The sequence below is a fragment of the Mustelus asterias genome, chromosome 30 (assembly GCF_964213995.1).
Source record: "Mustelus asterias chromosome 30, sMusAst1.hap1.1, whole genome shotgun sequence".
Taxonomy (NCBI): Eukaryota; Metazoa; Chordata; class Chondrichthyes; order Carcharhiniformes; family Triakidae; genus Mustelus; species Mustelus asterias.
Genome location: NC_135830.1, coordinates 13710781 through 13782869, shown reverse-complemented (window position 1 = coordinate 13782869; position 72089 = coordinate 13710781). Strand labels below are relative to the sequence as shown.

General features: G+C 44.2%; 1 protein-coding gene and 4 non-coding genes across 5 annotated transcripts; 3 read left to right on the top strand and 2 right to left on the bottom strand.

Moving 5' to 3' along the window:
• Positions 1–14399: 14399 nt before the first annotated feature.
• Positions 14400–16811, bottom strand: LOC144480902 (putative G-protein coupled receptor 139). The gene is made up of 2 exons (XM_078200530.1): positions 16742–16811; positions 14400–15313 (listed from the first exon to the last, which is right to left on the bottom strand). Exons 1-2 carry the CDS (start codon positions 16809–16811, stop codon positions 14400–14402), a joined length of 984 nt encoding a protein of 327 aa, XP_078056656.1.
• Positions 16812–46789: 29978 nt separating this feature from the next.
• On the top strand, positions 46790–46884 carry trnal-aag (transfer RNA leucine (anticodon AAG)). The gene is given in 2 exon segments: positions 46790–46827; positions 46841–46884. It is a non-coding gene; the product is annotated as a tRNA-Leu (tRNA).
• A 980-nt stretch (positions 46885–47864) lies between these two features.
• Positions 47865–47946, top strand: trnal-aag (transfer RNA leucine (anticodon AAG)). The gene has a single exon. It is a non-coding gene; the product is annotated as a tRNA-Leu (tRNA).
• Positions 47947–49670: 1724 nt separating this feature from the next.
• trnae-uuc (transfer RNA glutamic acid (anticodon UUC)) lies at positions 49671–49742 on the top strand. Its single transcript has one exon. It is a non-coding gene; the product is annotated as a tRNA-Glu (tRNA).
• Positions 49743–67600: 17858 nt separating this feature from the next.
• Positions 67601–67690, bottom strand: trnap-ugg (transfer RNA proline (anticodon UGG)). The gene is given in 2 exon segments: positions 67601–67636; positions 67655–67690. It is a non-coding gene; the product is annotated as a tRNA-Pro (tRNA).
• Between the last annotated feature and the right edge of the window lie 4399 nt (positions 67691–72089).

Sequence of the window (72089 nt, the reverse complement as noted above, 5' to 3'; positions counted from 1 at the left end):
GAGGCAGAACTGGACTGGATTTGAGATGGGACTTCGAACAAAAATGGCTGAAGTGTGGAAATCTGAGGGACAGTTTCATATCTGTACAACTATGATTAATAATATTTACCAAAGTCTTGGTGATAAAAACAGTGAATTCATAAAAGCAACGAGAATGGAATGTAATGAAATCATTACTTGCAAACATTCAATTCCATCAGTAGGAATGCAACTATCAATGAAAGTGATGAATTCACAACCCTCGGACAATATTTCCCTTTGAATTCCACTTTCATAGATATGGATGTCAGTGCTTTCATTTCCCCTAAAAAGTCTCCTCAGATCTGTTTCACTGTCGTACTGTTGAAGTGATACAATATTCCCAACTGTTGGCGACCCACAGCGACTGCATGCGTTTGACGTCATGAGTCTCAGTAACTGCGCTTGGGAACCGGTTGCTGAGGTGTGACTACTGAACAATATTACCAGCATTTCAAGCTTGCAACAGGAGTTCGGCTGGTGCATTCGCCCGTTTTATTAGCAAATACTTTACGGGAACTTTGTTCCTCATTCAGCACGCGGGATACCACATGGAGATTGAAATTGGTGTTCTATCAAACTGTAATTTGTACATCTGGTGCAGTTATCAGACACTAACCCCATTCAGAATGGGAGGGTGTAAACTTTTTTGCACTCCGTAATTCCGCTGCCAGACATTAATCTTACATACTGGAACATGCTAAAAATAAATTTAAATTGCCCAAAACAATTGACCAAATTTCACTCTGATTCTATGAATATTGAAAACACAAACCTATTACGGCATAGAGTTTATTTTTTCTTAATCTTTGCCGTCTTTATACACATTGTGTCCGTGCTTGACGAGAAAAGAAGAGAAAAGGTTACAGTGATACAGCGTAAAGGGGGTTAGTCGCCACACTAATAACCATCTGCAGTAAAAGTGTTAAAAGACGTAGTTCAGCAAAAAAGTCCTGTACACTGCTAGCTGCGGGACAGTACTCAAGGACACAAAACTGGCTGCTAGTTCTCAGGCAGAAACATCATAGATGTCAATCCTCACAGATTGTAAACCAATGTGAAACTGCTTGGAGAACTAAATGATCTAAAGATAACATGGGGAGGGGACATGGTTTACGGCTTGAACACAGAGTCTTTATATTTATAGAGACCGCCCTAACCTGAGAGTATTCAGTAACAGCAGGAATCATTGACATGGATGATATAAGCGAACTATTGTCCTGAGTGGTACTGGGACAGAGTTAGAACGTGACAAAAAGCACATTTATTCTGGAATCACTCGTGATCATAGCCAAGGGTTTGTTTTCCACCTGTTTTATCTCCGATTTTCGAGCTCTGCTGAAAGATCAATTAGTTGGAAGATTAAGTTTGTCTCTCACGCCACAGACGCTGAAAAAGCTTATTGTGATAGTGTACAAACCAGTATGATACAACTGCCCGAAATTCGATTCCAGGCCGCAACGGCGAAAACACTTAATCATAATCACTCGACGACCAAGGTAGCTGACATTCGCTGCTGCAATTAGCTGACTATCATGAGTTTACACACTGCCTCACTTCAGTTCACAAACACAATAGACCTGTTTTTCATGGACAAGTGTCATTGTTAGATACATCCAGACGCGAAGCCGTAGTTCCCTTCTCGCTCCACCGTTGCTGTCAGACCTGCGGCCTTTATCCAGCAGTTTCCTTTTTTGGTTCAGATTTCAGCACTCAGAGTAATGTGTTTTTATCTACATGCTGGAGGCTGTTTGTTTCCTGGCAGAAGCGTCTGGAACGGTTCGCATTCTCCGGATAACGTCAGCCATTTAGGACTGAGGTGAGGAGACATTTCTTCACTCAAAGGCTTGTGAATCTGTGTAACTCCATACGACAGATGTCTATGGACTCTCAGTCGATGGAGATATTTGACGGATGAGATGAAGAGATCTCAAGACTCTGAGAGAATGAAGGGCTATTGGGTCGTGTTGGAAATCGGTACTTAGTCTATAGACCCACCTTGAACTTATTCAGTGGTAGAGGAGGCTCAATGGGACATGTGATCCAATCCTACTCCATTGATTCTGTTGAATGGCAATCCAGATCTGTCAACAAATGTTTATGTCAGTAAGGTTGATCACTGGCCTAAGGCACTTCATGCAAGCTGGCAGCTTTTTGGAGGACGTGGGTTCGTTGTTAAAACTTTTGATTTAATTTAATCTTCATGAAATACTTTCGATCGAACACTTTATTTGGGTTCAGACTTAATGCAATAGAATGTATGGTTGTCTAATTTGACAGGAGGGACCAGCAGAGGCAAGGTTAATATAAATTGATGCGGGAAATTGACGTGGTTGTGGAAAGGGACGGATATTTTCTCCGTGTTTTTGAAAATCTCCCGTGTCCTATCAGGAAGTTATTTCAGCTCCTCTTAATTCATGCCCCGTGCCAGAGAAATCAATTTTGATTCCCTGATTGGAAAAGAACCCGGGCTGCGGCGGTCAAAGCGCTGAAACCTAACCACTGGACTACCAAGGAAGATAGTTGCAAGGATTCCAACCTCATCTATCAACGTCAACAGTTTTTAAAGTATCTAAGACATGTTTGTCGGACAAAATGCCATGTTGAGCTGGAACGCCAACCCTCCTTCAGCTCAGGAGAGCACTGATTATGTCAGCTGCAACATGAAATCGACACTGAGGTGAAATAATTATCGCAGGTTGACGAGGGATCGATTCCCTGTCAGGGAATGATCGTTTTTTGCTCTCGTGCAGCGCTGGAATTAAGAGAAGCTGAAATTACTTCCTTAACGGTACTGGTACTTGTGCCAGTCTAAACAGCAGGGAGAATAACCAGACCCATTCCACAATCCCCTCAATTACCCACAGCAATTCACATTTGCATTGTCCGGCTGGTTTCTCCTGTCAAAATTTCACTGTAATTCACTACATTCAAAGAACAATGTGAGCATCGACCTGTTATAAACCTTACTGCTGTAAATCTGTTGAACAACATCAGCTGATCACAGTTCGGCGTTCGTCACGCTGGAAACTCGTGTGGAAATACAAATAATTTTAAAGCTTAATAGCGTGCATAGGACAGAAAGAAGAGTGTCACTGTGGGTAATTGACACTGTGCTCATTCCTGTAATGAATATCTGGGAGAATCAGGAAGATGAGATTCTGATGGTCAAGTGGTTACAATTCTGAGTTTTCAGGGTCACGGCTTCGATGTACTAAGATTTAATCTTTTTGAGAATCCGTTTAACAAACCTGATCGAAAACAGCTCTGTCAGAATCAGTGGAATGAGCTTTCTCGATTTCTATCCGTATTGGAAACGTCGTATGGGCAATAGGCCAAGAACAAACACAGATGGTGAAGTTGAGCAATAGGCTGCAAAGAGCTGATGGTAAAGATTGTGACACAAGATGAAATCTGTGTGGCAATGGGGTTGGTTTTATTATTTCCACTGACACAGATATCTCCAAGATCTGGATCAAAATTTTGGTCAAATTAAAAGGAAATGTCTCGCTGAATTAAACACTAAACTCTTGTTTTATACAAAACAGAATTACGTTAGATTAGATCCAGCACTCGCTGACACTCTAATATAGTGTCGGCACTGTTTATGCCAGTCTATCTGGCGCAATTGGTCAGCGCATTCGACTATTAACAGATAGGTTGGTGGTTCGACACGAATCCACTAACAGTTTTCTATTTTTCCCCATCAGCACTCATTGTCACAGAGTGCCTGGGACCTTGGGCAAAACGAAAAATATTTCTCAAGTGTTGTCGTCTCTACTGTTATCCGGTGTCACCAACATTATTTATGTAATAAATATTAATTCCATACATAATACATGCATCAATATATTTATTTCAAATATGTCATGAAAGTTAAGAATTAGAATCTAATAAGAGTCATGTCTGTAAGTGCTTTTGTGTCAGTTCTCCGCGGGGTGCTCATCTTGAGACTGGGCCCCGTGTTTTAGATTTCCCGACCAGTGCAAACAATGTCTCCGTATTCAGCAGGATTCAATGAGATATCCTCTCACTTTTTTTTAGCTGCAGGTAATTTCAGCGCAATTTACATCACCTCTCAGCCCAGGTGAACTCTCTCATCCCAGGAGAACGCTCTCAGCCCAGCAGAACTCTCTCATCCCAGAGACTAAATCTGGTGAACCTTTAGTGCACTGTTTCCAGTGCAATGATATTCTTTCTTAAATGTGGATATCAAAATTGCACACACTGTGCCACATGTGCTCCCAGTGAAACCCCATAAAACTGTAGCAAGTTTTTTTCTTATTCTTCTATTCCAATCTGCTTGCATGAAAGACCAAACTTCCATTTGCCTTCCTAATTATCGGCTGCACCTGCACGCTAATGTCCCGCGTTCCTTTTACAAAAGCACCCAAGTCATTTTGAACATCAACACTGATAAATCAGCTCACATTTCCAAACGTGCTTTGCTCTTTCCTCGTTTACGAACAAGAGAACATCTTGTCACTTTCCAACATTACACCCAATCTCCTCCACCCACTGAGCTATGGAGCCAATTGCTGGGTTCAGCACGGAGTTACTGTATCATCATCAGCGGAATGAGGAACAGGCTGGATTTTCAGGTGGGTGATATCTGACGGATGTGGAAATGTCTGAATGGAGAAGGACGAGATAGATGCGACTTGAAAGAGGCAGAATTTGACATGTGTCAGCCCCTTTTGTGATAAATGTCTGCCGTGTGTCTGCCGTGTGATTCTTCTTCAGAGTTCATTGCTGATGTTTCATCTCTGACTTTTCCAGTCTGATACAAGTTCAACCAGCTGAAAGATCAACGTTGTTTCTCCCTGAACAGACACTGTGAGGCGTATTTTGATTTAATGAAGAATTAGATAAGAAGTTATTCACTCCGTGGTGTCGAATCCTGACCATGAGACTTCCAGAATAGATATCAGGGATTTTTAATTCGCTGGTCACCCTCTCTGTTTCTGTTGCGTCATCTCAGATCACTTTCGCTCCAGACCCCACTAATCCCCTGACATACTGAGTCCAGACCCCACTAATCAACAGAGCACCGTTACCCAGGTCTTATCCCGGTACCCTGACATACTGACCCCACTAATCAACAGAGCACATCTACCCAGACCCTATCCTTGTCCCCTGACATACTGACTCCACGAATCAACAGAGCACATTTACCCAGGCCCGATCCTTGTACCCTGACATACTGACCCCACTAATCAACAGAGCACCTTTACCCAGGCCCTATCCCTGTACCCTGACATACTGACCCCACTGGCCAACAGAGCAACTTTCCCCAGACCCGATCCCTGTCCCCTGACATACTGACCTCACTAATGAACAGAGCACCTTTTCTCAGGTCCTATCCCTGTACCCTGACATACTGACAGCACCCATCTGCAGAGTACATGTACGCAGGCCCTATCCCTGTACCCTGACAGACTGACCCCACTAATAAACAGAGCACATTTCCCCAGGCCCTATCCATGTACCCTGGCATACTCACCCCAATAATCAACATAAAACCTTGACCCAGGCCCCATCCCTGTCCCCTGACATACTAACCCCACTAATCAACAGAGCACCTTTCCCCAGGCGCTATCACTGTACCTTCACTTACAGACCCCACTAATCAGAGCAACATTGCCCAGGCCCTATCGCTGTGCCCTGACATACTGACCCTACTAATCACAGAGCACCTGTACCCAGGCCCTATCCCTGTCCCCTAACATACTGACCCCACTAATCAGAGCAACATTCCCCAGGCCCTATCCCTGTCCCGTGACGGACAGACCCCACTCATCAGAACACCTTCACCCAGGCCCAATCCCTGTACCATGCCCTACTGATTCCACTAATCAGAGCAATATTCCCAGGCCCTATCCCTGTCCCCTGACATACTGACACCACCCATCAGCAGAGTATCTTTACGCTGGCCCTATCCCTGTGCCCTGACATCCTGATGCCACTAATAAACAGAGGATCTTTACTCAGGCCCAATCCCTATACCCTGACATAATGACCCCACAAATCAACAGAGCACCTTTCCCCAGGCCCTATCCCTCTACCCTGGCATTCTGACCCCGTTAATCAACAGAGCAACTTTACCCGGGCCCTATCCCTGTATGTACCCTGACATACTAAACACAGTATTCAACAGAGATCCTTACCTCAGGCCCTATCCCTGTCCCCTGACATATTGACCCCACTAATAAACTGAGCAACTTTGCCCAGGCCCTATCGATGTACCCTGACATACAGACACCACTAATCAACAGAGCACCATTACCCAGGCCCGATCCCTGTACCCTGACATAATGACCCCACTAATAAACAGAGCACCTTTACCCAGGCTCTTTCCCTGTACCCTGACATACTGACCCCACTAATCAGGGCATCTTTCCCCAGGCCCTAGTCCTGTACCCTGACATATTGACCCAACTAATCAACAGAGCACTTTTACACAGACCCTATCCCTGTGCCCTGACATACTGACCCCATTAATTAACAGAGCACCTTTACCCAGGCCCTATTCCTGTACCCTGACATACTGACCCAACTAATAAACAGAGCACTTTTACAGAGGCCCTATCCCTGTGCCCTGACATACTGACCCCATTAATCAACAGAGCACCTTTACCCAGGCCCGATCCCTGTACCTTGATGTACTGACCCCACTAATCAGAGCAACATTCCCCAGGCCCTGTACCTGTGCCCTGAGATACTCAACCCACTAATCAATAAAACACCTTTACCCAGGCCCTATCCCTTTACCCTGACAAACTGACCCCACTAATCAACCGAGCCCTTTTACCCAGGCCCTATCCGTGTGCCCTGACATACTGACGCGACTGATCAAAAGAGCACCTTGACCAATGCCCTATCCCTGTCCCCTGACATACAGACACCACCAATCAGCAGAGTATCTTTACACAGGCCCTATCCCTGTACCCTGACATACTGACGCCACTAATAAACAGAGCACCTTTACCCAGGCCCTATCCCTGTACCCTGACAGACCGACCCCACTAATAAACAGAGCACCTTTTCCCAGGCCCTATCCATGTACCCTGACATACTGACCCCACAAATCAACAGAACAACTCTGCGCAGGCCACATTCCTGTCCCCTGACATACAGACTCCACTAATCAACAGAGCACCTTTATCCAGGCCCGATCCTTGTACCCTGACATACTGACCCCACTAATAAACAGAGCACCTTTACCCCGGCCCTATCTCTGTACCCTGACATACTGACCCCTCTAATCAACAGAGCACCTTCACCCAGGCCCGATCCCTGTACCCTGACATACTGACCCCACTTATCAGAGCAACATTCCCCAGGCCCTATCCCTGTGCCCTGACATATGCAACCCACTAGTCAACAGAGCACCTTTACCCAGGCCCTATACCTTTTCCCTGTCATACTGATCCCACGAATCAGAGCAATATTCCCCAGGACCTATCCCTGTACCCTGACATACTGACCCCACTAATCAACAGCGCGCCTTCACCCAGGCTCTATCCGTGTGCCCTGACATACTGACCTCACGAACGAACAGAGCACCTTTTCCCAGGTCCTATCCCTGTCCCCTGACATACTGACTCCACCCACCAGCAGAGTACCTTTACGCAGGCCCTATCTCTGTACCCTTGAATACTGACCCCAATAATCAACAGAGAACCTTTCCCCAGGCCGTATCCCTGTGCTCTCACACACTGACCCCACGAACCAACAGAGCACTTTTACCCAGGCCCTATCCCTGGACCCTGACACACTGACCCCACGAATCAACAGAGCAACTTTACACAGGACCTATCCCTGTACCCTGACAAACTGAGTCTATTAATCAACAGAGCACATTTACCAAGGCCCGATCCGTGAAACCTGACATACTGTCCCCACTAATCAACAGAGCACTTTTGCCCAAACCCTATCCCTGTGTCCTGACATAATGACCCCACTAATCAACAGAGCACCTTTACGCAGGCCCGATCCCTGTAGCCTGACATACTGACCCCACTAATTAACAGAGCACCTTTACCCAGACCCTATCCCTATACCGTGACATACTGACCCCACTAATCAACAGAGTACCTTAACCCAGGCCCTATCCCTGTGTCCTGACAAACCGACCCCACTAATCAGAGCAACATTCCCCAGGCCCGATCCCTGTCCCCTGACATACTGACCTCACTAATCAACAGAGCACCTTTACGCAGGCCCTATCTCTGTACCCTGACATACTGACCCCACTAATCAGAGCAACATTCCCCATGCCCTATCCCTGTACCCTGACACACTGACCCAACTAATCAACAGAGTACCTTCACCCAAGCCCTATCCCTGTACCCTGATATACTGACCCCACTAATCAGAGCAACATTCCCCAGGCCCTATCCCTGTCCCCTGACATAATGACCTCAAGAACCAAAAGAGCACCTTTTCCCATGTCCTATCCCTGTACCCTGACATACTGATCCCACTAATAAACAGAGCATCTTTACTCAGGCCCAATCCCTATACCCTGACATAATGACCCACAAATCAACAGAGCAACTTTCCCCAGGCCCTAACCCTGTACACTGGCATTCTGACCCCATTAATCAACAGAGCGCCTTTACCCGGGCCCTATCCCTGTCCCCTGACATACTGACCCCACAATTCAACAGAGCACCTTTTCCGAGGTCCGATCCCTGTGCCCTGACATACTGACCCACTAATAAACAGAGCATCTTTACCCAGGCCCAATCCCTATATCCTGAAATACTGACCCCACAAATCAATGGAGCACCTTTCTGCAGGCCCTATCCCTGTACCCTGGTATACTGACCCCACCACACAGCAGAGCATATTTTACCACGCTCTATCCCTGTACCCTGACATGCTGACCCCACTAATCAACAGAGCACTTTTACCCATGCCCTATCCCTGTACCCTGACATACTGACCCCACTAATCAACAGGGCACCTTTACCCAGGCCCGATCCCTGTACCCTGACATACTGATTCCACTAATCAACAGAGTACATTTACCCAGGCCCTATCCCTGTGTGCTGACAGACTGACCCTACTTAACAGAGCACCTTTGTGGATGTGGATACATGTGTAGTGATGCTTGGATAGTGATGTCTTCCTTGATTGTAGAAACTATTAATAATCTAATGCTTACAGTATTATAGTATAAGTGAGTATAAACTACTGCCTGGCTCCTGGCGGTTGGGTGAGATCATGTGATGGTATGGCCTTGTTCTGCAAACAACTGCCTGCTATGATAAGCTGAATGCAGCTGCGATCACTTATCACCACACAAGTGTTCTGTGTTGCAGCATACGTGCAGAGAATGTGACTGGCCAGTGAAGGTCAGCACGAGGAGTGCATGAAGGATTATTATCCTCTGATTGGTAATGAGTATATTGGGGCTATAGCTGGTAGGCTATCGGGTCGCTTGCTTTTTTTGGAAAAATGTATTTGTGTTGTACCAAAACAAAGAAGTGTGTTCAGTCTCCCCTGAGGGCTGCAGGCTTTTTTAGGCTGCATCATTAAGGAAGACTGACCCGCCGTCGTAACATAATGAACTAAGTGAAATAAAGATGTTGATTCAACATCTGGAGTTGAAACAATTTGTTGTCGAACCAAGCTGGATAGAGTGTAAATTGAGATTATCATTTGGTGTCAGAAGTGGGATTCCAACGGTCGGCAGACGGCAGAAAACGGCATTAGAGTGAGCAGCACCGAGTCCGGGACTGAGGAATTGGCCATCCAAGTGCGTGAGTACCATTGATACAACCACTTGGTTTTCCTCTGCCCTGTCATTCTGGTGTTTGTTGACCTTTCGTTTGTTGTCGCCAGCCGCCCAGACGGAATAACCCGTGATTTAATCAGCTTGTGCAACTCCAGGTCGGTTGTTATTTGGGTCACTGTGAAAACGGTGAGGTAGAAAATAAGTAGTCAGTGAATAATTGAGCAGAACCGTAATTCACTGAGGGTCGCTGTTGATCGGCGAGGATCACCAGGGAACTGGTGAGGTGGTCATAAAATTGTTAGAGCTCGAATTGAATTTACCGTGGTATTGAGTGAATACAACAGCTTGTTTTAAAATGGGGAACTATTTGGATACAACCAATCAGACAAATTCAGCCTTACAAATGTTTTGCGAGAAATATCCGGATAAAGCCACCAAATTGAGACAATTGTCGGGGGCATTGACCCATAAATTAGGGCCATCTGAATGGCCCCCAGGAGGGACCAGAAATATCCACCTTGTTAAAGCTGCGCAGCAACAAATTTGGCTCAAAGAATATGGGAAGGAAGACGAAGGAGCTTATAGGGTTATGGTTACAACATTGTCAGGAGTTAAAGGAGCAGAGTCTCCTATCCAGCTGGCAGGACAATGCTGTTAAGTTGGGAATAGAATTAATGGAGGGAGGGACTCCAAAACCAGTTGAGGTGTTGAAAAGGGAATGCTTACATAAGAAACGGTCTCTTGAGGATTGTGAGGCTTCTGAGATAGGGAACATGATGGATGGCATTAAGGTCACTGATAATGATACAGATAAGGATCTACACCATTGGATGACGGGGGCAACTACACCTCTTCCGCCTCACCCGCCTCAAGAGCAGCCCTTGCAGTGATTAAGTGCGCCGCCCATACCGCTGGTAAAGACCCTGTCACTTTAGGTAACCATAGGGCAGATGAGGCGGCCAAATTGGTTTTTAAAACTTGTCAGATGATTGTGCCCCGAATGATGATGCAGGAGAAAAGTCTGGACGCAGATGGCCCTGCCTCTGAGAAATCCATGCCAACCATCGATGATGATCTTCGATTGCAGCAGCAAGCCTTGCCTCGCGATGAAGATTTATGGAATGTATTGGGCTGTAGGGTGGACCCAGACTCCGGAGTCTGGATCACCCCTGCTAACCAAACTGTATGTCTGATACTTTGGCTCTCTGGGTAATTGATTGTGTACACTTTGCAACTCACTGTGGTGCAAGGTCTCTTAGTGATTTGCTCCTCACTTCCTGGTGGCATCCTCGCCTACAGGACATGGCACAAAGTCTAAGCCTCCGCTGTTTGATATGCCAACAGCATAATCCGGGCAAGAGTGCGCCCTGTGATCTGGGTAAGACTCCCCTGCCGGCAGGCCCCTTTGACACCCAGCAGATGGACTACATTGAGTTGCAGAGATGTCAGGGGTATAAATATGTCTCAGTAATCGTGGATGTCCTTAGCAAGTGGATTGACGCGTATCCTACATCGGATAACAAAGTGACAACTGTCGTCAGGATTTTACTGCGCGAAATTGTGCCTCGATTTGGCGTCCCGACCTGCCTGAGTTCTGACAATGGCCCACATTTTATTGCATCGGTCAATAAGGAGCTGTGCACCCAGCTGAATATTCGGCAACAGCTCCATTGCGCTCACCATCCCCAAGCTGCTGATGTAGTCGAACGTTCCAATCAAACGCTCAAAACCAAGCTGGCTAAACTTGTAGAAACTTCAGATCTGTCTTGGGTCAGACTACTCCCTGTAGCTTTATTTCAAATATGAACCACCCCTGCAGGACCGTCCCATCTCTCGCCCGCGGAGGTCTTGTATGGTCGACCCCTGCAGAACCCTTGGGATGATGGGCAACGACGCCCGTTCATTTCCATCATATGACGGATGAAATGACCTCATATATCCTCTCCCTTACCCACTCTTTGCGCCATCTCCACTCACAAGTCCGGGCTGCTCACGGTAAGCCACCTACCTTAACCACTCCCACTAAAGTAAAACCGGGCTCATTTGTCCTTATCAACAATTGGAGTCGCAAGCATTTAGAGCCGCGGTGGGAGGGCCCATTCCAAGTCTTGTTAACCACCCCTACAGCGGCTAAGGTGGCGGTTCGCGATGCCTGGGTCCACCTCCACCACTGTAAATTGATCGGGCAAGCCGAAGCCTAAAAGAATTGAGGATGACAGGGAGGAGGATTTTACGGATGATTAGTATGAGAGGCGGTACCGGGTGACATGCTCTTTACTCTGTGGTTGTTATGCTTGTCGTTATGTTTTTGTCCCCTCCAGGTGGTGGTCAAGTGTCAAGCTCATCGGCTTGGTGTTCCGTGTTGTAAGAAGGGAGGGGTTGGGGATGCTCCACAGTTTATGTGTGCCAGGATCACCTCTGCCTGAGTAAGTATTGCCATCAGCATAAATGTAGGTACGAAGCCCAGAGAGATTAGGTAATCTGTAAGTGTTTGAATTCGACCTGCATAGCTTTGCGAAAAGGGGAAAATCTAATTTGTGGCTATATGAATGGCACCCACCTTCATGCTTACGGTAGGGACTTTACGATAGTACAGATTAATGCAGAAGGAAGACTGACGGTACCATCCTGTACAGGTTCCAGATCCCTGTTCTTGGGAACCGATGATACCTATCACCAGGTTCGAGCCAACGGGACATAGCAAAAGTGTTCAGAGACCATGTACACTGAAACAGGGTATTTCTTCTTTTTCAATGGTACGGCCATCAATTATTTGTCCTACCCTTACCCCCGTTCAGTGGCAACAGGGACCACTTCCCAGCATGGTTCCTTGTCCGAGCCATTGGGGGCCTCCACGTCATCGCCATAGAAGGCCAGAGCGGCAGTTATCGGAGGAGGTTTGCACTGACTACAAGGAAATAACTGCCCCCACTCCTGGTCAGGCTGCTGGCTATGGAGCGGCGGGTTTCTTTTCCTTTGGAGCCGTCCCAGGGCGAACGGCTGCAGATAATCGTAATTACATTGCTTGCGGCCTTACCGCCTTGGGGAACGCTACAAGAGGGGCCCTCCAGGTCATCACCGCCCAACTAGAGAAACTCAGGCTGTATGCCCAGCAGAATAGATATGCCTTGGATTACCTGCTGGCTCGACAAGGAGGCCTGTGTGCCATAGTGAAGGATCACTGCATACTGGGACTAGATGAGGTCACTACTAATCTCACTAATTACCTGAACCAAATTGACCAGCAACTAGGGTCGATGAGAGAGGGCAAAGGATTAGGGGAATGGGACCTGTCAGGATGGCTTGGTTGGTTAATGAATGTGGGATTATATGCCATACTCTTGGTTCTGTGTATAAGTATTGGAATTGGCATTGTAAAGTGTCTCATCGCACGGGTGATGACCACCTTGGAATCGATAGGGTCACGACCGACTCAACCGATGATGTTCGCCGCGAGTGAGGAGGAAAAGGACAAGGAATACCAACCCATACTGGACGACGAGGTGCTGGAGGAAACCCGACGAGAAGTGGAGGCAGAATTGTATGCGGAGGATGAGAGAGATAAAGTAATATTGGACTTGATGAAAGTACAATTGTAACCTGAATTGAACAAGCCACGACAATGTCAGTGGTTATAACAGAATGATAAAAGTGGGGAATGTGGATGTGGATATATGTGTAGTGATACTTGGATAGTGATGTCTTCCTTAATTGTAGAAACTATTAATAATCTAATGCTTACAGTATTATAGTATAAGTGAGCATAAACTATTGCCTGGCTCCTGGCAGTTGGGTGAGGCCATGTGATGGTATAGCCTTGTTCTGCAGACAACTGCCGAAGATAAGCTGAATGCAGCTGCGATCACTTGTTATCACACAAGTGTTCTGTGTTGCAGCATACGTGCACAGAATGTGACTCGCACGAGGAGTGCACGAAATAATATTATCCTCTGATTGGTAACAAGTATATTGGGGCTATAGCTGGTAGGCTATCGGGTCGCTTGCATGTGCTATGAAAAAAAGTATTTGTATTGTACCAAAACAAAGAGGTGTGTTCAGTATCCCCTGAGGACTGCAGGCTTTGTTAGCCTGCATCATTAAGGAAGACTGACCCGACGTCGTTAAATAATGAAATAAAGAGGTTGATTAAACACCTGGAGTTGAATCGATTTGTTGTCGAACCAAGCCTGATATAGAGTAATTTGAGATTATCATAACCATTAAACATCTCCCACTGCCTTCTCTTTCTAGTATGCATTTCTCCCTGATCAGATCCATTCCCCCTGACACTGAGCATAACCCCAGGGACCCTCTCTCCCTGTTCTGTTCTCTCTGTTACCATCCATCTGAAATCACGGAAAACCCATGGGATCTGCCTTGTTCCCATCTGCCATTTAATATGCAATATTGTTTAGTAGATAACATTTATTTTGTTACTCCTCATATACCACATGTTAATTCTGAATGCTGCTGTCCGAGGTTGGTGTTGTAAATGGCTTTATGTTTCTGACTTTACATGGCAACGTTTATTTTCTTTGTGTAAGAACGGGAAATATTGTGACGGTATCCTGTTAATAAACAAGTAAAGGTTCAAACTTGACTTCTGTAAACAAACCATTACTAGCCATTAACTGGATCATACAATACCGTGCAACTTAAAACAACTGGTGAAAATGGAGAAGGGAAAAAGCAGAACCTTCTTCAGTTCATTTCGGAACTTGGTTTGGGATACTGCATAGATAAAGGTATTGTTGCAGGAACTGAGTAACTGCAGCATGTTTGTAGTTTCTTGAAGCATGAAGTGCGGGTCATTGAAATCCAGGCCGGTGAAGTAGGCCTCACCCGTAATCCGCACGTAGAGGAAATGTCCGACGTATGTGACCCACAGGAGGAGGAAACTGAGCGAGATAGTGAACAGCAACACAATGGATCTCTTGCGGTTTGCCATCTCTGCATCTCCATGATTCTCGGCGCTCCGGAGCCTCCTGCGGGCTCTGCTGGCCACTAAAATGTGCTTCACGGTTAGGGCGTTGAGAATCAGAATGAGGAGGAATGGGAGAAAGGGCGTTAATATATGGTCCAGCCAGTCATAGGCCTGCCAGGTGGGCAAAGAGTAATAGCTGGACATAATATCACAGAACCAGGGTACCCCGTCCAGTATGTACAAGGGCTGATAGGTGAAATAGAAAGGAATGTTCTTCACGTAGCTTAGAGTACAGACAAGTCCTATAACCAGCAATGCTGTTTTCTCAGTGCAGTATCTGGCCTTTAGTCTCTGACAGCAGATGGCCACATAACGGTCTAAGGTGAAAGCCACTGTCAGCCAGACTGAACTATCCCGGGTTGCATACACCAGCACAGTGCTGACAGCGCATCCGGGGGTGGTAGATAGGACACTGAACCGAAAATAAATGCCACCTATCCGGTTGAGGATAACAGCAGTAACCATGACAAGAAAATCAGTCACCGCTATCGCCACTAGATAGTAAGTGATGCACTGGGAGAGTCCACACCGTCCACGGGATAGGATGATGATCGCCACCAAGTTAGCTGTAAGAGAATAAAAGGAGAAAGACGTTACCAAGTGGACAGCAAAAAACAACTACTCCCTGATCCAATCAGTTGCTGAAACCCTCCTGATCCGTCTATTTGCCACCTCCAGATTTCAATTATTCCAAAGCCATTGCTACTTGTTCCACAGCCACTGCTGGATCAAACATTTGTCAATTCATAGAATATACTAATCAGTCCCTGTCACAAACACCACTCTCTGACAACTGATTCAATTCTTGTGGCTAACCATCATCTGAGGCTGGAAACTGTTTACAATATCGATGTTTTGACAGTGGGCTGAAATTGCAGATGCCACATTCCTAAGTTGACCATAAGTGGCAGGTGGCACAGTGGTTAGTACTGCTACCTCACAGCGTCAGGGACCTGGGTTTGATTACAGGCTTGAGTCACTGTCTGTGTGGAGTCTGCACGTTCTCCCCGTGGCTGCGTGGTTTGCTCTGGGTGCTCTGGCTCCCTCGCTCAATCCGAAAGATGTGCTGCTTGGGTGCATTGGCCATGCCAAATGCTTCCTCTGTGTATCAAAACAGGCGCCAGAGTATGGGGACTGGGGATTTTCACAATAACTTCGTTGTTGTGTTAATGTAGGTCTACTTTGTGACCAATAAATAAAAATAAGCACGAACGCAACTTACATTTACTTTCTAATACAGTCCATGGTGTCGCCTGTGCCTTAGCGTAACTTCGATTAAAATCCTTTATTATATCTCGGCTCACGACCATAGGAATAGGTTCCTGCAGCCTCAGTGAACTCTAACCGACCCAAAAGATTTGTTCCCAATGCTTATACTCATGCCACACCCATTCAGCCATCATCACTACGCTTGCTGATCTATTTTGGACAATTGCCTAGTTACAGCTCAGTTTCAGTATTCCCTCCACAATGATCCATTAAGTCGTTAGCCTCGTCAGCCTCGCCACTCCCTATCCTTGTAATATGCTGCAGCCCTAAAGCAATCTGAGAGGCTATCGTACATCTAAATCTGCCCTCTTGTCAATTCCAGACATTAACGATCCATCGCTTTCAGTGATCATTTTAGCTGCCTACACTCTTTTGCCTGGAATTCCCATCTTCAAATTCTCATTTTTCCTCTCTCTTACCTTATCTACGATTTATTGAATTAACGTACCTCTTTGACCAAACATTTCGTAATTCTGCTTGATGTACATTTCTCTGGTTCAGTAGAACTGTTGAATAATATAGCGTGTGTACAATGTTACAGTTATAATTCATATTCCTGCATTCTAATAAACAGTTGTTCAAAAAGTGTGAAGTGCAACATACTGAACTGCGTATTGCCACACACCATAATGCAAATGGAAGCAATGCACCCGAACACACGAAAATACAATGAGGCCTTTTCACCACCGTACAAATGAATAATTTAACGGGGATTCCTTTCTTACCTGGGACACCAATAGCAGCGAGCATCGGATAATAAATAGCATAAAATGGTCCATTCGCTGGCCCATGCATCGCCTTTCAGAAACTAATTGAATTCTGCAAGTTGCGCACACTATCTGCGCAAGAGCAAAATACACTCTCCTTTATACCAGGTGAGAGCCTCCAGAGGGACAGTTAAGTTACAACATCCACTTTATTAACAGGTCAGAGAACAAACAGATTAAAGGATGATCTCATATATTTCATTTGTTACATTTGTAAGGGAGATGAATGCATTGCCGATGTTTGTGAATTGCTGTCCACAAATTTACCGTCCCTCCTCGGCTCACACCATGTCCTAGCATCTCCATCAATCAGAACCCACGTTTTGTATACTGAACTGAGGTCCCATCTCTAATGGAAAAACCATCTCTTCCCATCCCACCATGATGTGGTTATAGTTGGTGGATGAGTTAATGTGTTTGGCTTACTTGGTAACTTTCTGGTGTTCAGTGCTCTATTGCTGTACAAATATTTGAACAGATTTACGATGCAACTATTTGAAATAACTATTCGCGAATATGGGGGGATGTATGAGGTGGAACCCATCGCTTGCAAATACTGCGCTCTGTGGAAACACCACACCACTTCGGTTGTTCTGATAAACCACACCTGTTGAAAGTGCCTTCAAATGATCAAGAATGAATTTAGAATTTCTAGTGAAGGAACAATTGACGCATGTCCTGCTGTGTATAAATTGATATATCGTTGGGGCAAGTAATTGCCGAGACGTGGTTTAGAACTAATAGCACCAAGTGCAGTGAAAATGAAGACAGTATCGACATTAAATAGAAATATAAATTGTTGGTGTAATAATAACTGAGACAAAACCTCATGAAATGCGAGCAGCACCAGGGCGTTATAGAATACATGGAATATATAAATAAATATTGTCCTCGTACATCGGAGACAGGGCAGAGTGAAGTACAAATGCAGTCGATAGAATTAATTAGCATCCAGCTTCTCAGGAGCAAATGATCGTTCTGTAAATGAGCGAGGGCCGAGTATAATATTAACAGGGAAACATGTCAGATAATTCACCTCATGCTCACATGCCCTTCGTAGACCTACTGTAGTGCTTTGCTGATGCCCAAATGATTTGAATAACAAAACTTCATATTCCCTTTCAGAACATTACAGGCTGCTGGATACAACGTTGAATTCAAGAACTATGGATAGTAACCCCTCCCCCCCATCCCTATTAATTTTACCACCCCGCTCCCCCCCCCCCCCACATTTGTACCGCCCCCCCCCACCCCACATTTGTAGATTGCTGTTAGTTGTTTTTCCGCTCTCATGGCCTGCCCCAACACAAGAGACAACATCCACCCATTTGACCACCTGTCACTGTTTGTTCAGTTCCATCATTCCAATATCTGACCTTTTGCAACTATTAACATTCTTCGTCCCTCCATGGAACCATTAACACTCCTCTTTCTCTTATGTTCAGGATAAAACTGCCATATTTCTTTGGTGCCGACCTATCCATGTTATTTTATTCTGCCCCATCTCTTACTATGTAGTTTTTTTTTACCTTTCCTCAGTTCTATAAACAGATCATTTATATCTTAAAGGTTAATTCTGTCTATCTCTACAGAAAGTTCCAGACCTGTTGAGTTTATCCAGCATTTTCGATTTTTATTTCAGGTCTCACGACGTAGTGACTGTGACCATTGAGTCAAAACCAAGAATGGACTGCCCCCGATGTCCATTGTGCTCCAAATGTCTCCCGACTTCTACAATATTTTTTTTTCTCTATGTTGTGTGTTTCTGACAATTAATGATGACATTAGCACTTTAGAGAGGAATGACCTAAGAACAGGAAAGCATGATATGGAAGCAGTTTGGGTTGAGGTAAGAAATGATAAAAGTAAGAAGTCACTTGTGGGCCCTAACTGCAGCTATATGGTAGGACAGATGATAAAGCAAGAGATAATGGGTGCTTGTCGGAATGGTACGGCACTAATCATGGATGATTTTAATCTACATATTGAAAGCAAAAATCAGATGGGTAAACGTAGCATAGAAGAGGACATAATAGATATGTTTTCTGGGTAGTTTCATAGAATTACACGTTTTGCAGCCAACCAGTGTGTACGTTATACTAGACTTGGTATTGTACAACGGGATGGGATTCATTGAAACTTTTGGTGAAGGCACTGCTTGGTAGCAGCGTTCATAATAATAAGATTGAATTTTGCATTTAGTTTGAGGGAGAAAAGACTATTATTTTAAACATAAATATGGGTTACTATGGGGGCATGAAAGTGGAGCTCGCGAGAGAGAACAGTAAAATGTCTTTAAAGGATAAATCAATAGAGGTTCAATGAAAGACATTTGAATAGACACTTCAGAACACAAAACAGATACATTCCAATTAGAAAGGAAAATTCAGATGGGGACCTAATCTCAGATGGCATCTTAGAAAGTAAAGACACCATTAAATTGAAGAAAAAATCAAACTTGTGCAAAGATGAGTAGCATATCAGAAGATTGGAAAAGTTATAAAGCACGTAAAAGAATGGCAAAATTATAGAAAAGGGAGAAAAACACTGGAGTACCAGCGGCAGCTAGCCATTAACTTAAGTATGAAAAGTAAGAATTTCTATCGAGATTTAGGAAAGAATAGAGTTAACAACGTGAGCGATGGTCCAATAAAAAGTACATCTGGGAAATCGGTAATGGATAGTTGGGCTGTGGCGGATTACTAAAACAGGTATTTACATTGGGCTTCACTATAGTGGGCACAAGTAACATCCCAGAAATAGCTGTAAATCAGGAAATGAAAGGGAGGGAAGAACTCAGGAAAGTCAGTGTAAGCAGCAAATGGTATTGAGCAAATTTTTGGGTCTATGGGCTGACAAATTCTGGGGTCTGAATGGCCCTCAGTGGCAGGTTCTTAAAGTAGTCGCTGATCAGATTGTTGATTGTTTTCAAGTTCCCAAAACTCTCGAGTTTCGGTGAAAAATCTATTGGAGTGGAAGATCGCAAATGTAACTTTTTTTTTGAATAGCGAGGTACGCCGTAGTACAATTAGCATTATATCTGTCGGAGGAAAAACAGTCGAAGAGATTATTAATGATGTTATAGCAGGGCACCGTTCAAGGTAATTAGGCAGAGTCAACATGATTTTGTGAAAGGAAAATCACATGAAAACAATTTATTGGAGTTCCTTGAAGGAGTCACATGTGCTGTGGATGAAGGGATATAATGGACTTAGATTTCCAGAAGGCTTTTAATAAGGTGCCATATCGAAGATTCTTACATGAATTAAATCTCATGGAGTAACGGGGTACGAAATCAGCATGAATCGAAGTTGGCTAACAGAACACAGAGAATTGGAATTAATTAGTCTTTTTCAGGATAGCAGGAGGTGATGAGCAGTGTGCCACAGAGCTCAGTGTTGGGGAATCAACTTTTTTCTTCTCATATAAATTACTTGCATGCAGGGACTAAATTCGCTGATGTCACAAAGGTAGATAAGAAAATAAACTGTAAAGAGAAAGCCAGGGGACTATAAAGCGAAATGGACACATTAAGTGAGTGAGAGAAGCTCCAGTAAATGGAATATCGTGTGGGCAAATGTGCAACTGTCAGGAAGAATAAAAAATAAAGTAGGCAATCTAAATGAAGAGAGATTGCAGAACTCTGAGGCACATAGAGACCTGGATCTCGTAGTTCATGAATCACAGGGGACTAGTCTACATGTACAACAATTAATTAAAATCATACCGTTCTCAATTTTGTGACGGATTTTATAACAAAAATAGGCAGGCGATGCTTCATTTGTACAGGACATTGATAGGATAACATTTGGAATGCCGTGTACAATACATCACGGCCCCTTCTGTCGAAAGTGATTGATTTGCAGGTATCAAAATGGGCGGGGAAAATAAACCCCAGCCAATCGCATTATATTCTCCTGTCTCTTTCAAATTCTCGCATTCCAGGTCAGGTACACACAATTATCGCTGTTTCTGTTTCAGGAGCTAATGGTAGTGGAATCATGGTAGTGAAAATGTTCTTCATTTTGCTTTTTACCCTGGTTAAAAGTCAATCAAACTTCCTAAAAAGTATTGCGATCTTTGTGCAATTCGCCCTTCCTGTCTCTGCGTGATTATCATCTTCATCCTACTTCTAATCCATCCTGTGTCTATTGTTTATACGGTAAGAAGTCTCACAACACCAGGTTAAAGTCCAACAGGTTTATTTGGCAGCAAATACCACAAGCTTTCGGAGCACTGCTCCTTCGTCAGATGGAGTGGAAATGTGCTCTCAAACAGTGCAAACAGACAAAATCAAGTTGCAGAATACTGATTAGAATGCGAATCCTTCGTCGTCCAGTACTTCCCCAGAGCGGAGAAGCTACGGCATCTCCTCCGGAGCCTTCAACATTTCATTGATGAAGACGAACATCTCGCCAACGCCATCCCCACACCCCCACTTCTTGCCTTCAAACAACCACGCAACCTCATACTACCCAGCCTTCAGGAGAACAGTGACCACGACACCACACAACCCTGCCACAGTAACATCTGCAAGACGTGCCGGATCATCGACATGGATGCCATCATCTCACGTGAGAACACCATCTACCAGGTACACAGTACCTGCAACTCGGCCAACATTGTCTACCTGATACGCTGCAGGAAAGGATGTCCCGAGGCATGGTACATTGGGGAAACCATGCAGACACGACGACAACGGATGAATGAACACCACTCGACAATCACCAGGCAAGACTGTTCTCTTCCTGTGGGGAGCACTTCAGCAGTCACGGGCATTCAGCCTTGGATCTTCAGGTAAGCGTTCTCCAAGGCGGCCTTCACGACACACGACAGCGCAGAGTTGCTGAACAGAAACTGATAGCCAAGTTCCGCACACATGAGGACGGCCTAAACCGGGATGTTGGATTTATGTCACATTATCAGTAAACCCCACAGCTTGCTTCCTGGGCTTGTAGAATCTCACTAGCTGTTCTGTCTGGAGGCAATACACATTTCTTTAACCTGTGTTTAATGTTCCCTCTACCCACATTGTCTGTACCTTTAAGACCTGGCTGGCTGTAGGATTCGCATTCTAATTAGTATTCTGCAACTTGATTTTGTCTGTTTGCACTGTTTGAGAGCACATTTCCACTCCATCTGACGAAGGAGCAGTGCTCCGACAGCTTATGGTATTTGCTACCAAATAAACCTGTTGGACTTTAACCTGGTGCTGTGAGACTTCTTACCGTGTTCACCCCAGTCCAAAGCCGTCATCTCCACAACATGACTTCTATTGTTTATATTCAGAGATGAGTAATTGAGATTCAGTGTCCCAATCAGAACCAAGAGTTGAAGCAACAGGGGGTGAAGGTTCAGCAATACCCTGCAGTTACCCTGTACAGAGTTTAGCTAGAGTATATGGCCTGTTCTGGTATCGGCAGTCTTCACTCCATGCTCCTCAGTATCTGCTCAGAGCCGATAGTTACGGGTACAAGAAGACGGCCCCCGGCCTTGAGCTCTTCAGCGGGAATCACATGCAAGCACAAAACACTTTTCACTTGTCCATGAAAGATTTGAAGATGACAGACAGCGCCGTGTATTATTGTGCACTGAGAACCACAATGAGCGAGGGTCTATTGGGCCTCATACAAATGCTGCCACAGGTCGATAGTCAAGAGTTTGGTGTCAGGAAAGCACATGGAGTTGAATTTCATAAAAAATGCACAGATAGTGAACGTGACATTGTGCCTCATCTGAATGGTTTTCCCTCACTGAGGTCAATGATTGCCACTGTCGAGAAATTTGACTTTTGGCGGTCAGATTACTTCTGGATCAAATCCAACCATTTTGCGATGCCATTCACACAACCCACAGATCTTCCAAGTGAATGCCATCATCTATTTGTACACTTAACCTTTCTGTATCAGATGCCTCGCTGTCAGGGGACACGTTTTTAAAGTGAAATAATGTCATAGGCACACTCAGTTGTTTCACATTTTCTGGGTACAAAATATTGACTGGGTTAATTAAGTACCTTAACGGTACAAGAGCAGTCCCACTGGAACTGCATCTCGACATGAAGTTGGGTATCAACGTTCGCCCAGTGTAATTAAGACAGTAACCTTTCATTTATGCTCATGCCCCTTAATAATACCTGATTTAAAAACATTTATTTGATCTTTCACTTTCATTAGAGAGAATGATCTTCCTCAGGAAAGAGTTCGAAGGAAGGCAAGTTCAACCGAGGTAGAGACAGAATGAGTGACAAAGTGAAACCGAGGAAGAGAGAGAACGCCAGGTAAAAGCAACCAGGGGTGGAATGTGATTGATGTGGTTCAGCCGTATAAAACATTTAGATGATTGGGCAACAGCTGACATCATCTCAGGGAGACAAGCCAATCGCGGCACTGAGGAACAATTTCGCAATAATTGCAAGATGCCTCTGATCTGAGTTTATTTTTAGATATAAGACTAGAAGCACCAGCACATCTGAAACATGTTCATGTCCAATCACGAACCATGTGTTCCCTGTGTGCTTTCTTGATAATAATGGACATGCTGCCCGGTGAGTCTGAGCTCAAATCATCAGTGTGTGTTTCACGGATTATATTTACTCACCGATTTCTCACACATTCCATATGTTGTTGCAGGAACCAGTGCCAATATCTAGTCTCCCAGGAGCCGCTTGAATTAACTGTTCAGGAAGGACAGGTAGTAATATTAAACTGCAGTTACACAACAAAATACTCTGCTCCAACTCTCTTCTGGTACATCCACTATCCCGGAGAAGCTCCGAGATATTTACTGAGGAGTTACGGCAACAGATAGGGGGATAAGTCTCTAGATTTCCCTGACCTGTTTTCTGCTGATTTGGACAAAAACAAGAGAACAGCTCTGTTAAATATCACCGGGGTCTGTGCCTCTGACTCTGCCATGTATCACTGTGCGCTGATCCCCGCACATGTGCAGAGGCACAGTTCATAGAATCATAGAACCCTACATTGCAGAAAGAGCCTGCACCGACCACAATCCCACCCAGGCCCTACCCCCGTATCCCTACATATTTTACCCGCTAATCCTTCTAACCTACGCATCTCAGGACACTAAGGGGCAATGTTAGCATGGTCAATCAACCTAACCCGCACATCTTTGGACTGTGGGAGGAAACCGGAGCACCCGGATGAAACCCACGCAGACACGAGGAGAAGGTGCAAACTCCACACAGACAGTGACCCGAGCCGCGAATCGAACCCAGGTCCCTGGAGCTGTGAAGTAGCAGTGCTAATCACTGTGCTACCGTGCCGCCTAGCCCGTACAAAAACCAGCAAAGGCATTCCCACTGCCTCTCAATAAATTCAACTTGTAACATGGATTATGAACTGTTAATACAAACAGGACAATATTACAAAGGACAGCAAGCCCCAATTCTCTCTTTCTGTGGCGCTGGATGTGGGCTGTTTGATGGAAAATTCCTCTTTATTCTAATTTTCATCGTTTGCAAGCAATTCCCTGAACGGAAAACACTGGAGGTGTTATCGCGGTATTGATCCATATCCATCATTGATTTCGGAGAGCTGCTTGCCTCCCTGGAATACTAGACCAGCAGCAGAACCTCAATGCTATTGTTCCCGTACCCGCTGCAGTAAACCCACTACCTTGGTGAGGCAGCTCCTTTTGGTGGTGATCTGAGCTAACTGGCCAATTACGGGAAAACCATCGAAATCTCAACGTTCTGAACGGCGTTGCTGCACGATTATGTCGCTTTATTCTTGCACATATTGTTACTATTGTACTGCAATGAACGCATACAAGAGAGCAAATTTCATCTTTATTTTAAACCCTGACGATTCTCTTTCTTTAGTGTAATGTCCGAGCCATTCTGATGAAAGACTGTGGAAGGAAACATGAGCACCTGGAGGAAACCCACGCAGACACCGGGAGAACGTGCAAACTCCACACTGACAGTCAGGCAAGGCCGGGAAGGATCCAGGGTCTCTGACACTTTGAAGCAGCGAGACGTGGAGAAATTAGATTTTCGACACTCTGAACTTTCGGGAAAACGGGAGACACGATAATCCAAACTCATCAGTTGTTGATCTATGAGTCGATTAAGCGACGTCCATATATTCATACACAGCAATATGTACTCTACTAGTTACGTTGGAATGCCAGCAAACGAGGAAAAATAATATTGTAATTAATATTAAGTAGGAAACGTGACAAAAACAAAACAACGAGAAAGCCATAAGCAGCAGGAATAATAACATGAAAGCAGTAAAATCCGTTATGAACTGGCATAATAACATTTCAGTAACATCATGATGCAATATTGGAGACTAAATGTGTTTACAGAGAACATTCCAATAGGTGGCTCTGCAAGACATTATGTTTGAACAAAACTGCATGAAACTACAGTTCACCGCTTTCACAGGTGTCAGCCATAAATTACAGGAAATAATTTTGCGATGTGACATTGCACTGTGAACGACAGTATATATCGGACAAGCAACTGCTGATAAATTTCTGCTTTTTATATTTCTATAACTTTGTCTGTTTTCACGAAGAAATTAGATATTGCTCCAGAAGTGAAAGGGGTGTGGAGGGATATGGTCCAAGTGCAGGTCAGTCGGACTAGGCATAAAATGGTTCGGCACAGACAAGAAGGGCCAAAAGGCCTGTTTCTGAGCTGTAATTTTCTATGGTTCTATGGTTCTAAGTCTGAAGGGATCTTGGGATATAGGGGAAAGGGGTTCAGGATATTAAATTTGATGATCATCCGTGTTCAAAATGAATAATGCAACTGGTCTGTGGGCCGAATGGCCTACCGCTGCTTCTGATCTCTATGTTTCTAAGTTGCCAACGATATAGCACAGGTGAGTTAGAGAGTGACCTGTATAAACCATTGTACTCCATGGTCCAATACCACAAGTTAGTTGGTCGAAAATATTCAGCCAATGTTTCTAATTAATAGCGTTGATCAGAAAACAGTGTGTTTTTGTCTGTCTGTCTGTGTGTGTATGTATGCGTATGTGTGTGTTTAAAGAGAGTGAGAGAGAGAATGAGATGTGGGGAGGGGCATTAGTTCTTTCCATGCCGAAAGACTTTGGTTACTATTGATCACAAACTCAAAGTATCCAGAAAATTATGGGACTCGCAAATCTCTTCACTCCACTATGAGGCTCAGTGTGACAACGCTCTCAGATAGAGATCCACAACGCCCATAGAATCATAGAATCATAGGATTCTACAGTGCAGAAGGAGGCCATTCATTACACTAATCTATCTGCACGTGTAAATATAAACTATACATTCATTGTCAAAACGGTGAAAGTGTCTCAGAATTAGCAGTACAAGTGTTAATCTACAAACACCAATTGTCAGGCGAGGTTCAGTTGTTCGTTCTATCGCCTATGAATCAGACGTTTTCAAAATTCCAGTCGTTCTCCAGAGACTCCAGACCCAGGATCCATTCATACGCGGCAGTGCAGTCCTAGGGTAATGGTGAATTATGAGAGGTCTTAGATTTCGAATAAGATGTTAAATCGGGGGCACCGACTGCCCTTTCGGAAGGGGGTTATCGATCTCAAGGACACTATTTCTATGAAAAGCTGTGGAATTGCTCTAGTCAGTAACTACCCAACAATAAACGTCCTAAAACATGTTATTCATTAAAATGGTGTTGTTTGAAGGATAATGCGGGGGTCAACTTGGCTGCTGTGCCTTGTCCAGTCCATTAACACAGTGACAGTGAACACACTGTGGCACATCAAGAAAGGCGTCATATAAATACTCAACTATCATTCAATCAACTTCCCAAATTGGTGTACTGAGTGACGCTGTGAGAGTTTTTGTGGAGGTTCAGCGCAGCTCTATGCCTCTGTGGGATCAGTGCACAGTAATACACCCCGGAGTCTCTCAGTTTTGTTTTAGACACTTTCAGCGGGATAGTGCTCTTCAACAAATCAAACTCGGCAGAGAATCGGTCCCCTGGAAATCTCTCTGTTTTTCAGCTGTATCTATTCCTCTGCAGCAGAAACTCCATGGGTCCGCTGGAATACTGACGGTACCAAAATAGGTCGGGGTTGCTGGCTGTATCTGTAAAGTTACAGAACAACTGAACATCATCTCCTTCCAGCCGTTGTCTGTGTAACAGAGTCTCCTCCACAATGTCCTGTAAGAATCCAGAGGATCGTCAAATCAAACGCTGACAATCAATTACTTTTAACTCACAGAATCCGCTTTTTGCTCTGAATCACAGCCCGATAAACAAATCAGCGCCACTAAAAGTGTAACATATTTCCCACAGCTCAGGGACTGTACCGAGAAGGAGTTTGAATGAGGTAATAAACTCTCACGAACGCACATTTGGCACCGTCTATCGGGATCAGTTCCCTGTCTGTGTTTTCTGCAATTTGAAGGGGAACCTAAAACAACTGTCCGTCGAATTTAAACTCCAGTGTTCGTCACAAGGTGTGTGGAGGCAAAGTGGATAGGGTTCATTTACTGAGCTGCGATCAATCCATTGTTCTCGATGTGTTAATGCAATGTGCGGTAAAGATGTGAAACTTGTGAACTTACCGGTTAACTGTAGGGATTCTATGATTCTCTATTCTATGAATATTTCGGATTGTTACTTAAGTTGCCATCTGTATGTATCAATATGTTTATCCGGCTTGATGACCGTTTTCCAGTAGTTACGATGCAAGAGCGTCACCAGTATGATCAGAAACGTCTCTAACTGAATCCCCCTCAGTAAATCGGAATGGGACGAGTCAGAGATTAAGAAGGAGAGAGGGAACACGGGCTCTGTTCAGCTGATTGCAGTATGTGTGTGTGCGTGTGGGGGTGGGATGGGGGGGGGGTGGTGAGGGAGGGGGGGGGGTGACTCTTCTGTGTCATCACAAGCCTACCATACATACAGATTTAATTTATGACGCTGGGGCTTGAATTTGGCACCGTCTATCGTTTTCAATGCACGTTCGGATTTTCCTGATGAGTTGATTCAAGGTTTACTATAACATATGCCAAGACAAAAATGCAGCTCAGATATCTAAATTGGAGCTCTTTAGATACTGACTTTGTTACTGTTGATAGGCATTTGGGAAAACGATGCGAAATCTGCGGAAATCATTGCTCGAGGTCTCTGTTCAAATCCTGGAGACAACGAAGTCGAGAGAACACCAAGTCGTCGGAGAAATTGGGGGAGTTATAAATCAGAATAGCGCCAGGGATTAACAGACTAATTTGGTTTATTTTGCTTAGAAAGCGACCGAATTGATTTGTTTAGAATGTTCCCCTTTTCAGGGAGCAAAATGTCGTGTTATCGATATATTGCAAATTCACCGCTTCTTCTGTCTGAACTGCTGAGCACAGCGGCTGGGCGATAGCATATCTGGGAAAGGATTCTATTTGTCTGTGGGAGATGGACTCATAACAAAAAAGATTCTTCACCCAGGTGCAGTCTAAAATTTGAATAAAGGGTATAAACAAAATCGTAGCAGAATTCAAGATCGGAAATTGCTGAACAAGAACTTGAGTCCCGAAGACTCACAAGTGGGAGCAAGCTGCACTTTGTAGTTCCATTTCACCCCCACCAGAGGGCAGTGAAATACCGTGTTGGGTTCAGCGTCGGGGCGAAGTCCAGACTCACAACCGTGGCCAGTAACCACATTGAGGAAATGTAACTAAAAGAATAAATATCGAAACAGAAATATCATATTAACATCGATTGCAAACTTATATTGCTTCAAAGATATATATTATTATGGTTGCCAAAGTTGTGAATTTTTAGAAACTCTTTGGGAACAGGAATCACAGAAGATTCCTGTTCCCAAAGAGTGGACTGTCTGACTGAGCAGAGACAGTAAAGGGGTCTTTCCCTTCTGAATGATACTGGAACATTGAATTTGACGTTAGCAGTGAAATTAACTGATGGGAGATATTGAAAGTATTCTCGTTACAGCGCATCAGGAATTCAAACCTAATATCAGCTTCGGGACAGTCCGAATGTTTGTTTACAGACAAGTCACCGAAAGGCTTGAAGGGAGACAGCACCTATTATAGGAGAGCTGGTTCCCGGTGACATGCATGTGTCTGCAATGGGTGTTCTGCGACGATTAGCCTTAAATTGTGTCTGCTTCGAACCCAGTAGAAATCCATTCAATTATTCCATTCTAACATCCCCAGTAATTATTCTCTCTTCCTCATTCTACAGCGAATGAGATAGGGGAGAGCAGCAATATTCCAGCCGCCCCCGCCCCCCGGTACTGTCCAAATACCCCCTGCCAGCAGAAAGCACTGGCGATTTTGCTGTGTGTGTTTTCTCAGAAAAGGTGAAGATAAAAATATTCAATATTTTGATTGATACCCAGTTCCGTTCGCATTCAACAATAAAATTGAATTCGGAAAAATCAGAACACTGAGTTTTAATAATGTTGATACCCCGTTGACCAACTGGGACCTCTGCAAATATAAACTGAATGTGGTAACATTCAGTACACAAAGTCCTCTCAGGAGAAAAACGAATGGTCTAGAAGGGCAAACCGTGCAGTCTGATTGAACTTCAGAACCTGTGTTGTGGAAGTCCAATTCGGCTGAAACCCTTATTGATGCGGCAGAGAAATTGATCTAACATTTGAATCATAAATTTAAATTTGTGCCAATTCTTGTCTCTGTCGACATAACTGAACATTTTGCAGAATAGCATCTAATACTTGGGTAAGAGTAAATGTGAGATAATGTTTTCTGTCAATGCTTAAGAACAAACGGATGGGGCTGAGGTATCTTTTCCTGACACTGAGAGATGGGTAAGTTTGAAGACTGTTGTCCTATTTCAAACAGGGAACCTTTCGCACGTTAGGTGAAAGTATTAAACACCACACTTCAGAAACAGATAAAACATGGATCTGAAGTGCAATCAAACTGCACGGTTCGACATCCCAGCTGGTCCCAGGATTATACAACATCGCATTTGTAGTGTAGTGACCGTCACATTCACATACACACGAAAGTTTCGCGTGTCGAAAACGTTTTTTTAACCCCAGAGCGAGGAAAAGAGCAATAATTCACGTTTACTGTTGAATATCAACAGAATACTGTGTCTCACACTGTGTTACATTGAGCCTTCCCCTTCACAGTGCACACTCAAACCCGACAGAATATCATTCACTGACTCCGTTTCGAGCTCTGACGGTTCAGAAAGCTTCCCTCAAACCTGCACATTCCGGCTGATTGCTGTTGATTTGTCTCAGATTATTAAAGGCTCGTGCAGCACCACCTCCGTTAATAACAGTGGCTCGAAGACAGTGGCGGATTAACCATTAGGCTGAGTAGGCTTAAGCCTCGGGGCCCGGAAGGGAGGGGGGCCCGAGAGCAAAACAAAATTGGTTTAACCCTTTTAAGGGTGAATAAAGTTTCATAACTGTACCCCGTGGGTGAATTAATATTACAAATACCTATTTATAGAGGATCTTCACCCCGGACTTGTACTACATGCAAATAAATACAAAATAAATGCAACAGTTTACTTTCATGCTATAACATGTATACATACTTATTTTAGTGCATATTTAGTTACATATAGTACTTTTTTCAACATTCACCCTAACATAGTATTAGTCCCACACCACAGCACGATGACTGTCACCACTGCCTCCAGTGCTATCAATGTTTCATCAAATTCACGATAATCATCTGATAATTCACCAATATCAACATCAAAATCCTCGGCATCTAAATCACTCCCACTATCATCACTGCAAAATCCAACATCAAAACTGTTGTTGAGCGCATTTACCGCCTGTGAAAACGTCAAAACAGACTTTGTTTGCGCGCCGCCATTGTTGTTTACAACGCGACAAATGACTCGCTGTCACCACTCACCAGACAAAGAGTCCTAATTCATTATCATAATGCATTCATAACACGTGTATGACATCATCATGAAGCTGAAGAAAGAAGGCATCTGATTGGAACAAGAGCTGTTCGTTAATCATGTTTGACCAATCACTGCAGACATGACAAAGTCAGCCTACCGAGAAACGACATTTATGTCGCCTTACACTGAATACGATGGACGACATTCATGTCGCTCTACCCTTCAAAGGGTTAATTGAGTGTACTCGTGAGTATTTTGGATGATATTCCACTACTTTTGCATATACTTTTTTTCATACCTGGAATATTACAAATACTATTTCGTTTTCTAAATTGGGCTCCAAACATATAAACATTTAGAAGTAATGCTTTTAGGACATCGTACTGCAACCGCGAGATTGTGTTTACAATGACGAAGTTATTACATCACGAGTTGGCGTTAGCAATGAAAATGTGGACCTAAAGCTCTCTGTTCATACGAGTATTTTGTATTGTTGACAGTTTTTTCCCCTGCAAAATGGCTACTATTGAATACAAACATAAAAGCAGAGCACAAAAAAGGAAAGAGACCAAGAGAGTACAAGAAAGTCTACGAAGGAATACATGCAAGCTTGACAAGTTTTTAAGCCAGCAAATGAAGCAGTACTTGATGATGTGGACGGTGATGTGGACGATGGAAAAGTAGGCGAAGATTCGCAACGTGAAGTTCATTCCGGATCCGATGATGAAGAAATCGCAGACAAGTCGTCGAAGTCGATGGAGAGTGATTTGGGCACGTGGCCTGCCGCCTGACAAAATTACAGAAGACATCACCGTATACTGGTTAAAGACAGGGAGCGAAGTCTGTTGGAACATGAATGCCAGTGTTGTGAAGTCTATCAAATATGACGCTAAACAGAAACGTTACTTTAGTAAGTCCATGTTTTACCGCTCCCTTACAAATGGCGAGAAAATCAGGAGAAGTTGGCTGTGCTAATCTCCAAGCACAGGTAAGGCATTCTGTTTTAACTGCAAACTGTTTTCAAGTGAAGACCATGCTTTTTCGAAGCATGGCTTCTCTGACTGGAAAAATGCAAGTCAAAGATTCGAAAGTCATGAAAACAGCCAAAGCCATTGGGATGCGACCATTGCCCTCACTACAAGGTCTCGAGGTATTGAATGTGTAAACCGCTTGATTACTCGACAATACCAGTCAGAACGTGATTACATGAAAGCACTTCTGGAAAGGGTTGTTGCTACAATTAAATTTCTTGCTGAGCGGGGACTAGCCTTTAGGGGACACAACGAGTGTAGTGGTTCACCAAACAATGGCAATTTTCTAGGGACACTAGAATTGTTAGCGCAATTCGATCCTTTTTTTGGCAACTCATATTGAAATGAATGAAATAAGGGTAAAGGCTCTGTTTCCTACCTTTCATCCACAGTATGCGATGAGCTGATTTAAATACTTGGACAAAAGGTGTCAGAGAAAATTATTTCGGAACTCAAAGAAGCCAAATAGTTTTCAATATCTGTGAATTCATCCCCTGATATTTCACACGCGGATCGGCTGTCTTGCATTTTTCGATATGTGCGTGAGAGTGGTCCTATTGAAAGATGCGTCATATTTCTGAATTGCAGAGGTCACAGTGGTGAACAACTTGCCGAGAGTATTCTGATGTTTTTAGAAACAGATAAAATAGACTTAGAGAACTGCAGAGGTCAATCATACGACAACGCCTGCAACACGAGTGGCAAGTGTAATGGTCTTCAAGCTAAAATACAGGAGAGAAATATAGTAGCTGACTATATTCCTTGCGTTGCTCACTCGTTGGACCTTGTCGGTCATTCAGCAGTGGATTGTGTTCCGAAAGCTGCTGCTTTTTTTGATTTTGTTGAACAGTTGTACAATTTCTTCAGTGCTTCAACCCACCGATGGGAAATACTTGTGGGTGAGCTTGGAAAGAATCTTGCAGTTGTGAAGAGACTTAGTGATACTCGGTGGTCTGCTCACGCAAGTGCTGCGGCCGCCCTCAATCAGGGATACGAGAAAGTGAAATCACAATTGGAAAGCATTGCTGACAATGCAGATGAAAAGTCAAACACGCGACAAGAAGCGAGAGGTCTTGTGAGCAAGATGGAATCTCTGGAGTATGGAATACTTCTCAGCGTTTGGGCAACAATTTTGAAGCGATTCCACAAAACTAGCTTGAATTTACAAAACCCAGAAATATATCTTAACGAAGGCGTGAGACTTTTGCAGTCTTTGGAGGCCTATATCTTAGACCTCCGGATCAATGACTCATTTGAGAACTTTAAGCAAGAAGGCATTGCAAAGACTGCGACATCAGTTCACAAAGAAGAAACGCAAAGGAAGCGAAAAGTTAGTACCAGGAAAACAAAGCACAGGCAACAGATTTTTCACCTCGCCAGAGTTTCAAAATTAACGTGTACTTACCGATCTTAGACAAATTATCAGCAGAGCTTAAAAAACGCACTGAAGCATATAAATCTGTGTCCAAGCGATTTGGATTTCTTTCTCGTATTTGCAATATTGATGTCGACGCACTTAAAAAGGCAGCGAATACCCTCATACAAGTTTATCCGGACGACTTTGACTTGGCCTTTGTGGAAGAGCACGTCCACTTTCAGAAGTACATTCAAGGACAATCCGATGATGATGTCACTGTCACTGGGATGTATCGAGCTCTGGCAAGAGATCGACTGCACGAGGTGTTTCCAAATACATACATTTGCTTTAGAATTTATCTGTCCTTAATGATCACTAACTGTTCAGGTGAGTGTTCATTTTCGGCACTGAAGAGGATCAAAATCTATTTGCGCTCAACAATGAGCGATGAGAAACCTAGTCATCTGGCACTCATGCACATTGAATCAGACATGCTTCGATCTGTTGATTTACATGCTGTTATCGACACTTTTGTAAACCAAAAAACATGGAAGTTTTTTAAAGTACAAATGTAAAGAAAATGAAAAATAAATGAATAAAAGGGCTGTAATTGATTCATATAATTTTATGATATTACACATGTAGTACATTATACATAGTACAACGATATAAGTTATCTGACGTCATTTAACGTCACTTTATTCCATTCAACGAAGGTGGGACAGGGGGCAGGGGGCAAGGTCAGGGGGCCGTACTAAAGCTCAGCGTAGGGGTCCGGGTGGTAGTTAATCCGTCACTGCTCGAACCCACATTTCAGACGGGGAAACTATTCTCCAGCTTCACAGTGAGTGAGATAGGGACACGCATCAAGATTTTACTCCGCACTCTCCAATCACCCGCTAACAGCAGAAAGCAGCGACTGCAGATGCACCTGTACGTTGTTTTAAACTCAGAGTGAGGATTAATAATTTACTGTTGAAAATTAACCGAATACAGTATTTTACATTTCCCCATCCCTCTATAGACTCCCGTTTCCAACTCTGACGGTTCAGAAAGCTTCTCTCAAACCTGCATGTTCAGACTCTTTCTTTCGTTCGTTCGTGGAACATAAGCGTCGCCGACCAGTATTTATTTGCCCGTCCCAAGTTGAGATGCAAACACTTTGCTGTGGTTCTGGAGTCACGTGTCAGCCAGACCAACTAAGAACAGCAGATTTCCTTCCCTCACGGACATCAGAGAATCATCGGTCAATGGACACTGGTTGCATGCTCACTTCCAATCGCCTTTATTGTATTCAAATTCCACCAGCTGCAGTGGCGGTCCCCCAGAATCTTCGCTGGACGAGCGATGATACCGCGTGGCCAACTTCTCACCTAAAACACTTGCCTCGGGTGAGGTTCGAACTCACAACCCCGGCATCGCCCGCTGGCTGTACTGCTGTATAAATACCACACGCTAACCGATTGCGCCACTGGAGCAGTACCTTTTTCTGTTTTGCGTCATATTATTAATGGCTCCACCAGCGACACCTCCGTTCACAGCCACACAAAAGGGCGGCACGGTAGCACAGTGGTTAGCACTGCTGCTTCATAGCTCCAGCGACCTGGGTTCGATTCCCGGCTTGGGTCACTGTCTGTGTGGAGTTTGCACATCCTTCTCGTGTCTGCGTGGGTTTTCTCCGGGTGCTCCGGTTTCCTCCCACAGTCCAAAGATGTGCGGGTTTGGTTGATTGGCCATGCTAAAATTGCCCCTTCGTGTCGTGGGATGCGTAGATTACAGGGGTTAGCGGGTAAAATATATGGGGGTAGGGCCTGGGTGGGATTGAGGTCGGTGCAGACTCGATGGGCCGAATGGCCTCTTTCTGTACAGTAAGGTTTCTATGATTTTTTATGAAAAGCACATTTCAGTCGGCGAAACAACCCCATCAATGATTCTCTCTTCCACATATCCACAGTGAGTGAGACAGGGACACGCAGCAGGATTTCACCCCGAACTCTCCATTCACCCATTCGCTGCCAGCAGACGGCGACGACTGCAGCTTCAACCTGTGGGTTACTGCACATCTCTGGGACAAAAGATCTGAGTTGGTTCAAACATCCCAATACACCAAGCACAGGTTCAGGAAAAAAAAAGGCAGCTTAAACCCCGCCCACTGAACCTTCGAGCGGCATTTACACAATACACGAGTGAGCCACAAACAATATTCAGACCAACTTTCCAAAACTTTTCAGTGATAAATTCCTCCATTTGAGTGAAAAGCTGAGTGTTGTGAATCTGGAAATCAGCACCCAGGGATTTGTGTTACCCAGTGACTTGTTTCCCACTGTTTGTCCGTCAGGTTTGCAATTCCATTTGTGTTGTATATTGAAGCGAATCTCATTTCAAAATGAGGGGGAAGAAACAGTAAATATTTAATCTTGGAACAAATTCTGACGGAAATGGATCACAATATTTGGACAGAGGTGCAGCTGTGAATGGTGTTATTGATGTTTGAATGGAAAGTATTGGTTCCTTGGGCTTCTGGTGGTCAGTTCCCTTCTCTCCCGTTGAATTCTTGTGATGAGAGACATGGATTCATTTTACCTGCATGTCCGTAGGAGAAAGGGAATAACCGCTACATCACAGCAATACTACGGGATCAAAATAACCAAAGAGACTTATATAGGATTGTAAACGGTCGTGCTGTAGTTCTGGAACAGGTTCAGTAGAAATATAATTGAAGTCATTGACACCCTGGTTTAGAATATCGTGCAAAGTTGCTGTCTCAGTCTCTGTGGTGCAATTCGTCAGCGCGTTCGGATGTTAACCGAAAGGTTTGTTTTTTGTTTTCTTTTTTTCTTGCTGGTAATGGCTTCAGGGATGGCAGTTCAGGCAGTATGCTGCATCTCCTGTGGGATGTATGTGGTGAGGAAATCCAGTAGTGTTTCAGGAGATTTTAGTTGTAAGAAGTGCATTAGATTGCAGCTTCTGGAGGAGCGTGTAAAGGAGCTGGAGGGGGAGGTAGAGGAACTCCGCATAATTCGGGAGGCGGAGGTGGAAGTTGATAGGAGTTATAGAGAAATAGTAACTCCTGGAAATGAGGCTTGGGTCAATGCCAGGAGGAGGGGTAAGAAGCAATCGGGAAGACAATCCCCTGGGGCGGTTCCCCTCCATAATAGGTTTTCGGTGCTGGAGGCTACAGTTGAGGAGGAATCAACTGAGCATAGAGAGCAGATCTCTGGGGGTGAGCCGAGTGAGAAAGCTCAGGTGGTTAGGGGCTGTAAAAGACTGGGCCTTGTGATTGGGGACTCCACAATTAAGGGGACAGATAGGAGGGTCGGAACTAAAGGTAGGGACTCAGGGTTGGTGTGTTGCCTACCAGGGGCTGGGGTCCGGGATGTGTCTGACAGGGTATTCAGGACTCTTAGGGGGGAGGGAGATAAACCACAAGTTATTGTACATGTGGGGACACACGACATAGGGAGGATAGGGGAAGGGGATATTAGGCAGGGATTTATGGAGTTGGGGTGGAAACTAAAGGCCAAGACTGACAGAGTGGTTATCTCTGGACTCTTGCCTGTACCACGGGATAGTTTAGAGAGGAATAGGGAGAGGGAAGGTTTGAATTCATGGCTGAGGGGATGGTGCAGGAGGGAGGGGTTCAGGTACTTAAGCAATTGGGGCTCGTACTGGGGAAGGTGTGACCTCTATGAGAAGGATGGTCTACACCTTAATCAGAAGGGGACCAATATCCTGGGGGGTAAATTTGCTAAGGCCATGCAGGGAGGTTTAAACTGATTCGGGGGGGGGGAGGGATCCTGAGTAGTGGGGCTGAAAGTGAGGGATGCATGGATGGGGACTGCAATGCACGGCATTGCAGAGGTGGGGTGGAGCAGGGTTTGAAATGTGTATACTTCAATGCCAGGAGTATTCGCAATAAAGTGGGTGAACTTGCAGCGTGGATCAGTACCTGGGACTTCGATGTTGTGGCTATTTCAGAGACATGGATAGAGCAGGGGCAGGAATGGATGCTGCAGGTCCCGGGGTTCAAATGTTTTAGTCGAAGTAGGGAAGGAGGTAGAAGAGGGGGAGGGGTAGCATTATTGGTCAGAGATTGTATCACAGTGTCAGAGAGGAGGTTTGATGAGGACTTATCTGTTGAGGTAGTATGGGCGGAGATTAGAAATAGGAGAGGAGAGGTCACCCTGTTGGGAGTCTTTTATAGACCTCCTAAAAGTTCTAGAGAGGTTGAGGAAAGGATTGCGGAGTCAATCCTGCTTAGGAGTGAAAGTAATAGGGCAATTGATATGGGGGATTTTAACTTGACTAATATTGACTGGAATTGTTATAGCTCTAGCTCGTTAGAGGGGTCAGTTTTTGTTCAAAGCGTGCAGGAAGGTTTTTTGACTCAGTATGTAGACAGGCCAACTAGAGGTGAGGCTATATTGGATCTGGTGCTGGGAAATGAGCCAGACCAGGTGCTAGACTTGGAAGTTGGTGTGCATTTTGGTGATAGTGACCACAATTCGGTTACGTTCACCTTAGTGATGGAAAGGGATAGGCATGAACCTCGGGCCAGTGGTTTTAGCTGGGGGAAGGGTAATTATGAGGCTATTAGGAGAGAATTAGGAAACATAGGTTGGACTAGGAGATTACAGGGACTGGGAACGTCCGACATGTGGAGTTTTTTCAAGGAGCAGCTACTGCGAGTCTGTGATAGGTATGTCCCTGTCAGGCAAGGAGGAATTGGTAGGGCTAGGGAACCGTGGTGCACCAAAAAAGTTTCTTTGTTGGTTAAAAAGAAAAAGGAGGCTTATGTTCGGATGAGACGTGAGCACTCGGGTAGTGCACTAGAAAGCTTTAGATTAGCTAAGAGGGAGTTGAAGAGCGAGCTTAGAAGGGCTAAAAGGGGACATGAGAAGACTTTGGCGGATAGGGTTAAAGAGAATCCTAAGGCGTTCTATAGGTATGTCAAGAACAGAAGGTTGGTTAGGGCAAGTTTAGGGCCAGTTATAGATGGCAGAGGGAAGTTATGTGTGGAACCGGAGGAGATTGGTGAAGCATTGAACCAATATTTCTCTTCGGTGTTCACGCAAGGGGACATGAATATAGCTGAGGAGGACACTGGGTTGCAAGGGAGTAGAATAGACAGTATTACAGTTGATAAGGAGGATGTGCAGGATATTCTGGAGGGTCTGAAAATAGATAAATCCCCTGGTCCGGATGGGATTTATCCAAGGATTCTCTGGGAGGCAAGAGAAGTGATTGCAGAGCCTCTGGCTCTGATCTTCAGGTCGTCGTTGGCCTCTGGTATAGTACCAGAAGATTGGAGGTTAGCGAATGTTGTCCCATTGTTTAAGAAGGGGAACAGAGACTTCCCCGGGAATTATAGACCGGTGAGTCTCACTTCTGTTGTCGGCAAGATGTTGGAAAAAATTATAAGGGATAGGATTTATAGTTATTTGGAGAGTAATGAATTGATAGGTGATAGTCAGCATGGTTTTGTGGCAGGTAGGTCGTGCCTTACTAACCTTATTGAGTTTTTTGAGAAAGTGACCAAGGAGGTGGATGGGGGCAAGGCAGTGGACGTGGTATATATGGATTTTAGTAAGGCGTTTGATAAGGTTCACCATGGTAGGCTTCTGCAGAAAATGCAGATGTATGGGATTGGGGGTGATCTAGGAAATTGGATCAGGAATTGGCTAGCGGATAGGAAACAGAGGGTGGTGGTTGATAGTAAATATTCATCATGGAGTGCGGTTACAAGTGGTGTACCTCAGGGATCTGTTTTGGGGCCACTGCTGTTTGTAATATTTATTAATGATCTGGATGAGGGTATAGTTGGGTGGATTAGCAAATTTGCTGATGACACCAAAGTCGGTGGTGTGGTAGACAGTGAGGAAGGGTGTCGTAGTTTGCAGGAAGACTTAGACAGGTTGCAAAGTTGGGCCGAGAGGTGGCGGATGGAGTTTAATGCGGAGAAGTGTGAGGTAATTCACTTTGGTAGGAATAACAGATGTGTTGAGTATAGGGCTAACGGGAGGACTTTGAATAGTGTGGAGGAGCAGAGGGATCTAGGTGTATGTGTGCATAGATCCCTGAAAGTTGGGAATCAAGTAGATAAGGTTGTTAAGAAGGCATATGGTGTCTTGGCGTTTATTGGTAGGGGGATTGAATTTAGGAGTCGTAGCGTTATGATGCAACTGTACACAACTCTGGTGCGGCCGCACTTGGAGTACTGTGTGCAGTTCTGGTCCCCACATTACAGGAAGGATGTGGAGGCTTTGGAGAGGGTGCAGAGGAGGTTTACCAGGATGTTGCCTGGTATGGAGGGGAGATCCTATGAGGAGAGGCTGAGGGATTTGGGATTGTTTTCGCTGGAAAGGCGGCGGCTAAGAGGGGATCTTATTGAAACATATAAGATGATTAGAGGTTTAGATAGGGTGGATAGTGATAGCCTTTTTCCTCTGATGGAGAAATCCAGCACGAGGGGGCATGGCTTTAAATTGAGGGGGGGTAGTTATAGAACCGATGTCAGGGGTAGGTTCTTTACCCAGAGGGTGGTGAGGGATTGGAATGCCCTGCCAGCATCAGTAGTAAATGCGCCTAGTTTGGGGGCGTTTAAGAGATCCGTAGATAGGTTCATGGACGAAAAGAAATTGGTTTAGGTTGGAGGGTCACAGTTTTTTTTTAACTGGTCGGTGCAACATCGTGGGCCGAAGGGCCTGTTCTGCGCTGTAATGTTCTATGTTCTATGTTCTATGTTCTATGTTTGTGGTTCGAGACCACACAGGGACGGAGCTCTTAGTGTTTTCTCACATCAGCATTCAAACGCAAACAGTTGGCAATGGGTCCGTGGACGCTCATAAAAATTATCTCTGAAGTTACCGGCTGTGGTGTTGCCAACGTTATTTAATGACTTTTGATTTCAAATATATTACATATAACATATACATGTATCCATTATACTGTTAAGCTTAACAATTAGAATAGAAGCAGTAATTTGTGGCTGAGCATTTGTTCCAATTCCATATTCCTGTTCCCAGTCATTGTTGGAGAGATCAGAAATCTGCCAAACCCAGACTGAAATGTGTTCAATGATGGAACATCTACAAGCCTCTGGCGTAGAGAATTCCGAAGATTCGCTCTCGTTTGAGTGATTCAATTTCTCCTCACCTCAGACCTAAATCATCAGCGCCTTATCGTGAGATTGTATCCCGTGTTTTAGATTCCCGGACCAAGGAGAATATTATCTCAGCATCCACCCTTCAAACTCGTAGAATCAGAGAATCCCTGCAGTACACCAAGCCTATGCCAATAACAATCCCAACAACACTATATCCCCGTCAAACCACACATTCACCTTGCTCGTCCCTCTGACACTGAGAGGCAATTTAGCATGGCCAATCCACCGAACCCACAGATCTTTGGACCGTGGCAGGAAAGCGGAGCCAGAAGTAAATGCACAGACAAGGGGAAAACGTGCAAACTTCACACAAACAGTCACACGAGACCGGAATTGAACACGGGTCCCTGACGTTGAGGGATACACCCTCATCCCAGAGAAGAATCTAGTGAAGCTTCGCTGTACCGACTCCGATAAATGTATAGCCTACACTGACGAAGTGTCATCGTCATTCAAAACGTTGACGTTACCCTCTCTCCACAGATGCTGGAAAACCTGTTGTTATTTTGCGGCATTTGCTGTTTTTGATTTAGTTTCCAGCATCCTCATTATTTTTGCTTTCATTCTGTCTGAAATGTGGAGACCCAAACTGCACACACTATTCCAAATGTGGTCTCAACAAAACCCTGAACAACGGTAGCAAGACTTCAAACACTTCAAAACGTAACTCCGTGCTGAAGGCTGGAAGGAGAGGGTGACAGTGGATAATTGGCACTATGTACATTCCTGTAATCAGTAACTGGGAGGATCAGGAAGATGATATATCTGTGTCTCTTTATACTGTCATTTCTAAACACCATCTCCTCTCAACACCGTGTGTCTTACACTCTGTTTTCCAGGTAAAACTCGTTGTCACCAACGGTCTGTGTCTGTATCAAGCAGCTAATTGACCCTGGGAGCTGACCGGCCAGAGGGAGCTGGATGAGAAGCAGCGACAGAAACAGGAAGAGAAGCGACATGATAGTGTTTAGCAAATGACTTGTGTCAGTTGCTCTCCGTGATTAATGCCTGCCGTGTGTTACCTTGCAAGTTTCACAGAAGCCACAGTGATGAGTTTGGTGGGTTTTGGAAACTGAAAGTGCCACATGAGCAGCTTGCGGGACTATTTCACCTCACTGTCGATTTCATGTTCCAGCGAACAGGAATCGCTCTGCTCATTGGCTGATGCACTCACTTGTGTTCGATCTAAACATGACAATTTCAAGGAGAAACTTGTTTTGGGTGAATAAAAAGTCTGAAATAAAAATAGAAGACAGATGGTTCCTGGATAAATTAATGTTTTAAGGAATATGCATCAGCCTCCCTGATGGTCCAGTCGTTAAGATTCGGCCCTTTCACCACCGTGGCCCGGTTTCGATTCCCGGTCCTGCATTAAGGCTTTAACAAAGGGTCATCTAAACTCGAAACGTTAGCTCTTTTCTCTCCTTACAGATGCTGCCAGACCCATTGAGATTTTCCCTTTTGATTAAAGTGAGCAACTGATTGGCTTGGCTGACGAGTTTAGTTGCTCCACCAGTAAACCGGAACTGCTTCAAATGCGCACATGGCTATGTCGTGTAGTGGCTCTCACGTTCGTTTCACACGCAGAAAATCCCCAGTTCAAGATCGGGCCGAAACATTTCCAAATGATTTCATTTCAAAGTGATTCAGATTTCAGAATTATTCTCGTTTCTCATGAAACATTAATTGAGCTGTTGAGTTTTTTTTTTAACAGCATTTAACACGGGAATCTCTGAGTAAAGAATATAAAAGGGAAAGTCTGCGATAGCGAGCAAGACAGGATGGATTAACTGGCACAAGGAATAATGGACAAGGGCAACATTGGTTGCTTCCCATTATTTTGAATCTTTGCTGCTTTTCTGGGTGAACTCCAGCTCTCCATTCCTCTGGCAGCGTCACCACTCAAACTGAGTCCTTCTCCATCCCGCTTTGCTAATCTCACAGTTACGGCTTTCTGAATGAAAACTGTTTGCAATCAGTAGAAGTCAAATTGATTAGTCTTTCATTCAGTGAAAAGTTTTCTTGTCATTTAGCCCGAGAATTTTATCCCGAAATGAGTGATATTTCTGTCAATGCAAACGATTAAATCTGACCCATTGCCACCCAGTAGTTACCTTGTATCACCATCTCTATCGGCAGCGCTTTGCAGTCTATCAGTGCCTTTCACTTTCTCTGCTTGTTCTTGACCTGTTCTCTATGTGACATTTCCCACTAGGAAGCAAAACTGCAAATCTCAGTCCACTGATTCTGGCAGAGCTGCTTTGGACAAGGAAGTATTGCTGGTCTGTTTATCAAAACTATTAAATGTTAATATATCGAACGCAGTCTGCGACCCTGAAAGCTGGACCACCAGGATCTCACTTGCCTTATTCTCCCAGACACTGATTGCAGCAATGTGCACAGTACCAATTATCCGCAGGCACAAACTCCTGCCTGTCTGTTAAGATTTGAAATTGTTCATATTTTCACACTGGCTTCCATTGTGACGGAAACAGAGCTGTGATAAGCTGATGTTGTTCAGCACATTTATCGCAGTAAGGCTGATATCAGTTCTATGCGAACATTGCTCTTTGAATGTGGTGAGCGACAGTGAAATTTAATGCAGTTGAAGGTAGCTTACACATTTTTCCAGGAGGAACCAGCCAGGGCACTGTAAATATGAATTGTTGTGGGTAATTGACGGGATTGTGTAATGGGACTGATATTTCTCCCTGCTGCTCAAATTGGCACAAGTATTGAGCGACCATTTTCAAACTGCTGTCGTGTGGTGGGTCCCGTGGTGTAACGGTGAGCTCTCTGGACTCTAAATCCAGCGATCCGAGTTCAAATGTCGGTGGGGCTTCGCCTTCCTTTGCCAAATGCTGAAGATTGATTTGCTGAAGGGCATTTCCTTAATTTTCTCACGAAGTACGAACTGCGATTACAATGCACATTGCTGAGCCTCTGGCGCCAGATGCCTGCAATGTCAGTGTTTTTCATCTTTTCGACAACTCTTTAACTCCTCTGTTGAAAGGAAGAAGCAATTGGTGTCACGCAATAACAATTCGACTGGAGTCTGGGAATGATTAAGCAAATGTGTGTGTGTGTTTCTGAGAGAGAGAGAGAGAGAGACTTGATACGTGTGTGTGTTTTGGGAGAAAAATCTAGTGTCTTCGGTCAGAATGCTGTCTATTCCATGGTGTAACGGTTCGCACTCTGGCCTCTCGCCTCCAATCTCTTTTTTTAAAATTGGGACAAATAACTGTGTGAATGACTCCTGTAGGTGGACCCCATGCTCACTGTGGCTTCCCTGCCTCTCAGCGCTTTGTATTCTTGAGCAATCGTTCTCTGGGGCTGATGCAATGATGCCAGGAGAGTCTTTCGCTGCAACATCTGCAATTGACTGCGGTGGAATTTGCTGAAATTTCCTCAATGTTTATATTTCCACTTTCTGAGAATTTAAAATTAAATGCTCTTCAAAAAACCCATCATCGGCTTGAGCAAAAAACAACAATCCTTCACCGAGTTCTGAACTCCAATTGCTGCATTCGGACTCCAGAGTGCTCACCATCACACCGCAGAACCAGCAACAGAGCCGTCAGATGCAAATGGTCACTCAAAGCCTTTTTCATTCAATGTGGCAGTGACGGCAAGTGGGTCAAATGCTCTGAGTGACCATTTGCAGGACAACCGCCTCATCACAGGATCAAATCCAGTGAACGTTGGTTAAACATAGACAGCGAGAGAATAGAGGGAGCAAAGAGCAGAAGAGGGAACAGTGATCGATGCACAGACAGAGAGACTGAGAGAGTGAAAGAGTCTGAGACAGGTCTCCAGTGACAAAAAGAGACAGAGAGGGACAGAGAGTGGGGCAGACATCCACAACCCAATATACACAAAATAGCTGTCTGAACCCACAAGCATGGGGTCATCTGGATGAGTAAATAAGGATTAAGTGAATGTCCGCAAGCATTGTCACCTTTTGAAAATATCTGGATTCTCTGTGTGTGTTGTGCTAACAGAAGACTTGCAGAGCGTGCTCAGGTTCTCAAATCATACCCATCTGAGCCAATTTCGCCATGTCACGGGAAATAAACGAACAAACTCCACGACTTATCCATTACAAAGCAAGAGGTGGTCTGGGATTTGAACCGGGGAGGCCTTTCACAGTCATGCGGATTTTGACACCCAAAGCGGGAATCGTGCCCTTAGACCAACCATCGTTGGAAAACACGCATCAGGTAAATATATTTTCATTGCCATCTAAAAGCGGATCAGCCATCTGCACTGAAAAGTGATAATGTTGGAACGACTGAGGAAGTCAGCCAGCGTGTGTGCAGAGGGAAACACCTCCATGACCTTTCATTAACATTGGGAATGTTTAGAAATGTAGGAAGTTTAAAACAAGTGAAATCCAGCAGGGAGGAAACATAACAGCATCTGGTATGGTGGAAGCTCGGAGAAAATAAATGAGGGCAACAGAGAATGACAGAATGATCACACCACAGAATGAGATGATTGCAAAGTTAGTTGCACGACTCACCTGCGTTGTGGGTGAAGGGGAACCAGAGGACGTACTGTACATATATTTCAACAGGACCGCAGTGATGAGGTTGGTGGGCTTGAAAATTGAACCTTACACATAGAAACATAGGAACATTGGAATTCGGAGCAGATGTAGGCAAATTCAGCCCTTTGATCCTGCTCTGCTATTCAATCAGATCATGGTTGACATCTCCTTGAACTGAAATCCACCTCCCCACCTGTTCTCCATATTCCTTTAATGCGTTTTCTTTATCAGAAATATATCTATCCCTTCTTGAAATCATGCAATGATTCAGACTCCACCGCGCTATGGGGCAGCGAGTTCCACCAATTCGCCACCCTTTGCGAGAAGTAGTTCTTCCTCATCTCAGTTTTAAATCTACCAGCTCTCAAACTGTACACGTGACCTCTTATTCTAGATTGCCCCATAAGAAGAAACTTTTGGTCTACCTTCACTTTATCAATCCATTTATAATTTTATATACCTCGAACAGATCCCCCTTCAAACTTCTAATCTTCAGCAGCTTGTGGGACCATATCACCTCACTGTCAATTCCATGACCCAGCTCAATCCGTGTTGTCATTAGCTGAAGGAGGCAATCATATTCCATCCAAACAGGACATTTTGAAGGAGAAACGTGTCACAAGTGAAAAGGATCTGAGATGAAAATAGAAGCAAAGGGATATATGTTAAGTCAGTTTGAAGAACACTGTTCACCGGTTTCCCTGGCAGTCCAATGGTTCATGTTCAGCACTCCCCCAGTGATGTCTGGTTTCAATTCCCGCTGAGGAAAATAAGAGTATTTGCTCTCAGCAAACCATTAATAATGATCTGATTTGCTCTCTGATCGAAAACAGATCTATTAGAATCAGCCGAGTGAGGTTTGCAAGTTTATATCAGAGCTGGAAATTTCACCTGTGCACAGTTCAAGAACAAACACAGAAAAAGGGCAGTGATAGGCTGCAAAGTACTCACGATTGAGATGTTGCTGCAAGGTAAAATCTGTCTGGTAATGGGTCAGATTTTGCTGTTTATATTGACACTGAATAATGAAACTTTTCCCTCACTCTCCACTGAAAAGCATTTGGAAACGTTTCTGTCCGGTTTCGAACCGTCGGAAGCGAAAGTGATAATTGCACTGGAGTGTTCGTGGTATGTTGTCATTGGCTGAACACATCATGGTGTTGAAGCAGAAGGTGCCATTTTGCAGGAGAAAGCTGTTTGTGGTGAAAGTGGTCTGGCGTGAAAATTAAAGGAAGAAAAGCAGCGGGGATAAATTAAATTCTAAAACACCCTATAAGCTGCTGGTCTGGTGGTTAGAGTTTGACTCTTTCCCTGCTGTTTAGATTACTGGCCTGGAATTGGAGACTTATTGCTCCCATCCAAACTCTGAAAACAAATGTGAGTTATTGCCTGGATGAAGATATAAAACATAATATGGTCCTTAAGTGAAGACCCTGAGCAAATTCAACAGGAGGTTCTCTTGTCATTTCTGGCTGGAAATTGGGAAGAGACGAGCTTAAGGACAGTTTAAATGATGCCGGCCCTTCACTGCAGCTCATTGTGTTTCTGACGTGAGATGATTTCTGTTTGCTGCGCAGTTCAGACTTACCTGAATCAGGGAAGGAGCAGGCTCATGCTTCCTGATGGCCTTTCCCAGCTCCATTGCTTTTAATGAATTTCAGGAACATTATCATTAAATAACATGATTTTCGGCCTTTTGGCTAAGATCTAGTGTCGTATGGATTGGATGCTGCACTTGGTTGAGGTCATTAGGTTACACTGAAGCTTCATATGTTTCATATGAAGCAATTTTTAAAAGCGGCATCTCGGCCTTTGGGCTAAGATGCAAATAAACTCAAGTCTTGGAGGAGGAACACCCCCCCCCCTTCTCCAATCAGCTTGGCTCATGTAGATCAGGCCCAGGACAGGGTGATTTTGGTCGCTCGCCCTGTCTTGTCAGCCGGGATCTGAAATGTCTCAACTTGTTGAGACTCTGAAATGGATTTGATTTGATTGAATTGGAAAAGTATTAAAAAAACAAAACATGATTGCGATGTGGTTTAACGCGGTAGCGTGGCTGAGCGGTCTAAGGCGCTGGATTAAGGCTCCGGATTAAGGCTCCAGTCTCTGCGGAGGCGTGGGTTCGAATCCCACCGCTGCCAACGTGGGTTTAAGTTTTGGTCTAACAGCTCGGATTGAATGCAGGAGTGTGTGTGGTGTCGTTTTCGTCAGGAATAACGAGCAGAGACATTACCAACTTGAAACGTTGCTGGGGTAAAGCAGCGTGTGTGTAAGTGGCTCCTTTCGAGAGCACACAGAGGCTGCATTTCTGACTGCCGAGTTAAACAACCTGATGAAGGAGCAGTGCTCTTGAAAGCTGGTAATTACAAATAAACTTGTTCGACTTTAACCTGGTGTTGTGAGAATTGTTACTGTACCCACTCCAGTCCAACGCCGACATCTTTACATCATGATATAAATAACAGGATTACAAACAGTGAGACTGTATTTCCTGATGTGGAGATGCCGGCGTTGGACTGGGGTAAACACAGTAAGAAGTCTCACCTTGTTGGAGCTTTCATTAATTACACATCACTGGCATTGAAACAGAAGGCGCCATTTTTCAGGAGAAAGCTGTTTGTGGCGAACGTGGCGTGAAAATTAAAGGAAGAAAAGCAGCGTGGATAAATTAAATTCTAAAACAGGTTGTAAATTGCTGGTCTGGTGTGTTTGACTCTTTCCCTGCTGTTCAGATTACTGGTCTGGAATTGAAGATTTATTGCTCACATCCAAACTCTGAAAATAAATGTGAGTTATTGCCTGGATGAAGATACAAAACATAATTTCGCCTCGTGTCCTTAAGTGCAGACCCTGAGCAAATTCAACAGGAGGTTCCCTTGTCATTTCTGGCAGGAAATTGGGAAGAGACGAGCTTAAGGACAGTTTAAATGATGCCGGCCCTTCACTGCAGCTCATTGTGTTTCTGGCGTGAGATGATTTCTGTTTGTTACGCAGTTCAGAATTACCTGAATCAGTGAAGGAGCAGGCTCATGCTTCCTGATGGCCTTTCCAAGCTAAATTGCTTTTAATGAATTTCAGCAACATTATCATTAAATAACATGATTGCGATGCTGCTTAACGTGGTAGCGTGGCCGAGCGGTCTAAGGCGCTGGATTAAGACTCCAGTCTCTGCGAAGGCGTGTGTTCGAATCCCACTGCTGCCAAAATGGGTTTAAGTTTTGGTCTAACAGCTCAGATTGAGTGCAGGAGTGTGTGCGGTTCCGTTTTCATCATGAACAACGAGCAGAGACATCTCCAATTGAAAACGTTGCTGGGGTAAAGCAGCGTGTGTGCAAGTGGCTCCTTTGAGAGCACACACAGGCTGAAATTCTGACTGCCGATTTGAACAACCTGATGAAGGAGCAGTGCTCCTGAAAGCTCGCAATTCCAATTAAACCTGTTGGACTTTAACCTGGTGTTGTGAGAATTCTTACTGTACCCACTCCAGTCCAACGCCGGCATCTTTGCATCATGATATAAATAGCAGGATTACAAACAGTGAGACTGTATTCCCTGCCCAGGAATTAAGGTGATGGACTTGAATTTTCTAACTGCAGTTCAAATCCTATCATGTACACGTCCCATCATTCCTCGTTCTAACCAGATATTTTCAGAATTAACCTGGCTCTTGTGATAACCACCGAACTACAGAAACACGGTGATGACCTCAGGGCAAGCAGATCCGGTTCACTGGAGAAACAACTAGACTGGCTCCAGAAGCCCATCTTTTGCCCACAGCAATTGATATTACATTGTCTCTGCTGGTTTTTCCTGTCAAAATGAATAATGATACTTCCTACTGCATTAAAGTTTCGTAATAACATGTTCGAGAAAAAGTATTCATGACGTCTAAAGCAAATCAACTGAACACCTGACATTTGCAACATTTGATCACTTTCCCCCACAAATGCTGCTGCCTCGAATTCAATGCCTCAGAACACTTCCGACGCTTTTAACAGAGGTGATCCCTATCAGATCTGGTGCTGCAGGGAACGGAATTAATGGAGTAGGATTGGCTCCCATGTCCCATGGAGTCTCCTCCACAATTTAAGGAGATCATGACGAATCCCAGGAATCAACATCAATTTCCAAACGTATCCCGATTGCCCTTCATTCCCTTAGATTCCAAAAAAAATCTTTCTTCACAGAAATCCTGCAGTGCAGAAAGAGGCCATTCGGCCCATCGAGTCTGCACCGCCCCAATGCCACCCAGGCCCTACCCCCATTATCCCTACATATTTACACACTAATCCCTCTCACCTCCGCATCCCAGGACAATTTTAGCTTGGCCAATCAACCTCACATCTTTGGACTGTGGCAGGAAACCAGAGCACCCAGAGGAAACCCACGCAGACACGAGAAGAATGCGCAAATTCCACACAGACAGTGACCCAAGCTGGGAGTTGTGAAGCAGCAATGCTAACCACCGTGCTACCGTGCCGCCACTGCTGAGGTGCTCCAGCATTGTCTGTTTTTGTTTCAGATTCCAGCATCCGCAGTATTTTGCTTTTACCGCCACCATTTACATTCCCTTTGAATTTTTTTCCATCACAACTTTGTCAACCCTTACCCACGGCTCCCACCCCCGCATCTCCCACACTTAAAGTATCAATCTCGTCTTCTTTTCCTGTCTTCAGCTTTGATGACTGACCAGACAGATTTGAAATGTTGCCTCTGTTCTCTCTCCAGAGATGCCGTCACGCCTGTTGAGATTTTCCAGCATTTTAAGTTTTTCTTTTAAGTTCCAGAATCTGCAGTAATTTGCTGTTGACTGAAGGAGTCATTCGTGTTCGATCTAAACATGAGGTTTTTTTTCCCCCCAAACCTTTCTCGAGTATTTGAAAAATGCTGAAATGTATCGGTCAGATTAAAACGCTTGCCCGCATCTTCCCTGGTGGTCTAGTGGTTAGGATTTGGCGCTTTCACCGCCGCGGCCCGGGTTCGATTCCCGGTCAGGGAATGTGGATTTTATTGCTGCCGACCAGCACATGATTTAGGAGGGGCTGAAATTACATCCTGATCGATAACAGGAGTGATCATTGTGCCAGTTTGAACTACCTGGAGAAACAAAATAAACCCACTTGCACAATCCCGTCAATTGTCCCCGGCAATTTTTCATTACATTCCCCTTGCTGCTTCCTCCTGTCAAAATGAATAATAATGCATTCTACTCCACTAAATTTCACTGTCGCTCACCACATTCACAGATCATTAACCTCTGCCTCTTCTGTAGCTTCTTGTGGTAAATCTGCTGTGATATCAGAGATTTGTATCTCATTGATCATCATTACTGTCTCCATTGCTTCATTCCAGGTCACTGTCGCTACAGACATAGTCACATAGTCATTCTACCTTCTGCAGCAAATGATATTCTCTTCCTTTGCTTTCAGATACTTTCACCTCCAGAATCTGATTACATGCCAAATAAAATGTTCTGTTTAGTTGACAGTTTATCATCAATCCCGAGCCTTGGCGGCGGACGGATTGACTCTGAACGACTTGACCACCCGGCCTCCACCATCATCAGATAAATGTTGCCTTATCCTTCACTCCCTGATTCATTTAATCATCCTCCCTTGCTTTCTATCACAGACCATCCCGTTTGTTCTTTTCACAGGCTGATTCATGACGTTACCATCAGAAAATGTTGGAAATACTCGGCAGTTAATGATCCGTACTGGAAAATCTCAGCAGGTCTGGCAGCATCTGTGAAGACAGAACAGAGCCAGTGAGTCGAATCAGGAAATCTGATGAAGGATCATCCAGACTTGAAACGTTGGTTTCCCCACAGATGCTGTCAGTCTTGCTGAGATTTTCCAGTATTTTCCATTCCTGTTTAATACGTTTCTGCCCAGGGTTGAACCAGGAAACTTGCGTGTGTACGGCGAACGTGATAACTACCAGAACAGCTGCGATGCAACGATGTAAGGAAACTGATTCCACATACACATCAATTGCCCACAGCAATTTATATTTGCATTGTGTCTACTGGTACCTCCTGTTAAAATGTTTAACGATACATTCTACTGCATGGAATTCGTGTGATAACATGCACGACCTACCTGGTATGAAGATGATTTTTCTCTACACCCGAGCTATGACTGCAACAGTACATTCTGCACTCTTTCGTTTCCTTCTCGATGAACGATATGCTTTGTCTGTGTAGCGCGCAAGAAAAATACTTTTCACTGCATGCTAATGCATGTGACACTGATAAATCAAATCAAAGGTACTCCATGAAGTTAATTAATTGAACATTGAGCAGTGATGGGCTTCGATCATACGCCTTAACTAATACGACTACCCTGAATTCAATGCCCGAGCCTTCAATGCTGTCAGCAGAAGCCATTGGTACCGGATTTGGCATTGACAGTGAACAGAATCAATGATGTAGAACTGGGTCACATGTCCTATTGAGCCTCCTCCACGACTGAAACAAGGCAGATCCGCAACCCCAACCCCAATTTCCCAGCTTATCCCAATAGACCTTCATTCCCTTAGATTCCAAAAATTACTCCAACTCAACCTTCAATATCCTCATCGACTGAGGATCCACGCACCTCTCGGCGGCTGCAGAATACTGAAGATACACAAGCCTTTGGGAGAAGAAATGTTCCCTTTTCTCAGTCATAAATGGCTGACACATCACCCAGAGAATGTAAGCCCAGAGTGCCTGACCGAGACACGTTTCGCCATTCTTACCCACTTACCCTCACACATTTACCATGGCTAATCCATCTAACCGACATCAACTGCATCAATATGACAGTGGCAATTTTACTGAGTGCATTTTTTTCCAATAATTGGTGAAGAACAAATTAATATTGTGTTGGATCCATATTCAGTTCACATTCAACAACGAACTACAATCTGGGAACTTCCAAGCAGTAAAATTTGAATCATGTTCGATCCCGTTCGGAATCGGAGAGCCTATCCTGTATGATAACCCGAACATGAGAGAAACTCTGCTCATGACCAATGTGGCCGGCCTAGAATACCATTCTGCAGTCTTCGGCACAAATGGTGCAGTCTGATTGCTTGTTTCATCGAATTCTAATTCGGCTGAAAACCATGTGGCATATTCAATGATTTAACATAAGATTCAGAAAATAACATTTGTCCCAATTTTTATCCCTTTTTCTATGCAGTTGTACAATATCATTCAAGACATGGCGAAGTGTAAATGTCCTATGGCTGTGAGATAATGCAATGCTTTAATATTTAACAAAAACAATTTGAAATGAGTCAGTTGTTTTGAAAATATTTTGCCACTTTCCAAACGCAATGATCTCTATAATTCAGAAACGGCTAACGCATGGAAGTGTTTAGAATTTTATGTGTCCACAGATGCGGCCAAAACAGCAGAACATGTCTACCATCTGCTGTTTTTGTTACAAATATAGGTTTTATCACAATATAAAATGCACAGCAAGTCGGTAATGATCAGTGGAATGAGGATGGATTTAAACTTTTAAAGAACGGTGCTTTTAAACCTGCAAAATGCTGAGGTGGAAAGCAGATAGTTTGAAGTGCTGAATATTTGCTGTGTGTTACCTCATCGGTTTCACAGGATCAGCAATGACGAGTTTGGTCGGTTTTGGAAATTGAAAGATACACATGAAAAGTCTGGAACTATTTCACCTCACTGTCGATTTTTTGTTCCAGGTAACAATGATTAGTATTTCATTGGCTGAAGGAGTCGCTCGTGTTCGTTCTGGATATGATTTTTGTCCAACAATCATATAATTTTTGTGTATTTTAAAAAATACTGAAGTGGAAAGGTGGGCAAAACATTCCATCGTTATCTTCCCTGATGGTCTATTGGACCATCAATCCCATCAATTGCCCGCAGCAACTTATTGCATCTGCTGGGGTTGCTCCTGTGAAATGATTACGATACATTCGGCTGCATTAAATCTGAGCTAGTTACAAATTTCTGGTCGCAAGTGGAAGAAAACTGCATTCTTTATACAAACACACCCAAATCACCATCAACACTCATACATTTCTCACATTTGAAACCTCATTGGAGTCCCAATACACAAACAATGCATCCAGAGACTCATGCGGTAGAGGATTCCACAGGTTCACCGCCCTCAGAGTAAAGACATTTCTCCATATCGCAGATCTAAGTGGCTCACTCGTATCCTGCACCTCTGAACAATTGTTCCAGAACTGTCCCCGCAGCCCCCCGGCAGCCATAGCAAACCACACCCCTGTGTCAAGTCTCTAAAGCCCTGTCAAAATTGTGTAAGCTTCAGTAAGATCTCCTCTCATTTTTTAAAAACTGATTTATGAGCCACAAGTAAGGCTTACATTAACACTGTAGTGAAGTTACTATGAAATTCCCTTAGTCACCACAGTCCGGCGCCTGTTCGGATCAATGCACCTAACCAGCACGTCTTTCAGAATGTGGAAGGAAACCGGAGCACCCGGAGGAAAGCCACGCAGATAAGGGGAGAACGTGCAAACTCCACTCAGACAGTGATCCAAGCCAGGAATCGGACCCGAGTCCCTGGGCATTGTGAAGGAGCAGCGCGAAGCACTAACTATTCCTCCATTCTCCAGAGTTTCTCGCAGGCGATTTGGAATGACATTCGCTCCCTCACTGAACACACTTCAGGCTCGGATAGACGGATTTCTGATTTAACCTGGAATGAAGGGGAATGGGCGGGAAAATGAAATTGAAACCCAGGATTAATCATGAATTAAAGATTCGCGTTCAGTTATGAAGTTTAATAGCATTTGAAATATATAAATTACTACAAATACGTTTGGATAAATATTCACTGAATTAATAATGTCGATAATACCGATTAACAGCAGAGCTGGAAACACACGAGAAATACTTTCATTGTCGCCCAAGGACTAAATGACAAAGAAAAAATTGTGTAACAATGACGTTGGCGGGGAAAAGAACGCAGAGAAAGTTCCATCGCTGGATGCTCGCGAACCACCAATCTTTCAGTTAATAACCAAGCTCGCTGGCCAATCGCGCCACAGAGGATGAGACGACTGTAGCCACGCGTGACATTCTAAATCAGAGTGGAAGTGATTTCTCTGCAAATTTGACGCCAGTTCTACTTGCACCAAACTTGATACAGGAAGACCAAATGATGATACAGTTCACAAATGTAAACCTTCGACTGCTTTACCTCCGCAGTGTTGTTTTGATGTAATGGTTAAAAAACTTCTGCTAACATGGAAAAAAGGCCGTTTGATAGAGCATATAGGGACAAACTGTTTCCACTGCTGGCAGTCAGTAACCAGAGGACTGGGATTGAAGATGATTAAAGACAGACAGTCTTGCATTTATATAGAGCCTCTTCCGACCAGCGGATGTCACAAAGAATTTTCCAGCCAATGAACGACAGTCGTAATTGATAAAAAGTCCAGTGAAATACTGAAGAGGATACCACGAATTGGACAAGGAACCTCTAGATGTGTCGTCAGATGCTCGACAACTGAGCGTCAAGCCTCCGCCTTTCTCGATCCTCCAGCGTCTGTCACGTTCACTGTCTATATTTGTGTTTGCTCCTCTGTGTGCGTCACTGTGGTTATGTACCCGGAGTGTGTGAACACGTTTTTACCATCGAAATCTCTGTTCACTGACTGTATAAATCTCCATGGTAAATGGTACAGAAAATAACAAAAGGTTTGAAGTTGTAAGAGGAATTGGCACTTCCTGGTTTTTTTTTGTGTGGAGTCTGTTTATTGACTCAGTTCCCACATATTCCATAGCGGAAGATGATTACAATTTCACTGATCGACATTTGAACGGACAGTGGATTCACTCGGTGTGATAGTGGGTTACATTTCGATATCTAGAATCACAGCATCAATTACTGAGAATTTCAATCGGTTTTATGGTATGCACAGGACTGATGTTATTAGTCTAATTTATTTGAAATCGACGCTATTAATTCTATTCCTATCATAGTGTCCCTGCAAAGCAGGATCAGGACATGTGGCCCATCAATTCTGAACCAACACTCTGATATACCAGCTGACCCAGTTCTAAATGATCAGCCCCACATCCTGAGACTGTGTCTCCGTCTTTTAGATTCCCGGACCAGCGAAAACAATAACCTCTCTTTCGTCTGACTCCAGATAATTAACACTCAATTTATTCAGCCTTTCATCATGGGACAACTCCCTCATCTCAGGATCCAATCTTTTGAACATTCCCGCGACGACCTCCAATGCAAGTCTATCAGTTCTGCATCGCGGAGATCAAAACTGCATACAGTATTGCAGCTGTGGTCTCACAAAAAACAGATTCCAATTGTGGCAGACTTCTTGATTCTTGCACTTCATTCCCCTGGTAATAAAAACCCAAATTCCCATTCACCACTTCGAACATCAACACTTATAACTTTTTCAGCTTTTTCAATTAGGTCCTTTTCTTTCCACTTCTCCCGCTCCGTAACGAAATCGTCTTGTTCATTAATCTAAAATATTTGTCTCCTCCCCAAAGCTTCATTTCCATCCAACTTGTTGCCGGAAGTTTAAACGTAACCTTTGGATCCGGTGAGAATTGGACTCGCGACCACTGGTTTACAAAAAAAAACAGTGCTCTGACAACTGAGCTTTGAAGCCAACTACTTGCGAAGATCGACTGTAAGTTTACCATAAACCGTGGAGTGAGGAGCAGGCTGAGTGTTTGTTTGGTGATATTTGATGGGTGTGGAAATGTCTCAGATGTCGAACAGGAACTTAAAAGATAGAACTTGAGAGCGGCAGAATTGAACATGTATCAGATCCTTGGGTGAACAATGTTTGCGCCATATAAGTTATCGAATGAACTTGTTGTTGTTACATCTTTGACTTTGCCAGGTCTGATACAAGATATCCAGCTCGAAGTTGAGCCTTGTTTTGCCCTTCGCAGAGATTAACTGAAAGCAGAAAATGCTGGAGGCACTCAGCAACGCAGTTGATACTTAACGACCAATCCAAATCATCCTGAAATCGGAATTATTCTGAAATTAACCGCATTAGAAGTGCTCCTGCCCGGTTTTGAACCAGGGACTTTTCGCGTGTGAGGCGAATTTGATAAGCACTTCAGTACACAAACACGATGATGGGCTTTGAGCAAACGGATCTACTTTGCTGCAGTAGGAACTAAACTGGTTCCACAAGCCTATCAATTGCCCACAGCAATTTATATTTGTATTGCCTCTGTTGGTTCCTCCATTCAAAATGAATAATGCTACATTCTACTGCATGAATTTTTAGTGATTACATGTTCGATTACTGACGTTTATAATATTAATGACATTTAAAGTAAATTGTAGAGTAACTGTTAGGTTGGACGTGCGGTTGGCTTAATAGTTTAAAGGACCAGTCATGGGTGTCCGAGTGGTTAACGTGATGGAGTTAAAATCTATTGGGATTTCCCTCTTTTCATTATTCCTGCCTTTAATTGTGTGTGGACAGAGCAAATTAAATCAAATCCATGCAAACACTTGGGCGTCTTCCCTTTTCCGTTAATTCACATAAACATTCACGGATCTGCAGCCCAACGGGAACACAAACAAAGCCATGATAGTATCAGACTTGTTTTCATTGTGTTTGCCTCTCCTTAGGCCTCTGTCACTCTGGGTGTGTGTATTTGCTTCGTTTTTTCTGTGTGTCTCAATATGCTTCAGTTCCCGATGGGAATGTACAGCTTTTTACCATCACAGAATGGTTCATATTGGTTCAAAAATTGAATCTTGAAATGTTACAGAGAAAAGATCAGAATGAAAGATGTAAGAGGAGTTTGTAATGTTTGAAGGATGTGCAACTGAGTAGTGGAAGATTTGAATGATGTTATTGATGATTGAGAGGAACGCATTGTTACCTTGGGGATAAAAGCAAATTACTGCGAATGATGGAATCTAAAACCAAAAGGGAAAATGCTGAAAAATCTCAGCAGGTCTGGCAACATCTGTAAGGAGAGACAGAGAGCTGACGTTTCGAGTCCAGATGGCCCTTTGTCAAAGTTCAGTTAGAAATGTCAGCTTTGACAAAGTGTCATCTGGACTCGAAACATTAGCTCTTTTCCCCTCCTTGCAGATGCTGCCAGACCTGCTGAGATTTTCCAGCATTTTATCTTTTGGTAACCTTGGGGATGCTGTTGGTCCATTAATTGTAAACTTTGCAATCAGAACAAATTAAGACACCAGATTTGAACAAACGTTGTCTTCATGTATGTTAGGAATTGGAGCAAGGTCTGCTGCAGCAGTAGTCTGACTATCTTAGTCGGTTGCATGGCAGGTGTAATTTCAGAGCCTTGGGTTCAAACCTCACGTTGGGTGCCATTGTTTTTAAACTTTGCTGCTTTCCTGGGTGAATTCCAGAACTCCATTCCGCTGGCAGCGTCGCTGCTCAAAAGGAGTATTTCTCCAACCAGCTTTGTTAACCTCACAGTTACTGCTTTCTGAATGAAAACTGCTTGCAATCAGTCGAAGTCAAATAGTTTAGTGTTTCATTTAATGAGAAGTTTTCTTGTCATTTAGCCCGAGAGTTTTATCCAGAAATGAGTGATATTTCTGTCTGTGCAAACGGTGAAATCTGACCTATTATCACTCAGATTTTACCTTGTATCACCATCTCCATCGTCAGCGCTTTGCATCCTATCACTGTCTTTAACTATCTGTATTTTTTTCTTGTCATGTTGCACATGTGACCTTTCCAACTCGAAGCAAAGCTGCAAATCTCACTCCAATGATTCCATCAGAGCTGTTCACCATCCGGAAGTATTTCAGGTTTGTTTATGACAAAAACGTTAAATCTTAATGTATGGAGGCAGTCTGTGACCCTGAAAGATCCGAATCCTAACCACGAGAGCACCAGGATCCCATCTTCCTGATTCTCCCAGATACATGACAGCAATGTGCACTGCGCCAATTATCCACAGTCACACTCTCCTTCCTGTCTGTTAGGATTTGAAATTCTTCGTATTTTCACACTGGCTTCGAATGTGACGAAAGCAAAGCTGTGATAAGCCGGTGTTGTTCAGTGGATTTACTACAATATGGTTTATACAGGTGGATGCTAACAGGTCTCTTTGAATGTGATGAGCTACAGTGAAACTTAATGCAGTAGAAGGTAGCATTCTCATTATTATAGGAAGAACCAGCAAGGACACTGGAAATATGAATTGCTGTGGGTAATTGACGGGATTGTGAAAAGGGAATGATTCTTCTCCCTGTTGTTCAAACTGTCAGAAGTATTGCATGATCACTTGCAGTGCACTATTGTGTGCTCGGTTCCGTGGTGTAAAGGTGAGCACTCTGTACTCTGAATCCAGCGATCCGAGTTCAAATCTTAACAAAACCTTACTTCAATTTCTCAATGCAGATGACTGATTTGCTGAACGGTATTTCGTTTCAATGTTCCACTCTGAATCGAAAGGGCAATTTGTCAGCCAGCAACGGCTATTACAATGCACATTGCTGAGCCTCTGGCGCCAGATGCCTTCAACGTCAGTGTTTTTCATTTTTTGGCGACTCTTTAGCTCCTCTGTTGAAAGAAAGGAGCAGTTGGTGCCACACAACAACGATTCGACTGGAGCCTGGCAATTATTAAGCAAGTGTGTGTGCGTGCGTGCGCGCGTGCGCGCGCGTGTGTGTGTGCGTGTGAGAGAGAGAGAGAGAGAGAGAGTGTGTGTATGTGTAAGTGCGTGCGTGTGTGTTTTGGGGGAAAAAAGCCTCGTGCCTTCAGTCAGAGTGCTGTCGATTCCATGGTGTAACGATTCACACTCCGGCCTCTCGCCTCCGAACTCTTGTTTAAATTTGGACAGATGAGTGAGTGAATGACACGACACCATGTAGGCGGACCCCCTGCCCACTGTGGCTTCCCTGCCTCCCAGCGCTTTGTATCCTTGAGCAAACGTCCTCTGGTGCACATGCAATGGCGCCAGGAGAGCCATTTGCTGCATCATCTGCAATGTGATTGCGGTCGAATTTGCTGAGATTTGCTCAGCGTTTAGATTTCTACATTCTGAGAATTTACAACAAAATGCCTTTCAGCAAACCCATCATCGGCTTGAGCAAAAAAAAACAAGGCTCCACCAGGATTCGAACTCAGATTGTTGGATTCAAATTCCAAAACTTTTAGAGGTACAACACAGATCTCAGAACGCCCCCACCCTGGCAAATGGTCACTGGAAGAATTTGATCTCTTCCAATCGACGTGACAGCAACAGCAAATACAGCAGCAACGTGTCATAATGCGCCACCGTTGATAGGAGAAAATGTCAGAAGGCACAGTCCCCCAAACCTGCAGCAAATCATTTCCTTCGCAAGCCATATTGGGAAATATCACGAGAAATAGTCATGTTTCACTTGTCATTTGCAGTTCTTTGCGGTGTTCTGGTCTCTGTGGTGCAACGGTTAGCACTCTAGACTTTGAATCCAATGATCTGAGTTTAAATCTCGGTGGAGCCTTGCTTTTCGTTGCCAATGCTGCTGATTGTTTTGCAGAAGGGTATTTCGTTTAAAATGTTCACAAAGTACTAATCGAGAGGACGATTTGTCCCCCAGTTCAACTGCTATTACAATGCACATTACTGGGACGCTGGCGCCAGATGCCTGCAACATCTGTATTTTTCTTTCTCATTATTTGCTACTCTTCAACGCTCTATCGAAACAAAGAAGCAGTTGGTGCTAAACAACAACAACCCTTCGACTGAAGCCTGGCAATTATTGAGCAAGAATGTGTATGTATGAGATCTAGGTGAAAGGTTCCCTACCTTAAACAGGCACCTTGTTGGTTCCATTGTGTGATGATTATCACTCTCTTCTTTGAATCCAGTAATCCGAGTTTCAATCTCGGTGGAACCAGTATGTTCATCGTCCCAACTCTTGCTTAACTTGGGGCAGGTGACTTAGTGACTGGTATCGGTAGGAGAACCCTGACGTCTGTGGCTTTTCTGGCACGGTGGCACAGTGGTTAGCACTGCTGCCTCACCGTGCCAGGGACCTGTTCAGATCTGTCTTCGGGTTACTGTCTGTGTGCAGTTTGCACTTTCTCCCCTGTGTAGAACGATACTGAGCACCCGGCGTACAATCCAATGATGTGCAGGTTACGTTGATTGGCCATGGTAAATTGCCTGTGGTGTCAGGAGGGCTAACAGGGCAAATACGTGGGTTTACGGGGATAGGATCTGGGTGGGATTGTTGTCGGTGCATACTCTGTCGGTTCAGATGGCTCGATTGAGGGTTACAAGTTAGCAAGGAATGAGCTGAAAAAGGGGCTCAGGAGAGCTAGGAGGGGGCATAAGAAGTCCTTGGCAGGTCTGATCAAGGAAAACCCCAAGGCTTTTTACTCTTATGTGAGGAATAAAAGAATGACCAGGGTGAGGTTAGGGCCAGTCAAGAACAGTAGTGGAAAATTGTGAATGGAGTCAGTAGAGAGAGGAGAGGTGATGAATGAATACTTTTCTTCAGTGTTCACTAAGGAGAGGGGCCATGTTTTTAAGGAAGAGAAGGTGTTACAGGCTAATAGGCTGGAGGAAGTAGATGTTTGGAGGGAGGATGTACTAGCAGTTTTGAATAAACTGAAGGTCGATAAGTCCCCTGGGCCTGATGAAATACATCCTAGGATTCTTTGGGAGGCAAGGGATGAGATTGCAGAGCCTTTGGCTTTGATCTTTGGGTCCTCACTGTCCACGGGGATGGTGCCAGAGGACTGGAGAGTGGCGAATGTTGTTCCTCTGTTTAAGAAAGGGAATACAAATGACTCTGGTAATTATAGGCCGGTAAGTCTTACTTCGGTGGTTGGTGAGTTGATGGAAAAGGTCCTTAGGGATGGGATTTACGAACATTTAGAAAGATGCGGATTAATCCGGATAGTCAGCACAGATTCGTGAAGGGCAAGTCGTGCCTCACAAATTTGATAGAATTTTTTGAGAACGTAACTAAGTGTGTTGATGGAGGTAGGGCAGTTGATGTCATATACATGGATTTTCGTAAGGTGCTTGATAAGGTCCCCCATCGTCGGCTTATGATGAAAGTAAGGAGATGTGGGATAGAGGCAAAGTTGGCCGATTGGATAGGTAACTGGCTATCTGATCGAAGACAGAGGGTGGTGGTGGATGGAAAATTTTCGGACTGGAGGCAGGTTGCTAGCGGAGTGCCGCAGGGATCAGTGCTTGGTCCTCTGCTATTTGTGATTTTTATTAATGACCGAGAGGAGGGGGCTGAAGGGTGGATCAGTAAATTTACTGATGACACGAAGACTGGTGGAGTAGTGGATGAGGTGGAGGGCTCTTGTAGACTGCAAAGAGACATAGATAGGATGCAAAGCTGGGCTGAAAAATGGCAGATGGAGTTTAACCCTGATAAATGTGAGGTGATTCATTTTGGTAGGACAAATTTAAATGTGGATTACAGGGTGAAAGGTAGGGTTCCAAAGACTGTGGAGGAACAGAGAGATCTTGGGGTCCACATCCACAGATCTCTGAAGGTTGCCGCTCAAGTGGATAGAGCTTTGAAGAAGGCCTACAGTGTGTCAGCTTTTATTAACAGGGGTTTGGAGTTTAAGAGCCGTGGGGTTATGCTGCAACTGTACAGGACCTTGGTGAGACCACATTTGGAATATTGTGTGCAGTTCTGGTCACCTCACTATAAGAAGGATGTGGAAGCGCTGGAAAGAGTGCAAAGGAGATTTACCAGCATGGTGCCTGGTTTTGAGGGTAGGTCTTATGAGGAAAGGTTCAGGGAGCGAGGGCTGTTCTCTCTGGAGCGGAGGAGGTTGAGGGGAGACTTAATAGAGGTTTATAAAATGATGAAGGGGATAGATAGAGTGAACGTTCGAAGACTATTTTCTCGGGTGGATGGAGCTACTACAAGGGGGCATAACTATAGTGTTCATGGTGGGAGATATAGGAAGGATGCCCGAGGTAGGTTCTTTACTCAGAGAGTGGTTAAGGTGTGGAATGGACTGCCTGCAGTGATAGTGGAGTCAGAAACTTTAGGTACATTTTAGCGGTTATCGGATAGGCACATGGAGCACACCAGGATGACAGGGAGTGGGATAGCTTGATCTTGGTTTCAGATAAAGCTCGGCACAACTTCGTGGGCCGAAGGGCCTGTTCTGTGCTGTACTGTTCTGTGTTCTATGTTCTCTGCTCGATGGGCCGAGTGGCTCCCGACCGCACTGTAGGGATTCTGTGTCTGAGCGTTTTGTATTCTTGAGCAGTCGTCCTCTGGACAGATGCAATGACACCAGGAGGGTCATTCGCTGCATCATCTGCAATGTGATTGCAGTGCAATTTTCTGAAACTTACTCAGTGTTTAAAATTCCGCTTGCTGAGAATTTTAAATAAAATATCCTTGAGCAAACCCATCATCGGCTTGAGCAAAGAAAACCAAGGTTACGGCGAGATCTAAATTTGGTTCGCAAGACTCAGAGTCCAGAGTGCTCACTATTACACCACAGAACCAAGAACACAGCAGCCAGCTGCAAATGGTCACTCAAAGCATGTGACCTCTTTCATTCAATGTGGCAGGAACAGCAGGTGGGTGAAATGCTTTGAGTCACCATTTGCAGCTGGTTCGATGTGCTCTGGTCTAATGTTGAGCACCTTGGATCCACTGAACCGGGTTTAAATTTAGGCAGATTCCCCATTTCTTTGCAAAAACTGATGATTGATTTGCTGAAGGACATTTCGTTTACATTTTTCACCAACGGAGAGGACAAATTGTCAACCAGCTCAACTTCAATTATATTGCACATTGCCGAGCCTCTGGCGACAGATGCCTGCAACATCAGTGTTTGTTTTAATCTTTCGCTACTCTGTATCTCCTCTGTTGAAAGAAAGGAGAAGTTGGTGTCACACAACAACTATTCGACTGGAGACTGGCACTTATTGAGCAAGTGTGTGTGTGTGTGTGTGAGATGGTGTGTGTATGTGTGTGTGTGTGTGTGATGGTGTGTGTGTGTGTCTGTGTGTGTGTGTCTGTGTGTGTGTGTGTGTGTGTGTGTGTGTGTGTGTTTGTGTGTTTGTGTGTTGGAAGAATGGTCTAGTGTTTTAGGTCAGAGTGCTGCCGTTTCCATGTTGTAACGGTTGGCACTCTGGACTCTCGGCATCCCACCCCTCATTTAAATTGGGACAGATGAGTGAGTGAATGATATCTGTTGGTGGACCCCTGCTCTCTGTGACATCTCTGCCTCTGAACTTTTTGTATTCTTGAGCAATTGTCCTCTGGGGCTGATGCAATGACGCCAGGAGACAATTCGCTGCATCGTCTGCAATGTGATTGCGGTGCAATTTGCTGAAAACTTTTCAGGGTTCCGAATTCCACTTTCTGAGAATTTTAAATAAAATGTCCTTCAGCAATCCGATCATCGGCTTTAGCAAAGTAAAGCAAAGTATAACCAAGATTTGAGCTCACATCGTTTGCTTCAGTGTCTTTTTCAGAGGGTCAAGTGCCCAGTCATAAATCACACAGAAACGACCTTCCGGCTCATCGCGTCTCCACCGGTCCAACAACCTTCTCTCTATTCTGATCAACATTTTCCAGCACTTCGTCGATAGCCTTGTGTGCTTTGGCACAGCAGTACAAATCGGGATATTTCTTCAATGTTAAGACGATCTCTGCCCCCACCATCCTTTCAGGGAGTGATTTCCAGACTCCCATCACCCTGTGGGTGAAAGGTTGCTTTCCTCGTATTCCCTCTGAACCTCGTGCCAATTATCTTAAATCTTTACTCCTAGTCATTGGTCGCTCCACCAAGGGGAAAAGTTGATTCCTGTGTACTTACGCTATGGTCCTCATAGTTATAAGGGACATGGACACAGTGGACAAGGAACAACTGTTCCCCTGAGCTGAATGGTCAGTCACGAAGGGACATGGGGTTAAGGTAAGTTGCAGGTGGCTTATGGGGATGTGAGGATTTCCTTTTTTAACCAGAGGGTAGTGACGGTCTGGAAGGCGCTGCGGTAGAGGCGGATTGCCTCACATCTTTTAAGAAGTATCTGGATGAGCACTTGACACATCATAACATTCAGGGCTATGGGCCAATGCTGGGATGCGATTAGGTGGCAGTTCGTGTGTTTCTAATGTGTTGGTGTGGACTCGATCGGCCAAAAGGCCTTCCTGCGCTGTATTATTCGATGATTCTAAGAAATCCCGGGTCAGAACCAGCCCTGGTGTGAATCCGATCACAACCGTGAAGTATTTGAATAGTTCCTCTCCATTATGACACTGCAATTGGATCAAAGAATGGGATGACAGAGTGACTCCCTTTTCACTGTCAGCAGGTGAAGACCTTATTCACACTTTGATTTTTCCCATCAGTTTTCAGCTCAGAAGGAGATCTCAGAGATTTATTTGCAATAATCCCGCATTATGAAAACTCACCAATTAAATAGAGATATCATGCTGCAGATGATTTACATATGCAATAAAAACGGGAAATCCTGGAACTTTCAGCCAATCTGAGTGCATCTGTGAAGAGCAAAACATTGCTTACATTTCTAGTCTATGTTCTTTCATTGGAATTGCATTGTGTCTCTGCACAACTCGATTGGCTCTGTTTATCAATCCACTGAAGCTGTCACTGAAAACTGCCCGCCACTTCACTGGGAGTAATTGGAACACGTTTATCATTGCAGCCGAACAAATATTCCTTTATGGGATATTCCATTAACACCTGATGGGACAGAGGGAACCTCAGTTTAAAATATCCGTTAGTGCAAAAATCTCACAGTTCATTGCGGGAGTTTTAACCTAGATTGTTGTCCATAAGTCTTAGTAATGCGATTTGGCCGAATGACATTCCAAAATCGTTACCAACAGAATCACAGCAAATTAAACTATTCAATGTAACATAATTAGTGGCAGGATTAGATGGAGTTGTGCAGTCATGTATTTCACCCAGACGGTGGCTTATAGAACTCGCAGCCTGAGCTGTGATGAGGCAGAAATCTCCATTGATAGTAAAAATAGATATTTGCAAAAATAGGTTGAGGTCCTGTAACCGACGGGGATATAGAGAAACAGTTACAATGTGGGATTAAACTGGAAGAAATTAGAGATGTAATGTTTTACGAACAAATACGGAGTCAAGGAAAACTGAGGACGAGAGGAGGAAATATCAAACGTCCTTACGATAGGATGTAAGGCTGGAGTGATTGAATGACAGGGGGGTGGGGGGGGGGTGTTATTGTTTCCACTGGCACAATATCCCAAATTTGGGTTCAAATTTGGTGCAAAATGAGAACATACCTTCTCGCTGAATAAAGCACTAAACTCTTCGACTTGCAGGGAAGCAGAGATAGCTTTAAAGCAGAAAGCAATAAAAATGACGTTAACAAAGCGGGATGGAGATAGTCTCAGTTTGAGCGTTGAGACTGCCGGAGGAAATGAGAGCTGGAGTTCACCCGGGAAAGCAGCAAAGTTTAAAAATAATGACACCTAACTAGGGCTCAAACCGACAACCCGAAGATTAAGAGCTTCATACTTTACGGACTGAGCGAGCCAGGAACATGGAAGAAGCGGCACTCCATAACATAAAATAAGTGAAGACTAACAGCTTATTCTGATTACAAAGTTTGCAATTAATCGACCGACAGATTCCCCATGGTTTTAATGTATTCCTCTCAATCATCAATAATTTCATTCACATCTTCCACTTCTTAGTTTCATCTCCATCCAAACATTACAAATTCCCCTGACATCTTTCGCCTTAATATTTTTGTTCTAAGTACCCCAGCCAGATGGAAACAACGTCTCGATATGGGGACTATCAAACTGTCTCCCAGATTCAGACTTTTTAATTAGCTCACTTCTTGTTATTGTAAACTACAGAGAGAACAGACTGATCCCTGGACAACAGCTTCATCACAAGAATGAATCCAGTGAATTTAGCTGACACAGAGGCAGTGGGAAAAAAGAGCAGAAGAGCGAACAGTGATAGATGCACAGACAGAGAGACTGAGGGTGGAAAGAGTGGGACAGGTATAGAGAGACAAAGAGAGACACAGAGAGAGACAGAGATTGGGATGGACACACACAACACGCGAATGAATAACAATAAACACACAGCCAGCTGTCCAAATCACAAATATAGAATCATAGAGGTTCATAGCATGGAAATAGGCCCTACGCCCCAAATTGTCCCTGCCGCCCCTTTTTGAAACACTGAATTAGTCCCAATTGTCCGCATTGGGCCCATATCCCTCTATAGAAATCTTACCCATTTAACTGTCTAAACACTTTTTAAAATACAAACTTGTACCCGCCTCTACTATTACCTCTGACAACTTGTTCGAGACACTCACGACCCTCTGTGTGAAAACAATGCCCATCTGGACACTTTTGTATCTCTCCCCCCTCACCTCAAAACTATGCCATCTAGTTTTAGACTCTCCTACTTTTGGGAAAATATATTGACTATCTAGCTGATCTGTGCCCCTCATTATTTTATAGACTTCTATAAGATCACTCCTCAGCCTTCGACGCTCCAGAGAAAAAAGTCCCAGTCTATCCAGCCTCTCGTTATATCTCAAAATGTCAAGTCCCGGCAGCATCCTCATAGATCTTTTCTGCACTCCTAATTTAATACTATAATTTCTATAAGACGGTGGCCAAAACTGTACACAGTATTCCAAGTATGGCCTTACCAATGTCTTGGACAACTTCAACAAGACGTCCCAATTCTTGTGTTCAATGTTCTGGCCAATGAAACCAAGCATGCTGAATGCCTTCTCCACCACTGTCCACCTCTGAGTGCACTTTGAAGGAGCGATGAACTATATCCGAGATGCTTTTTCTATAACTCTCACCAACGCCCTACCATTAACTGAGCAAGTCTTGTCCTGGTTCGATCTACCAAAATGCATCATCTCGCATTTATGTAAAATAAACTCCGACCATTATGTAAAATAAACTCTCCCATTCGTCAGCCCACTGGCCCAATTGATCAAGATCCCGCTGCAATCCTCGATAAGCTTCTTCACTGTGCACGATGCCTCCAATATTGGTGTCATCTGCAAACTTACTAATCATGCGTCCTAAATTCTCATCTAAATCATTAATATAAATGACAAATAACAGTGTAACCAGCACCAATTACTGAGGCACACCGCTGGTCACAGGCCTCCAATTTGAAAGCAAAGCTCGACAACCACCCTCTGTCTTCTGTCGTCCAGCTAATTTTGTATCTATTTGGCTACCTCACCCTGAATTCCGTGGGATTTAACCTAATGCAACAACCTGCCATGCGGTACCTTGTCAAATGCCTCCTAAAGTCAATGTAGACAACATCAACTGCACTGCCCTCATCGACCTTCTTGGTTACCCCTTCAAAAAACTCAATCAAATTAGTGAGACATGATTTTCCACTCACACAGCCACGCTGACCGTCTCTAATCAGTCCTTGCCTCTCGAAATGCCTGTAGATCCCATCTCTCAGACTACCTTCTAACAACCTATCCGCTACAGATGTGAGGCTCACGGGCCTGTAATTCCCAGGCTTTTCCCTGCAGCCCTGTTTAAACAAAAGCACGGCATTTGCCACCCTCCAATCTTCAGGCAGCTCGTCTGTGGCTTTCGATTATTCAGATACCTCTGCAAGGGGACGGGCAAATTCCTCCCGAGCCTCCCACAACGTGGGAGGTCGTCTGAAGGCATGGGGTCCTCTGAATGCGTGTCCGCAAGCATAGTCACCAATTGAATTTTTTTTAATTTCCTTGTGAGCCTGCTATGGTGTGAGATTGTGCTGAGGTTCTCAAACCAAAGCCCATGTGAAGAAATCCCGCCGTGTGCAAGGAAAATAAATATACAGAACTGGTACCTTGACCAATACGGAACAGCAGCTAAATGTGGGCTCGTCCGGGATTTGAACCCGGGACCTCTCGCAAATTTGTGAATTTCAACACCCAAAGCGAGAATCATACCCCTAGACCAACGAGCCTTCGCTGAAAATCTTAGCCAACTAATTATGTTTTCATTCTCATCCAAAGCTGATCATACATCTGCAGTGAAAGTTGAAAATGTTGGAAAAGCTCAGTAAGTCAGCGACCGTGGGTGCACAGAGAAACAAAGCTCATCTTTCATCTCTATGCCTTTTCATTGAAACTGGGAATGTTTAAAAATGTAGAAAGTTTTGAACAAATGAGATGCAGGAGGGAGGAAACATAACATCCGGTAGGGTGGAAGTCAGAAGAGATTAAATGAGGGAAATAGAGAATCGCAAAGTGATTACACCACAGAATGAGACCGTTCCGAAATTCTTTCCAGGACTCACGTCTGCTGTGGATAAAGGGGAACCGGTGGATGTACTGCATACAGATTACACTGGAGCCACATTGATGAGGTTGTTGGGTCTTGAGATTTGAAAGTTCCACTCAGTGGTATAGAAACATAGGAATTAGGAGCTCAAGTAGACAAATTCAGTCATTCGAGCCTCCGTCATTCAATAAGATCATGGCTGATCTCTCCCTGGTCTCAAATCCACTTCCCCATCTGTTCCTCATTTCCCTTTAACCATTAAAAAAATCAGAAATATATCTATCTCCTTTTGAAACCATTCAATCCTTCAGAATCCACCGCGTATTGGGGCAGTGAGTTCCAGAGATTCACCACTCTGCGAGAACTACTTCCTCCTCATTTCAGGTTCACATCTACCGCCTTTCAACCTATACCAGTGACTTTCTTTTTCTAGATTGCCCTATAGGATTTCCCCACAGAGTAAGCATTTGGTCCACGTTTATTCTATGTGTTCCCTTTAGAATTTTAAAGACCTTGGTCACTTCAGCACCTTCTGAGACTATTTCACCTCACTGTCGATTTCATGTCCCAGCAAATGTAATGGGTGCTGTCATTGGCTGAAGGAGCCATTTATGTCCCATCTAAATCGGATATTCTGAAGAAAATTCTTGTATCTGGTGAAAATGATCTGAGATGAAAATAATAAGCAAAGAGATGTATTTTTGACGTTTACTTAATCGTGTTAAAAGTAGAATTATATTGACATTACAATGAAGTTGCTCTGAAAAATCCGCTGGTCACCACACTCCGCTGCCTATTTAAGTGGACTGCGGAGGAATTAGCATAGCCAATCCAACTACCGTGCACATCTTTGGACTCTGGGAAGAAACTAGAGTCCTCGCAAGAAACCCACACAAACACAGGGAGAACGTTCAGACTCCACGCAGAGAGTGACCCAAGCCAGTAGTCGGACCCTTGTCCCTCGCACTGTGGGGTAGCAGTGCCAACCACTATATCACCGTCGTGTAGGGTAGGTCAGTTTGAAAAATACAGTTCACCCATTACCCTTGCAGGCTCGTGGTTTGTGTTCAGTACCCCCGGTTATGTTTGCTTTCAATTCCCGCTCAGGAAAAGAAGATTGATTTTTCTCAGCAGAAGATGAAAAGTAATCTGATTTACTGTCTGATGTAAAGCAGATCAGTAGAATCAGCAAAGTGAAGTTTGCAAGTTTACTTCAGAGCTGGAAATGTCACATGTGCAACAAGTGAAGAAAAAACAGAGAAAGAGAAGAACAGTGATAGTTGTCATGAGGTGGAGCTGCCGGCGTTGGACTGGGGTGGGCACAGTAACAAATCTAACAACATAAGGTTAAAGTCCAACAGGTTTATTTGGAATCAAGAGCTCAAAGGAGCAGCGCTCCCACAGCTGATGATTCCCAAGAAACCTGTTGAACCTTAACCTGGTGGTTGTGAGACTTCGAACAGTGATTGGTTACAAAGCGGTGAGGATAGGGATGGTGAAGCAACTTAAAATCTACATGACAATTGGTCAGATTTTACCGTTTACACTGACACTGAATTGTAAAACTTTGAAAATGATCTCACTCTGTAATGACCAATATTTGGAAATATTTCTGTCCAGTTTCGCACCGTGGGAACCAAACGTGATAACTACAGTGGAGCGTTTGTTGTCATTGTCTGAACACATTCAATCATGGATAATGATAAAATAACAAATCGAGCGTGGATAAAACAAGTTGTCAAACAAACTGTAAGATGCTTGTCTGTTGGTTAGAGTTTGACATTTTCACTACTATTTTGATTGCAAATAAGAAAATGAAGATTTATTGCTCTCGTCCAAACCGTGAAAAGAAGTATCTGTTATTTCCTGGAGAACAGAGAAATCTCAGTCTCACCTCGTGTCCCGTCCCTTCTGAAGTGAAGACCCTGATCAAATTCAACGGGAAGTTTTCTTTTCATTTCTGGCAGGAGATTGGGAAACAGAGGAGGTTAAAGACAGTTTAAATGGTGCCGACCCTTCAATGTAGCTCATTGTGTTTCTGACTGGAGATGATTTACGTTTGTTACATGTTTCAGGATTACGGGATTCAGTGAACGAGCAGGCTCAAGCTCCTGATGGCCTTTCCGAGCTCCGTTGCTCCACATTGAGTTCAGTAACAATACCAGTAAATAACAATCGCCATGCAGTTGAGCGCGGCCGCGTGGTCGACGATGCTGCGTTTAATGTTCCAGCCTCAGCAGAAGCATGGCTTTGAATCCCATCATTGCGAGAATTGTGCGCTTTGGCCATTGCTGCTTGAGGCAAACAGCTCATATTGAATGCAGGAGTGTAGGCGCTGTCGTTTTTGGCAGGAACAACGAGGGGGGACAGTACCAATGAAACAGTCGTTGGGGTAAAGGAGCGTGTGTGGAAACAATGGAGTTGCTTCTATATAGAGAGCACACACGGGAACACAGGCTAAATGACTGACTGCCGATAGAAGCAACGGTATCGCAAGCAGTTAGAATGTGTTCCCGGTCCAGGTGTTAAGGACTGGATAAAAGCAAATTACTGCGGATCCTGGAATCTGGACTCGAACCTTCAGCTCTTTTCTCCCCTTGCAGATGCTACCAGACCTGTTGAGATTTTCCAGCGTTTTCTCTTTTGGTTCCAGATATTAAGGTGATGGATTCAGATTTTCTAAGTCAAGTTGAAATCCTGCTCGGTACGCTTCCCGTCATTCCTCATTGTGACGATGTATTTCGTGAAAGTTTTTCAATTAAAGCAATGGGTGCAGAGATGATGATCTTATTATCAAAGTCTCGCATCAGCTCCCCTGAGGGTACAGTGATCAGAATTCGACACAATGGCCCCAGGCTCAATTCCCAGTCATGGAGTGAATAGCTTTTTGTTTACTTCTTCATTTAATGAAAACACGACTCACAGAGTCTGTGAAGGGAGAAACAAGGTTAATCTTCCAGCTGGATGAAATTGTATCAGAGCTGGAAAAGTCAAAGGTGTAACATTAACAAAAAAACTCTGAGGAATAATCACATGACACACATACGATATGTGACTGGGGGACGTGCAGTTGATGTAGTTTCGTTTGTTTTAGCAAAGCCACTGTGAAGGTCCCACAAGGGAGACTGATTTCAAAATATAGGAGCACTTGTAATTCAGGGAACCTGGGCGGAGATGGATCTGAAAATGTCTTCATAATAGGACACATAACGGTAGGCTCTTTGAATGAATAGAGGTTAGTGAACAGTGGCCTACTATAGGGTTCAGTGCTGCAACGCATTTTGTTTTCTACATACATAAATAACATAGATCACAATTTGAGGGGAATTATTGCAGCTGGAACCAAGAATGTTAGATGGTTAATATTGAAGACGAAAGCCATATGTTAAAGGAAGATCTCGTTGGGTTGGTCAGACTGAAGGAAAAATGGCAGATGGTGTATAAACTTGATAAGTGCGAGGTGATGCACTTTGGAAGAAATAACAACGCAGGCAACTATTTAATGAATAGCAGGACATTAGGAAGCTCAGAGGAACTTGTGGGTTAGGGATACATAAACAGATCCTTGAAGGTGGCAGAGCGGTTGAATCGGATATTTAAACAGGCGTACGGGGCACTTGGTTTTATCAGTCGTGGCATCGAATATAAGGGCAATGCGTTAACGTTGGAGTTGTACAGAGCGTTGGTATATTGGTAGCCGTTCCCATTTCGGTTCAGTTGCAAGACCACCTCATTGCACAGGTCCCACCGTCTCCCAAAACAGTCCCAGTGTCCTAGAAGTCTGAAACCCTCACTCCTGCACCTGTTCTTCAGAGAGCATTCTTCTGGATTAACAATCTATTCATAAACTCACGAACACGGGGCACTGTAGTAACCCAAAGATGACTACCTTTTGGGTCTTTTTATCTGATCTACTTCCTACAATCTGCTTGCAGGATTTCCTCACTTGTTGTATTACTTAGATTATATCAATACTTACCACGATTTCTGTATACCGCCTCACCACCCCCCAACACCCCCGCTAACCCCCTCCACCTTCATAAAACATTGCAGTCGCTTAGTAACATTCTGACCCAAGCATT

Bases quoted from the DNA above. Each gene is read 5' to 3' on its own strand.
- LOC144480902 (XM_078200530.1), bottom strand. From the start codon at position 16,811: ATGCATGGGCCAGCGAATGGACCATTTTATGCTATTTATTATCCGATG. The intron at 15,314-16,741 runs GTAAGAAAGGAA...ATTCTCTTACAG, and splicing joins CGCTGCTATTGGTGTCCCAG to CTAACTTGGTGGCGATCATC.